The 53,043-nt window shown below is 37.9% G+C and overlaps 2 protein-coding genes across 3 annotated transcripts; one reads left to right on the top strand and one right to left on the bottom strand.

Moving 5' to 3' along the window:
• The first annotated feature begins 12,578 nt into the window (after positions 1 to 12,578).
• cbx2 (chromobox homolog 2 (Drosophila Pc class)) lies at positions 12,579 to 23,830 on the top strand. Its single transcript, XM_028818606.2, has 5 exons — positions 12,579 to 12,910; positions 13,008 to 13,051; positions 17,342 to 17,407; positions 18,432 to 18,501; positions 20,906 to 23,830. Exons 1-5 carry the CDS (start codon positions 12,839 to 12,841, stop codon positions 22,388 to 22,390), a joined length of 1,737 nt encoding a protein of 578 aa, XP_028674439.1. The 5' UTR covers positions 12,579 to 12,838; the 3' UTR covers positions 22,391 to 23,830.
• Positions 23,831 to 46,369: 22,539 nt separating this feature from the next.
• LOC114664490 (chromobox protein homolog 8-like) lies at positions 46,370 to 49,530 on the bottom strand. 2 transcript variants are annotated; one of them, XM_051936523.1, is made up of 6 exons: positions 49,105 to 49,530; positions 48,643 to 49,022; positions 48,501 to 48,544; positions 48,293 to 48,358; positions 48,126 to 48,192; positions 46,370 to 47,905 (listed from the first exon to the last, which is right to left on the bottom strand). In XM_051936523.1, exons 2-6 carry the CDS (start codon positions 48,709 to 48,711, stop codon positions 47,030 to 47,032), a joined length of 1,122 nt encoding a protein of 373 aa, XP_051792483.1. In that variant the 5' UTR covers positions 48,712 to 49,022; positions 49,105 to 49,530; the 3' UTR covers positions 46,370 to 47,029. The 2 variants fall into 2 exon arrangements, with proteins under 2 accessions (XP_051792483.1, XP_028674440.1); XM_028818607.2 differs by having other exon boundaries at positions 48,643 to 49,199.
• Positions 49,531 to 53,043: the final 3,513 nt, after the last annotated feature.

The following is a 53,043-nucleotide window of genomic DNA, read 5'->3' as shown; positions in this document are numbered from 1 at the left end:
ACTACTTGCCTTACTACACACACACACGCACACACATTTTATATATACACATATACATTTATATATAATAAATGTATATATGTATAAATACATAATTTATATGTATCTATAGATAGACAGATAGATATATATATATATAAACTGTATGTAGTATATATATATATTTTTTTTGATATACATATACACAGTTTCTATATTCTCTCCCTCTATGTATGTATATAGATATAGATATATAGATGTATATATGTATGTATAAAAAAAATATTTTTAGATTTTTACCCCTTTTTGCTAAAATGGCAGCTCCAATCCAGAACCATTTTCTCCTTCACATCAGCCCCTTAATGAACCCACTTTTTAAGCATCCATCATTCTAGTTCACAAACCTGTGGAATTTTAATGGTACTTACAGTATTGCACATTGCATTCTTCTTCTTCTTCTGAATCTTACTCCAGAAAGTAAATTTTAAAATTAGGGAAAGCTTGAATACACATTCATCATTTATGAACAATTTCTTAATCTTAATGGTAATGTTAACCCAGAAAGATCATTTTAAAATTAGGGAATGCCTGAATACATGTTCATCATATATGAACAACTTCTTCTTAATCTTAGTCTTAATCTTAATACAGAAACTAAATTGTAAAATTAGGGAATGCCTGAATACACATTCATTATATGTGAACAACAACTTCTTTATCTTAATCCAGAAACTTCTAAAATTAGGGCATGTCTGAATACACGTTCATCATATATGAACAAGTTTCTTCTTCTTCTTCTTAACCTTAATTTTCATCTTAATCCAGAAAGTAAATTTTAAAATTAGGGAATGTCTGAATACACATTCATTATAAATGACCAACTTGTTTTTCTTTTTCTTCATCTTAATTCAGAAACTTCTTAAATTAGGGAATGCCTGAATACATGTTCATCATATATGAACAAGTTTCTTCTTCTTCTTAATCTTAGTTTCTGTATTAAGATTAAGACTAAGTTTAAAAATTAGGGAATGCCTGAATAAACATTCATTATATATGAACAACAACTTCTTTTTCTTCTTCATCCTAAACCAGAAACTTCTAAAATTAGGGCATGCCTGAATACACAAACAAGTTTCTTCTTCTTCTTAATCTTAATTTTCATCTTAATCCAGAAAGCAAATTTTAAAATTAGGGAATGCCTGAATACACATTCATTATATGTGAACAACAACTTCTTCATCTTAATCCAGAAACATCTAAAATTAGGGCATGTCTGAATACACATTCATCATATATGAACAAGTTTCTTCTTCTTCTTCTTAACCTTAATTTTCATCTTAATCCAGAAAGTAAATTTTAAAATTAGGGAATGCCTGAATACACATTCATTATATATGAACAACTTCTTCTTCTTCTTCTTCTTCATCTTAATCCAGAAACTTCTAAATTTAGGGCATGCCTGAATACACACACGTTCATCATATGTGAACAAGTTTCTTCTTCTTCTTCTTAATCTTAATTTTCATCTTAATCCAGAAAGTAAATTTTAAAATTAGGGAATGCCTGAATACACATTCATTATATATGAACAACTTCTTCTTCTTCTTCTTTATCTTAATCCAGAAACTTCTAAATTTAGGGCATGCCTGAATACACACACGTTCATCATATATGAACAAGAGTCTTCTTCTTCTTAATCTTAATTTTCATCTTAATCCAGAAAGTAAATTTTAAAATTAGGGAATGCCTGAATACACATTCATTATATATGAACAACTTCTTCTTCTTCTTCATCTTAATCCAGAAACTTCTAAAATTAGGGCATACCTGAATACACACACGTTCATCATATGTGAACAAGTTTCTTCTTCTTCTTCTTAATCTTAATTTTCATCTTAATCCAGAAAGTAAATTTTAAAATTAGGGAATGCCTGAATACACATTCATTATATATGAACAACTTCTTCTTCTTCTTCATCTTAATCCAGAAACTTCTAAAATTAGGGAATGCCTGAATACACTTTCATTATATATAAACAACTTGTTTTTCTGCTTCTTCATCTTAATCTTAATCCAGAAACTTCTAAATTTAGGGAATGCTTGAATACACATTCATCCTATATGAACAACCTCTTTTTCTTCTTCTTCTATGTGGGGTTGATGTTTTATAGGTTTAGGTGTGATAACAGACCACTCCATTTCCTCCAAACAGTCTTCATATAAACTAACCACTTATTAGAAATGAGCTCTCCTCATCTTAAGTAATTGTCAACATTCATCACTACCTTGAAATAAACATATGATAAGAAAACTGTTCCTCTCACGGGCCTGCCAAGATGGTTTTGGTGTGCGTGTGTCTGCGTCTGTGTCTGTCATAATGAATACTGACAGTTTAATAACACGCTGCAGCTGCTGGCTGCTTTGCGTTGGCTTCTTGAACTTGATGGCGTTCAGCACTTCGGCTCCGTCCTGCCAGATCTTTCTCCTTATAAGCCTTTAATCCATTGTCAAAGACATTAAAAGGAAGTCTGCAGGACTCCAGAGTTCTCCTAATGCTGCCTGTTTACAGAGGATTCAGAAAGCGCTCAGACCTCACCTCCTTTTTCACCTTTTCCTATTTTGCAGCCTTACGCTAGGATCATTTACATTTGTCCCCACATCAAGAAACACTCAATACCCAAGAATGACAAAGTGCAAACAGGATTTTAGACATTTTTGCAAAGTTATTAAAAATAACAAAAAAAAAAAAAACTGAAAGCTCACCTTGACCCCTTCCAGGGCCGTTCTTAGCAGTTTGGGGGCCCTACGCGGTTCAGAAATGTGCAGGCCCTGTATGGCCCCCCCCCCCCCCCCATGATCTCAGGAAGGTGTTCTAATAAAACGTCCAGAAAAGGCCTTAGATGACCCAGTAGGCCTACATGTACGCTTGTTTGTATGCAGAGTGGTAAAATATTGATTTTGTTCTGGATCTGGTAAAGGCCGGTAATATTGGGAGATTTCATGATTTTATGGGGATCTCTCTGAATGAATCCGAAACCAATCTCTAAAATTAACGTTTGCTATAGTGCATTTGGCAAAGTTACGACGGCGCGACAATATTATTAGGGATTTAGGTGAAGATTGCAATTTGGATAATACATTACCATTGTTAATAAGACTAAGAGATGCACTGAACTGAATTTCCTGGGACTGGCACAGATGGCAGCAGTGCCAGGGGCATGACAGGGGCCCCAGGCTCACAGCCCGACAACAACAAAAAAAAAAATTGTAAGTCGGGGCCGGGCCGGGGGTCCCCCTCATGGTCGAGGCCCTACGCAGATGCGTAGTTCGCATATGCCTAAGAACGTCCCTGCCCCTTCAGTAAGTACTTAGTTGTGGCAGCCATTCCAGCCGGGATGCTTCTCGGGTATGACGACTCAAGCTTCACCCACCTGGATTTGGAGATTTTTGTGCCTTTCTACTCTGCAGATCCTTTCGGGTTGGAGATGCCCATCCATCCATGTTCTTCCATCCCATAGGTACAGTATGACCCATTCATCCTGGCCGGGACCCGTGTCGTCTGCGAGAGATTGCAGAGATTAACTGTCAATGATAACCGTAAGCAGTCTGAGGCTTTGCATTTGTAACTGACGAATTCTGCAAATGTTTGACTTCATGCCGTTCATTGTTTGATCATTTTGCTTTCACTAAATAGCGCATTGCACACTACTTGCACTTTCAATGTCGCAAAGTCTCTGTTTCATTTCAACCACCAAACCATGCTTGTTCCTGCATTTTCAAATTCAGCAAAAGGTCAAATTACTGAGGAAAGGAAACGATTTTCAGGTTTCAACGAAAATCTTACAACGAAATTTACAGGCGCCGTGATTTTACCAGAGCAGGCCAGTCAGACGACTCTATGTATCCATCCATGATCCAACCTGCTATATCCTAACTACAGGGTCAATCCCCGCCAACACAGGGCACAAGGCAGGGTTCCAGCCCACCGCAGGGCACACACCCACACACCAAGCACACACTAGGGACTATTTAGAATCGCCAATGCACCTAACCTGCATGTCTTTGGACTGTGGGAGGAAATTGGAGCACCCACAGGAAACCCACACAGACATGGGGAGAACATGCAAACTTCATGCACGGAGGACCCGGGTAGCGAACCCAGGTCTCCTAACAGCGAGGCAGCAGCGCTACCCACTGCGCCACCGCGCCGCCCCAACTCTATGTATTTTTTGAAAATGTAAAACGTTTTACAGGAATGGAAGTGAGTTGATGTTTCTCCAACTCTCGTTCCTCTCCAACCCACCAATTATTATGCACCTTTTATTGGAAACTAACTTTAAGAGGAGTAAACCTTTGCCTGCAGATGAAGGATTTCTTGTTTTTGCACCAATGGCTTGAGCTGCACCTGAACACAGAGGGTGCTTCCTGCGGGTGTGACGCCTTGTGGTTTGACAATTTTTTATTATTTCCTGCTTTGTCTTATGCTGAGCCGTCGGTGTCTGAACAATTTGGGAGTCACATGTGAGGTTTCTACATCCAGAACAAGCAAATAAATAACAGATGATCTGGCCAGGAAGTGTTCTGAAAATATTTAAACGCTGAATGCACCTTATGCTTGACGGCCCCAGTAGGAATGAATGAATGAATGAATGGACATCAACTGCTGACTGCCTAAATAGAAACTGCTCAAAAAAATGAAAGGCACACTTTGAAAACACATCAGATCTCAATGGGGAAAGAAAATCCTACTGGTTATCTCTACCGATATGGACTGATATGGTGATGTGCTAGGAACGAAAGGATGGAAATGAAAATGATCCACCTACAGGGGGGCTGAATTCAAAGACACCCGAAAATCAAAGGGAAAAAAAATGATGTGGCAGGCAGGCGAGTCAACTTTGCCGAAATTTCATTGCAGCAACTCCAAATCGTACTCAGTAGTTTGTATGGCCCCCACGTGCCTGACAACGTCCTAATAAGACGACGGACGGGGTCCTGGGGGATCTCCTCTCAGATCTGGACCGGGGCATCATGAGCTCCTGGACAGGCTGAGGCGTCGGTCGGATGGACTGAAGCATAATGTCCCACCCAGAGGTGTTCTATCGAATTGAGGTCAGATGAGTGAGTGTAGGGGGGCAGTCAATGGGATCAATTCCTTCATCCTCTCGCCACATGAGGCCAGCCATTGTCGTGCACCAGGAGGAACCCAGGAGCTACTGCACCAGCATAGGGTCTGACAATGGGTACAAGGATTTCCTGCCGATGCCTAATGTCAGTCAAGGTACCGGTGTTTAGCCTGTAGCGGTCTGTGTGTCCCTCCATGGATATGCCTCCAAGGACCACCAAACCGCTCATGCTGAACGATGTCACAGGCAGCATAACGTTCTCCAGACCCTTTCACGTCTGTCACATGTGCTCAGGGTGAACCTGCCCTCACCTGTGAAAAGCACAGGGCGCCCGCCAGTGGTGGACCTGCCCAGTTCTGGTATTCTATGGCAAATGCCAATCGAGCTCCACAGAGCCCACTAGAGGACATTGTCGGGCTCTCAGGCCACCCTCATGAAGCCTGTTTCTGATGGTTTGCCTGCTGGAGGTCATTTTGTACGCTCTGGCAGTGCTCATCCTGTTCCTCTTTGCCCAAAGGAGCAGATACTGGTGGGTCCTGCTGATGGGTTAAGGACCTTCTACGAGGGGCCCTGTCCAGCTCTCAGAGAGTAACTGCCTGTCTCCTGGAATCTCTTCCATGCCATTCAGACTGTGCTGGGAGACACAGCAAACCTTCTGGCAATGATACATATTGATGTGCCTGCCATCTTGGAGAAGTTGGACTACCTGTGCCAGCTCTGTAGGGACCAGTAGTGACACTGGCCGTAGCTAAATGCAAAATGAGTGACAATACAGATGAGGAGGGGAAAATGTCAGTGGCCTCCACCTGTTAAACCATTCATTTCTGTTTCGGGGGGTCACCTAATTGTTGCCCCTCTAGTGCACCAAAGCAGCTGGAACTGATTAACAAGCCCCTCTGCTACTTAACTGACCAGATCAATAGCCCAGAAGTGTCACTGATTTGATGAGACTCTACCTGCCAGCAGCAGCCTGCACTCCTCCACCAACATGGCATACACCGGGAGTGGAAGGTCACCGGCTGCCACCGAGCCTTCATCAGAAAACAGAAGCAGCCAGCCTGCTGCTTGCTCTGCCACTTCCCATTGCCAAACAGAACGAAACCGTCAAACTCCTGCTGTAACCGCGTGAACGATCCTGGAGGCTGACGGCTGTCGCTTCCTGCTGGGGGCCTGGAGCTTGAGAGGAAATGTGCAGGATGTGCACTCGTTTTAATTAAAACATTCCGTTTTCATTCTTTCAATACAATCGATTGTAGGAGGCAGGCTTGGATTGGTATGCGTGTTATCTGGAAAACCACTACATGGATACGCGGCGAATAAAAGAGAAATAAAAACAAAACCACCATCATTAAAACATTGTGATCATTCCTTTTCTAAATAACTGTAACTCAATGTTATATTGCTTTAGTCAAGCATGTATTTGTCAGACAAATTTCCACTTTTGCCATATGTATGCATCAGAACGTCATTTTATTTGTATTCAACATTTTATTTAATTAAAGATAGTCCTATAATAACTCGTTACTGACAAGAGTTGGAATTTCTCATTATGTAGGATCTGAGGTTTAATACAAACGTGATTTGAATTTTTTTGGGTGTACAATCAGGTCAGGTTGGGTTGGGGAGCACACACTGGTACAGCATGTTGCCACAACCACCACATGACGTAACAGCTCAGGACCCTGGTTGGCAACCCCCCAGGCAGATATGCGGTCCAGTCCCCCCCACCCAACCTCTATCTGCCACAAGTCAGGTGTTACGTGGGCGTCCCCTTGGCCTGGTCCAGCCGCTCAGGTCCTCAACAATGAAGGTCCTGCAAGCCGGATCACCCTCGGGGAATCGCGCCATATGGCCGTAGTACCGTAACTGACACTCCTTCACGGTCATGTGCCTCATTTGGGACTCCATGAGCAACACCAAGTCAAACCAGCGGCACCCGAGGTCCCACTAAAGAGACACACATGAAGGAGTCCAGTCTTCATCTCAGGTCACTGGATAGTATTCATTTCTCGCAAACAGGAAGCACCAAGACTCTAAAGACTTGGACCTTTGTCCTTTTGCAGATATCAGGCGCGCCACACACCCCTCCAGCGACCTCATGACCCCCCATGCTCTCCCAATCCGTCTACTGACTTCATAGGAAAAGTCACCAGAAACATGAATGTCACTGCTGAGGTAAGTAAACCTCTCGAGGAGGTCGACACTCTCCGCAGACAGACACACTGCTGATGTGCCCAAGAGGTCATTAAAGGCCTGGCTCTTGGTTTTTATCAGGACACTTACAACACCACACTACATATATATACATATATATATATTCATTGCATTCGTAGTCTGAGTCCCAACCTGAATTGTGTGGGTGGTTACCTACCAGGTAATGCTTGTGGTTGGTATGCCATTCGGCAAACATCTGGTACCTACGATCCCCGACCAGCCACAAGCGTTACCTGATAGGTAACCACCCACACAATTCAGGTCGGGACTCAGACTACGAATACAATGAATGTGATTACTCCGGACCTACAGGCTGTCAAATAAATGAACCACACGCCGTGGCGTAGTGTAAAGGGGCTTCGTCTCTGACGCTGACGTCCGAGGTTTGATCCCCGAGAGGGGAGCAGTAGAGTGTGTACGCCTGATGAGCCCAAATGAGGGCGAAACACATGTTGCGTATTCTTTGCATTATTTGACAGTAAACTATGCAACATATATATATATACTAGCCATGTGCGTCCAATTACGTTGCGCGTGTTAAAGTTGTCTGTGAAGGGCTCCCTGTTTAAACGCGGCTGCCAGTCGTGAACTGGGCCCTTCGTCGCACAGCATTATGATTTTTTTATAAGGGAAACAAAATTACAAAAGAAAACCCTTGGACATTGATTCGATAGGAACGGCCTACTTGGAATCACTGTCCGAATAGTAATTATGTGGTGGTGTAGGAGCATTTCTGCTTCTCTCCGTTCACAGTCCGTCTCGTTTTCACGACGCTGTCCTTTCCTCTCACAATCTCTTCTCAACCTTTCTCCAATCTCGCAGGTTGCTTTGTGGCAATCCAAAGAGTAAGGCAATATACACGGAGCAATGGTTATAAAAGGGGGACACATAGGTACCCAGGCTCTTTAAAGCATAAATAGGGATCACTTCACTGACATGTGAGCAAGCCACGGTACAACTATGAGACGCTAAGCACTCGCCGGCTACAATGTAACAATAATAATTTCCGGAACGTGCGGTTACGTTGTCATTCATTTTACCCACTGTCTTTCTTTTATTCATATGTTACGTAGGCACGCACCTTTTATCTTCGGCAATCTCATTCTCTAACCAGGCCTCAGGAGCTAACCAGCGTAACACTGTCCACCACCCCTTTCGTTATTCCGGCACATCCGTGAGTAACAACAACGTACTAAACTGGTAGGTAGTCTACGCATGCGTGGAATTCGCAGACAAACAAAGATCAAGATCCAAATGAAGATTATATATAAAGATTAGTTAATTTAAAGCACAACAATTTGTTTAGTTTGAACGTCTGTGTTTTGAGGTGTGACTGGAGTACTACAGTCTTCAGTAGTATAAGCCTGGAGGAGATTCTTAATGCAATGCCTATGTTTTAGCTGTCTCTCTACTGCCATCTAGTGCTTCTTCTTCTAATTCATTCGCGGACAAACAAAGATCAAGATCCAAATGAAGATTATATATAGAGATATATCCATCCATTTTCCAACCTGCTGAATCCGAACACAGGGTCACGGGGGTCTGCTGGAGCCAATCCCAGCCAACACAGGGCACTCCGGTGGGACTTTAAACAAGACCCTTACCCTGTGGTTGCTCCGTCCAGAGTATGACGTTAACTTGAAAGCAGGTCCTCCCACTTGCAGGGAGAACTGAGGGTTGGTGGCAGGATTGGCACTTCAGCCACCGTTACACCGTAACGTGCTGAGGGTCCCAGTTGGGTCCCAACCCAGGTGGTGTGGTGGGTGCGGCAATGCGTTGTAATCAGCACATGCTCCCGACCTCTCCCTTTATTATGCTTTAAGATCAAGTCATAAGATGTACAAAAAGCAATTCATGCAACAACCAGTCAATACAACATTCCTAAATAATTCATCAATAATTAAAACTGCAATGAATTGAAATATACTGTAATATAATCGCATGACCTTGAATTGCATTAAATGGATTTGAGAATTTATAATATAACCCGGTGCGTTGTCTGTGGAAATGTCCTGCCCTATGCCTAATGACGCTATTATGTGTAATGGCCAGCAGGACTCTGAATCAGAATCAACAAGTTTGAGAATATTAATTTATGATACAATTTAAGATTAACGCATGTGGAGGCTCCTATAATGGACTGTCCTCCCCTTCTAATTGCATTCCTGTCTTTTGCCTAATACGAATGTGCATGCGAATGTGTGTGTATTTATTTGTAATGTAAAATAACAATTCAATATAACATACATTACTAGCTGTTCCAAACGTGTAAGATGGGCAGAAATCTAAGTAATCAACGTAGACCTTAGCGTTAATGTTTGCAGTGCACCAAACAACTCATATGCCTTGTTCTATGCTTTATGGTATGGTATCCGTAAAAGCAGCGTTAATGTGATGTGCCATCTGTTAGAATGACAAATGTAATGCATTTTATAACTAAAGATGTTTGTGATGTGCTGCCCTTTGCAACGGCAGAGACATAGCAAACCAGACAGACACACAGTCAGACACTTATCCTTTTATTATACTACTATGAGACCGAGTATAGGAGTCAGGTGGAGGACTTTGTTTCTTGGCGCAAAGTGAATCGTCTCCATCTTAATTTCAGCAAAACCAAAGAACTGCTTATTGACTTTCACCACTCCTAAGAGCCTCCATGTCCCGTCACTAGTAAGAAAGTGGATGTAGCGGTGGTCCACTCATACAAATACTTGGTGGTTCAAATTATTGACAGGTTAGAATGGTCTCGTAACCTCAGGGGTTAATTTGGCTTAAACCTAATTTTGTACAATTTGAGTTGCTTGTATGGCAGAGCAGACTTTTGTTTCTTAGGAGGCTGTGTTCATTTAATCTTACAACTCTGTGATGGCCAGTGTGGTGTGCTGGGCTGGTCACATCACTTCAAGAGAGGCCCACCGAATCAACAGGCAAATTAAAAGGGCAGGCTCAGTTATGGGACACACTCTAGACACCCTGGAAGCAGAAGTGGAGGAGAGAATGAAGACAAAACTGAGTGCCATTATGAACAATGCTGCACATTCTCTCTGTGACCTAACAACACTGAGGACTTTCATACAATGAATCGTTCAGCAGAAGTGGGTCGAGAAACACAATGGGGGGATTCCTCATGCAAACAGCAATACACCTGTATAATACCTCCCTGGGACTGTGACAGCCAAGTCAGAAGTTTTCTTTCTTTGTAAAATTTTTAAGTCATTCTGGTGTGTGTACAGTCCATAGTGTGTGTATATATACATTTATGTATCTATTTACATATTTATTTAAATTTAAATGCCAAATTTCCCCTAGGTGACAAATAAAGTTCTATCTATATCATATATTATATCAGGGGACCCCAACTCTGGTCCTGGAGGTCCCCGGTGGCTGCAGGTTTTCATTCTAACCCTTTTCTTAATTAGAGACCTGTTTTTGCTGCTAATTAACTTCTTTAATTGACTTGTTTTTTTAAGATTTCTTCCCCTGAATTTCTTCATCGTTCCTCTGAGTTGCTTTATTTCTTTCCCAAACAGAAATTAAATGTGAAGTGAGTGAGCCAACAGAAGACCACCTAAGTCAGGGCCTCAAACTCCAACCAGTTGCTTAATTAGGCTCTGATTCTTGTCGTTAATTAAACCCGTTCTTTAATTCCATGGCTTGTTGCATGCCACTGGGGCCCTTCAGGACCAGAGTTGGGTACCCCTGTATTATATTATATCATATTGGTAGAAGGGTGACAGCAGTTTCACAGTTTGTTGGTTACTAATCAGCTTCAAATACCAGGCCAGGCACCTTTAGGTTCACACTGATTTTTCTATTGTGAATAAATATAAAGCTGATGTTACTTCTGGCCAGAAGTAACTTTTCGACAAAACTGAGTAAATGGGACAGGATTGGTTTGCCAGGATTAAGGGGCCAGAGAATACACAAAAAACGAGGCAGAATAAACAGAGATAATTACGTATAGTTATCAGAAATGGGGCAAAAAGCCCTTCAACTCACATAACTGAGTGAAGATATAACTAAAGCAGGAACACTAGTGTTCACTGACAGATTCATACAGACATATGTGTTATTTATGATCATGGGAAGAACTGGCTGAGGTGAATGGATTTCTTCACAGTTTCAGATGTACTTCCATTTTAATCCAAGCTCTGCCAGAGCAAATTGCCACATAAATATAAGGGTGGGTGCAACTTTGTTATTATTTCTACCTGTTTATTTATCACATATTATGAGATCTTTAACTGCTTTCATATAATGAAGGTTGTATTAGCATGTCCAAGGGTTTAAAAAAAAAAAAATTACTCCTAGTCCTTCCTAGGTGTGACACATCACTAATCTATATGACCCAACGCCTAAAATTGCTGGTTTTTTACTGGTACTTGATGGTTCTTTACTGGGTTGTGTAGTTTCTCTTAGAGCTGTTGCTCCCACCAAGCACCATTTCATTCTGGGAAGGGTTATGATGCTGGTTCTCTGTGCTTTGAAAAACATCCTAATATGTAGAGAAAAAAAAACCTTCAATGTATGGTAGACCACCTAGCAGGACACTAACGGATTAAGAAAACCCGAACTTGGACTGTGGGGAGTGAAAGTCCTTTTAAAATCAGGAGCCACTGGGATTGGACTGGTGTGCATAATACCTCACTGTGACTGTCACTGCCAAGCCAAAAGTTCTCTCTCATTTTTTTAATTTTCTCCTTTGTACAGACCAAATTGTGTATGTATTAATTAATTTATTTGTATTTAGTTACCTATTTATGTATTTAAAGAGCTTCTGCAAAAAGCCTTTGTGAAAATCAAATTCTATCTGTTACCATCTATTCCTGCTTATTTACTGTATGGAGCCCGTTACAGATCTAAATAAATAAACGGTTCTTTCTGGAACCTTCAGGGGGCCAAGTCTTTTGGGAACCAAAAGTGGTTTCCCCTACGGCGTCGCTCTGAACAATCGCTCTGGCACTTTTACTTTGAAGAGTGCTTACGCAATGAATATATTCAAAGTATCACTGAAATCGCATGTTTCTGTATTTATTTGCATGTAAGTATAAAGTAATATAAACGGTACAAATTTAAATTGAAAAAATAGTGACTATGCATTGGCAAAAGAAAATGGATAATTGAATATTTTACTGTATTTTATAATACAAAGCAAGTTTAACATCAATCAGAATAAAGAGAGAAAAAAGAAGTAGAATTTAGAACAATCAAGTAACGTGGTGGTCGAGCTTCCTCTTTTAAAATTTCACAAAAATTCGCATTACCAAATTAAACTGGAGAACTTTCTAGTAGCTGTTTACACTCAAGCGCACCTTCGCTTAGCCGCAGCAAACCCGCTACGTTGCACGATCTGCCGCTTTTTGCGTGGGGGGAGTCGCTCCAGGAGGGCGGGGTTAGTCCGATACGTGGACGGTGGCCGAGAGACGCCATGCTTTGCGCGCCTTTGCTTTCCGCCCCATTTCTCCCTCTCCTCATTTCATGAAGAGGGAATAAACGGCACACGAAGTAGCGCAGCAGCCATGGAGGAGCTGAGCGCTGTCGGGGGGCAGGTTTTCGATGCAGAATGTATCCTGAACAAGAGGTTTCGTAAGGTTAGTGCACGACCGACTGTACAGTTCGGATCCGATTCTGGGGGCACACGCGAATTCGGGCAGACTTGCATGACGTTTTCTTTTCATGTTTTCGCAGGGAAAGTCGGAGTATCTGGTGAAGTGGAGAGGCTGGTCCTCCAAGTAAGTGGCCGAACAATGAAAACAACAGCAACGTGCCGCTTGTTGCTCTTGCGTAACTTTCTTTTCTAATATTTCTTACCGCTTCTCTCGTCCGAACATACAGAAATTAAACTCGGTTTCTTGCTCCCCGAGGCATTCAGACGTATCCGTTGGTGTCTTGCACTTCCAAGGACTTTTGCATTTTATGGTCAGCGTCACAGTTGTGTGTTTTGTTGCGTGTGCACGGCTTGTTTGTTTTGTGTAATTTCCCCGTGTTTTGATATTGCTTTTTACACGTGTGCAGATTGATAAATAATCCCATTTAGAGATGCTGCTCTGATGTTTTCCTTGGTGGCAGTAGTTTGGCGATAGTTTATTATGCACGTTTGAAGGTAATTGATGTACTTTACATTGTTTGCATCGGGTTACAGCAGAGCACTAGGCTGCACTTTCTTACTTTTTAAACGCCAAGATTGCTAAGTATTTTTTATCAAATAGGGGATCGCGTAGTGACGAACATCTGCTTAGTGATATGCAAACGTCTGCAGAATTTTATCAGATGTGTGGGTACAGTGTATATTTGCAGAATTTAGTCTAGAGGAAAGTTCTGGGGGGCGGGGGGCCGGGGGGGTTTGGGACTTGGTGTTGGCGGGGCGGTTGGTGCACTTTCCAGTTTAAACGTTAAGGTAAATAGGTGCATACAAAGATGTAACGGTAAACTGGTTGTATTGAAAATAAAAACATCGTTGCAGGGCAAAATCTACAATAAATGGCAAATCGAAACAAACAAGTAAACAAGCAAACAAACAAACAACTTAAATGAGATTATCTTTCTCATTTTCTGTTAAAAAAACTGTTTTTTTTCCCCGATCGATGTTTGCTCGCTTGATTTGTCCATGCTGCTGTTTGTAGTGCTGCCACATTGTTGCACCTAATCCCCACATCAATGGGGGTCTCTGCTGCCAATCACATCTGCTATTCATTTCGATCTGAACCATTCCACCTTTTCATACGACTGGCGCCCATCCCAGCTGTTTTGGGGGTTATTTACTTTTCTATTCCGCCGGTTCAAATTAAGTATTGATCGATTATGTCAATTTGACGTGGTGGTTTTGCGATGTTTTTTTTTTTTCTCCCTCCGAAGCGCCGAGCCATTGTTTTGAATCTCACGCTTCCAGCCTCGCCCCCTAGAGCGAAGAGCATTTTTTAAGAAGCTCAGGGGATTGTAGGGAATACTAGTCTTCCACTAGACCCCCCTCCCCCGCCCACTTTTCTTATCGCTGATGGTAATTTCAGATGTTTTGTGCCGTCAATAATGGAGCTTGAGTACACCTACGATAAAGGAATACAGCACCGCGCAAAAGTGAGCCTGGCTTCTCCCGAAGACGCGTTGTAGACTGGCGAATGTTAACGTAACGTGACTCCAAGTTTGGGAGTTGAGAGGACACGTGTGTGCGGGTTTTTAATCGATTTTGTTTGCTTTAGATCTACGGATTGAATTACCATAATAAACAGAATAATCCATTTCTGCCAGTAATTACTAAATGCAAGTTTGTCTTCGTCTGCATCTTAAATTGACCAACTAACTTGAAGGACTACAATAGCCTTTTGTTTTGGCAGTTATTTACTATACTGTAGAGTAAGACGGCACTTTATTCATTGTTGGGGGAAAAAAACCTCGCATAATTATTGTATTAGGTTTAATTTTATAATAATGCGATTCAGAATACAGCAAACCATTTAATGTTTTAAAAATTCTACTGTGTGAGACGGGCATTGGAGGTGAGGTCGTTTGCATTGTCGTTTCATTTTACTGTTTTTGCAGTTCCAAGGTGTGTACCCTCCTGTGCAGACTACGTAGCTCTCGTATGTTCTACGTGTTTTTGTGCATTTTCTTTGAAAGGTGCAGATTTCTGCCCCATCTCAAAGCCATGTCTTAGTTCGTTTAGATTGCCACCCCCATATACAATACTTCATATGCAGGTCTGTTCCTTGCCAGGTACTCTAATTCCAACTCGGGGATCTTGCTGAAAGGGCTTAACTGCACCACACATTTTCAATTGACTGAAGAGTTTTTATGAAGCTGTAAGTCAGAAAACAAAATGCTACCTGTTTTTTTTTTTTAAGGATACTGCCCACGATCGATCAATTTTTATTTTTTTAACATTTTATTAAAATCAAATAATGGGTCTTGTTCAGAAAGCTGACGCCATCTCCTTCTTGTTGTTTGTTTTAGACTGGCCTACCCCTACTACAGACCCTGAACTTAAGGTTCGTGGGGGTAAGGCCAGGTACACCAGGATCCTTAATCTTAAAAATTTGGAGTAGGTGCCCAATCTTAAAATAGTGTAAGGGTACCTAATGTTAAAAACAAGTGCCATTTTTGGCTGAACAAGAGTCCAAATAACATTCCATACAAGCAAGTCAAGTTTAACAAAACTAGGTTCGAACCATGTCAACCCCACCCATGAGAGAGAGAGAGAGAGCTAGGTCAGCAGAGTAAACGTTAATAATAGTAAAAATATATGTAGATAAATAAATGAATAAAAATAAATAGAATAAAAAAAGAGGGGAGAGAATCCGCTTCCTCAATGTTTTAAATGCTTATTCTAAAATTTTACTGATCAGAACCTGCCAGGTTTTGAAAACGTTTTGTACAGATCCTCTAAGTGAGAAAGTTATTTTTTCCAATTTTAGATAATATATAACATCAGTTACCCGCTGACTAAAAAGAGGTGAGTTAGGCTTATATTGCTCAACTGGAAGAATTCTATGTGCCAATAGTGAAGTAAAGGCAATTACAGTTTGCTTGTCCTTCCTCACTTTAAGCCCATCTGGAAGTACACCAAACACAGTTGTTAATGGATTCGGAGGGATTGTGACACCAAGGCTGTCTGAAAGGCATTTAAAGATTTTTGTCCAAAATGATATTAATTTGGTGCACACCCAAAACATGTGACCCAGTGAGGCTGGAACTTGATTGCAATGTTCGCAGGTTGGATCTTTCCCCGGAAACTTTATGGACAATTTTAAATGACACAGATACACTCAATATATAATTTTAAGTTATATGGAGCTCGAGTGAATTCTGTGCATTGCTGCCTTCCACTCCTTTTCTGAGATGTTGAGTGAGAGATCCTTTTCCCACTGCACTCTGGGATCTTTGAAAAGGAGGGTCTTTAAAATATTTTTATATATTACGAAAATGCTTTCTGAGTCCTCAAGACTGATCAATATTTCTTCTGGAATAGAGGTAGCTAGGTGGTAGGTTAGGGAAATGGGATAGGTTGTGTTTGACAAAGTTTCTAATTTGAAGGTAGTCAAAGAAATGTGTTGCTGGAAAGTTAAAATGATCAATCAATTTCAATCGTACAGTTAGGGAAAAAAAAAGTTTAATGACTTTAAGTTCGTGTTTCCTGCATTCTCTCCTGCGGCCATTCACTGCCTTTGCATAACCGTCTCAGTAGACAGGTATTTCAAGACAATGCAGCCCACTTTTCCCATGTTTTAAAGGGAAATGTGTTTTCATATCAGAAGTAAATCCTATCACTTTGGTTTGAACAAAAAAAAAATTTGAAAAATGGGTGTTAAATAAATAGATAGGCAAAATTTAAAAAAAAAAAACCTGACATCTTGAAATCAACTACACTTTAAAGAATTAGTATATTGTTTGTTAATCAGTGAATGTGCTAAGATCACAAATGATGAATATATGCGTCTGTAGATGTTTAATATACCTAAAAGTGACAGAAGGCTTTTATGTCCATTCTGCTGCCCATTTATGAACCTTCATTGACGGGCACAGCATTTGGTGTAAGACAGGTATCTCTCCTAAATGGGAGGAGTGTAAAGGTGCAGTTTCAGTGTTTGCACGCACATGGTTTGAAGAAACATCTATTAACATGACATGGGAAGGACAGGGACTTTGGGAAGATAAGGGAAACCAGAGCATCTCGAGAAAGCTCATGCAGATACCTGATAAGCAGGCGGTGGGTTGAGGATCAAATCTCAGTTCCTGGTGCTCTGAGTTAGACGCACTAACCTCCGCCACAACGTGTTATTCAAGGAAGAAAATACACAGCTAAAATATTCCTTGTGTTATTTTTGTTTGTTACCATGGAGAACCATTAGATTTTTTTTGTCTTTTAAACAAAATAACCCAAGCCACAATTTTCTTCAATACAAATAGTTAACATGAAATGCAGCTGACAAATCGGAAGTCTTGCATAGCACACACACACACTACTGAAAATGGAAACTATTGCATCGAGTAATTAAATTACACACTTATTTCAAATATTTCTTCTATAGGCACAATAGCTGGGAACCTGAGGAGAATATCCTTGACCCCAGACTGTTGGTGGCGTTCCACAAAAGGTAGGACAATGTTGAAAAGATTCTTCAATCACTTTCAGTGTATGTGTTTTTTAACATTTTAGGGCTGTGGCAAACATTTATATATACATATCTAATGTTTAGGGGATTGCACAGAATAATTTAGAAATAATGTTATATTTTTGAAAAATATACTGTTAAGTTTATAGTCTACTGCAGCAACAACTTTAATGGATATCTATGCAAAGTAATTTGTCTGTACTGAGACTAATGGGTGATATGTAACCAAGACAGAGCTACTGCTGCATTTTAATTATTTAGTTTTAAAAATGAGTTTAAACTTTTTTCAACACATTTTTTTTTCTTTTATTAAAAAGGTTGCTTCCTTGTCTTTGTTTTCTTTTTTCTTGATTATGTACTTCGCTTGCTAAAAAAAACATTTAGCCCACTGTGTTTATTTTATTTTTCTATTCCATTTTGGTTTTCTTGCCTGCTGCTTTCTATTTAAAGCCTGAAATGACAAGAATGCATTGTTGTAAATAATGCATTTAACTGGCATAGTACAATAGTACAGTACATATTCAAATTATAGAAGATCTCACATCTTATGTATTGATTCTTGCTTATTATATTAAGATATTTGGAAGATTTTTCTAATTGAAACACCAACATAATTGTACATTAAATATAAGTTTCACATGAACACAGAAGTAAACAATTGTGAGGATGTTTAAAACCAAACTTCCTCCAGTTTCTAAATAAGAATTTCTTGTTGTGTCTTGTCACCTACTTTGTTGTCCTGTAGACGTATAATTATTAGTTTCATTTTTCGTGTTTTGCGTAGATTCCATTAAAAGCTTCATTTAAAGGTCAGTAATCATAAGGTATACATTTTGATTCATACTTTGGTTGGTTGAACAATCAAGTTAAATTAGATACTTTGTACCCTAGACGTCAGTGTAACCTGTAATTTAATCACTGGTAAGGCATGGGCATATTTTAAATGATATAGTCATTTGGAAAGAAGATTAAAATATTCTCTCCCTCTCTCCTTTTTATTTTTTAGGGAACAGGAAAAGGAGATTCAAATCCGAAAACAAGGAAAGAGGCCAAGGGGTCGCCCACGAAAAAAAGTAGTGAGTATTTCATTAAATATAAGTTAATTCAATGCAAGGCAACTTTATACCAAAAATGTGTTCTGTTATAACTCTCCATGTAATATGTGTTTTTTGGACTCTCGTCTCTTCGCATTCATAGAACCTCCAAAATTCTCTGCTCTGTTAACCGACCCTGAAAATAATTCTCAATCACACATACCTAGACAGCCTGAAAGCTGAGTGAGTTTGCAATGTTCATGCATGAAAAATCCCAGGTGAGAAGGTGGGGAGGGTGCAGATTACCTAAAAAGAACACAATCTTCGACATTTGTCTAAAGGAAAACAAGTCTACTGTGGACTGCAGAAATGTTTACTTATCCAGGCCCAATGTGCATTTGATGCATATGTTACCAGCAATGTATGAAAGGCAGGCATTGTATAGAATGCCGAAAATTGCACGTCAACGTATGAAACGATTAATATTTCACACATTTCCTAGGCCTTCTATGCAATGCCAAAAGACAAACCGGCAAAGTATAAAATACTCCCGCTAATGCAAAAAAGCAATGAAGTGCAATTCAAAATGCCATTCAGGCCTTCCTTGTTGCAACAAGTAGGTTAGTGGTTTTTTTTTCTCTTATTTTTTTTTCAGTAAGAAAGTTCTGTATTTTATTTGATATTTTTCATTTATGTAATTTTTAATGAAGGCCTTTTCATGACTCTCTTTTTTCAAGTTTTGACTTTTTTGTGCAAAAGACAATTAAGTGCAATTTAAAATAAATTTTTTTCCTTGTTGCAACAAATAGGTTCATATTTTATTTTCTCTTGTTTTCCTCAATAAGAATGTCCTATACTTTATTTTGTATTTCTTTCTTTTTCATATCCGTCTTTTCAATAAAAGCCTTTTCTTTAATACTTTGCCTAAATAGCATTTGTCATTCTATATAATGCCTAGGGAAAGTATATATAATTTTAAAATAATTCGGATATTTCATACTTTGCCCAAAAACGCCAGGAATTCTATATATTGCCTAGGCATTCTATACAATGCCCACGTTTCATACATTGCCGGTAACAAACATAAAAGTATGAATGGGAAGACTGAGGAAAAACACAGCTACACTGGAAGATACCAGGATCTAGAGATGTGTACTTTCATTGATTCACAAGCAGTTTCACAAAGTTTCGCTTCTGCACTGCCAGCTGAGGTGAGCAGTAACGATAAACAGAATTAAAAAATACAAACAATAATAGTGTCGTATTTATGAAAAAATTAAATTGTAAATGTTGCATGCCCTGTAGGAACAAAAATAAACCCATGCAAAGTTTTACTCCAGAATGTTGAATAGTGGTGAAAGTAGACACATGGCATTTGAATGTAGTTGAAATATAAAAATGTATTTTTTAATCAAAAATATGTGTAATGTGTAGTTGCACAAGGTACGACAATTGGACCGAAGAAATGTTGGCATGCCAAGTGGGTCCCCAAACCCGTTTTAATATTAATTACTGGAAAACAAAACCGGCACACAATGGCTGCTGGAATTGAGATAGGCGATACTGTTTGCGACCGCACCACCTGTCATCCAGGGGTGGAACTGCTTATCCAAGATGAGTCAGGAGGGTGATTCACAGACACATGTACATGACAATTTTAAAGGCTCCAGCTACCCTGCGACTCTGCACTGGAAAAGTGGGTTGGGAAGATGGACGGATGAGTCAAAGACTCTTTTTTATTTTTTTCATTTTGCATTTAACAAAAAGAGAAGCACAGTGTAACTTATGCCTACTAGTAATATGTATGACCTTTCTCCTTGTTGTTCGTAATACAAAAGTTAATAGTTACAAATAAGTAAATTGTTTAAGAGTTATTACAAAAGTATTACACACAGTAAAATGCTTAGTAAAAGAACCCACCATTTGTATTTTTTGTAAGTCTGATGAGACATTCAGTAGCAAGGAAAATTTTCAGAGTAATGCAACAGCTGTGTAACTTTTTTCACATAATGACTCAGTCATACTAACCTTAATTTTTTTTTTAATTTATATATTTTTTTTTATTCAAGGCAAATGTTAATGTGCCACATAACTTGTATATTTTGCTTGTTCTGGCCCATACTGAATCCACAAGACTGGCCACGTGAAGTGGTAATAGGAAATACATTCATGTGCCTGTGCCATCCCGTTGTACCCCTTAATCAGACTGCACCCTATGCGGACGTTGTACAGCAAGAATAATGCACACTGTGTTCAGGTTTAATTTTTATTTTGTAATACAATTATTGTCTCCATTTAATTAAAACAAACGTTTCACATATCCATTTTTGTAAAAAAAAAAAAAAAAAAAAATAAAGTTCCTATCAGTTGAGTAAGTTCATTTTATCAATTTTCACAACTAAATCAAACCCCAGTCACTTTCTAATCTTGTTTGTTTTATTTTTAGGAACCAGAGATTACAACGACATCCAAGTCAAGTAGTTCATCCTCCTCATCCTCATCATCTTCTTCCTCTTCTTCGTCGTCGTCTTCATCATCTTCTTCCTCATCATCGTCGTCCTCTTCTAATGAGGACAGTGACAGTGAAGGAAAGGCCAGGCACCGAGTTCGAGAATCCCATCCCGTGCCACAAAAAAAGGCACAGGTAGTAATTGCAAAGCCAGAAAACAAAGACGCTACCAAGAAAAAACGTGGCAGGAAAGTAATTCACCCAGAGCACAAAGTAAACCTCAAAAGCAAGTCACCCCGCAAAATACCAAAAACGGCAGGAAAAGACACTGCTACGGAGATGAAAGCTGAGGAAAAGACAAAGAAACCCCTTCAACCTGCCAGCTTCACTTACACCGGGCTTAGCAGGAGTACGAAGGATCTGTCAAACTCAAACACTATGCCAAGTTCCATATCTTTTGTCAACAGTAGTGCCTCAAAGCGTTCTTTAAATTCTACCGTGGTGGGAGCAAATCGTCTGCTTTCCCCATCTGTTCATTCTTCCAACAAGCCAACTCATGGCAAAAGTTCTGCAGAGTTTAAATCGGGAATTTCAGTATCAACTAGTAGTCCAGGTCATGCAGGATTAGACTTGAAAATTACCTCTTCGAAGTCATCTGGAGCCTCAGCACTTAATCTGCAAAATTCTAAACTTTCAAACAGTCAGGGAGTTAATAAAACTCTAAACCGCTCTCCAAATGACAAAAAGACAGCAGAATTGTCTGGACAGAATACGGTGGGGCACCATTTGAACAATGATGATAAACTGGTAGCTTCTTCACCTACAAAATGTAATGCAAACCAGGCTATTAGTCTGCAGGCTTTAAATTTGCAAAGTGTCAGTAAATCATCACCAACTCTCAGCAGTGTCCCTGGAGGATGTGCATCAGTAAAAAGCACAGGGGTGTCGAGTCTGAAAACTGCAGCAAGTCCAAACCGAAAACCAACTGGAATGAATACTCAGCAGAGTAATAATTTGGGACTAAATTTAGTTACTTCAGGCAACCCACACCAGGAACTGGGATCAGCGGAAGAAAAAAATAAAGGAGCAGCTGAACTGGATAAGCAGAATAAAAAGTCTGTTAAAGCTGAGAAAGATGCACCATCAAATAACTTGGCACTGACAATGGACAGCCAGGCCCAAAAAATTAGCAAGAGACAGCAGGAGAACAAGGCTTCCAAGGAGCAGGCAAAATTGGCAGCCAAAACCGTAAGTGAGATGAGTACTGGGGAAGAAGAGTCTACCTCCGAATCTGACCAAGATTGCTCTTTTTCCAAGAATGGACAAAATATGTCAATTTCTGTTCAAACCAGCCAGGACTGGAAGCCTCCTAAGAGCCTCTTGGAGCATGTATTTGTCACTGACGTAACTGCTAACCTTGTAACGGTGACTGTTAAAGAGTCCCCAACCAGCGTTGGATTCTTTAACATTCGGCATTACTAAATTCTAAAGACAATGGCCAGTTGAAACAAGGACAGCAAGCTTTAAGAAGCACAGATAAGCTGTGATGAAGCAGTATAGGAATGAGGATGTATATTACTGTATCGAAGCACCTTTTTTAAATACGTGTGTACTACCTAGACAATGGACATGTTAGACTCGATCAGTAGTGGCAGAAGGATAACAGTAACAGTGTTTTATGCATGTATACGGGACTGCTGCACATGTACTTTCATGACTGTGACTGAAGATTCAAGTCTTTATTTATAATTATTGCTGTTCTTACTAATACAATATTGGATTATTTTCAGTGCAAGACTTTGGGTGACTAGTATAATATTCAAAAAATCCAAGTCTTGCTGTCAAAGTAACCTCTAAGTACTAATTGTTCTATTGGTAAAATGTTGTCTATTTTCATAGGTGGGAGCATGTGTGTATTTTTGCTTAAACATGCATGTATTTACTATATATTTTAAAATAACTACCTGTAGAAGGTGTCTGGTGACAACAAACACAAAGGGAGTATCTGCCTACAGCATTCTAATGGTCATCTGTTGAACTGCAGTGACATTATGAGTAATGTGAAACCGGAGTCAATGATTGTAGAAAGCAAATCATTCTTTATTCCATCTGCTTTAGTTATTTTATTATTATCTTTTTGTTATCATGCCTATGTAAAATAATTTTATTTCATACTCTACATTTATAAGTGTTTTAATATTTGGGTTACATTCTTAAGTGATAACCTTTTGAGATGCTTTTGTATATTTAAATGTCTGTCAAATTTTGTTGCAAAATTCTACTTGTCAGGTGCTAATGGTGACTGATTACCTCATAGAAAGTAATTCCTTTGCAGTCTCAAAAAATTACAAAAGACAAAAGAATTTGACCAGTTTATATATTTTAAATTCCGTTCCCTGCATAAAATTGCTAACATCTGTAGCAATAACTGCAAGTTCTAGTATTTTACCAGTCCTAAGGGAGAATTGGTTTTTTTAATTTCCTGAATATGGAACTGAAGAGAATAGAACTATTTGCCCTGTAAACTAAAGCTAGTTATGTTTACAAATGTTAATAGAACAGTGTTTTCAAAAAATGTTTTAACTGTGTTAATGTATCACTTGACTGAGAATTTGTTTTTAATGAACCATTTTAAGTTTGTTTAGTCATAATATTCAATTACTAAAACAATCAATCACTCTTCAGCTCAGTGTGTGAATTTGTCTAGTTCGGGTTATTTCAAATACTGTATAAATTAACAAAAAAAATCTTGTTTGTTTTTAATATTTATCTCACCACCCTTCTGATTTGAAATTTAAAATAAGTACAGCACTGTCCTTTTGTTTAGTTGTATTCCATAATTTGTCCTGCAGTTTTATTGTTTTAAAGTTAATGTTTCATATTAAACATGCAAACAGTGCAGAGAGATTAATGGTCTAAAAATTTCAGAGGTATGTCCTTTGCTTTCCTGAGTGCTATTTATTTATTTGTTTTTTTACAGCCGTGAACAGCAGACAAGTTGGGTTTAATTTTAAATTCTCACAATATGCAACATACACCTAAGACTCATTTGAATCTGAGCTGGATCTCACACTTTTAAAGGTTGCAGATGTTTCATTGTAAGATCTTCTAAAACCTCCCCCCCCCCCCCCCCCAACTGCAAACATAACTTCAGCAGCTTTAGTATAGTAAAACATTATGTGTCTTGATTTAAATGGTTATAAGGCAGTAGCAATTTTATAATTATTTATAATACACTTCCAGACGAGGAAGCAATCTCAAATGCTTTTCAATATCAACAGAATAAGCATAACAACAGAAAAGATCACTGTTTACTGGGAAAATAGCTCTCTTTCAAAAAAGCAGACAAATTTAAAAACATACTGAAGTATGTCACTGGTTTAAAAAATGTGTTTTCTAGTTTTATCTAGAGAAAAGTCAAGCAAAATGACACCGACACCGAGCCTGAGTTGCCTTGAAGGCTTGCATATTGTAATCTTTTTAGTTAGCCAATAAAAGGGGTCATTTTGCTTGGCTTTTCTCTACATTCATAATGGCTAACATGGTACAACACCCTAGTACTAGTTTTATCTAGAAATGCAAACTGTGATAAACTACCACTGTAAGCTCATTATGTTCATCAGCTGACTATTAAAAAGCAATGGCTCAGTTACACCACATACCTACTCTTGTAGAGAGTATTTCTTTGGTTTCGGACTTTAATGTATGTGTATAGTCCTTCTGTTCCCAACTTTAACTTAAGATGGATATTGTGATCTCATATTGTTCTTCGTGTTTTTGTTTTGTACCTAGTTTATTGAAATATACTGTATGTTCACACTAGGTCATTGGTTCATAATTTTTAATGCCTACTAAAGGTTATTTTTATACTAAAACTCTCAACATTTTAGATATTCCTCATTATTTCATACAAAAATTAATTTAACTAAAGAAAAATGTTTCCAAAAGATAAATGTAAAATGTTTGTTAAGCCATGAGAAGTGATTACCACACATCTCTAATTATCGGGATGTAATAGTACAAAAATAAAAAAAAATCCTAGTTTTACGGGATTATTATACTTAACTACCTGTTAACAAAGTGTTCAAATTAATCCAGTGTGCATAGGAGTGGGGTACAGATAAAGAGTTACGCATGTTCTGCTAGTAGTCCTATGAGCTTTTCTTTAAATAAGCAATTGATCTTTGGAGACCTTTTAATTTAACCGAGGACGAATTTAAAACAATAACTTTATTACTGACTGAACTTTAGTGGAAAATGCTAATGTTATTACAGTTGTATTGAGAATGCAATACTCATGAAACATGGAATTGAAAGATAACTTGGGATTTTACAGAGTTTGCTGCAAACAACTGCAGAAGACCATGACAATTTGAAACAAATAAAAAGAAACCAAGGACAATAAGAATGAGCAAAATGAGTTATTCCTTGAGCAGAACAACTCCCCACCATCCCCTCATTTCAGTGTAACTGCACCATTACAGCATTTTCTATATTTGTATATTGAAATGGTGGAATATTGCTGAACATAAAAACAGTCATCATTTAAAGCCTGGAAAAAATCAATATGTATTTTTATAATGAAGGTGCTGATGTTATGTAAATATATACATCTTTCTTTCAATTATTCTGCCTTGATTTACTGTAATATGAATAAGAACTGATCACATAGGATATATACTTTTTGCATACTGATACTAAAGGTATGTAAAGAAATTAATATATGTTAATATAGTAAATACTTCAGTGTTCTCTTGCTATCGCACTCATAATGTTTCTTGTTAGCTTCCCACTAAAGAACAATAAATAAACATTCCCATGTGTTCAAGAAGGTTCTCATTAGGTCTAAATCTAACATGTCTAATAAATGGACAAAAAATAAACAGCCAATGGCGGTCTGCATAATAAGATGCTTTTTAATGCAAATGGATGCGTCTGTGACATGTATATAAATGTACTCAACAAATCAAACTATAATCGGCTTTAATAAATGCTCATGTAAACGTTTGTGTTTGGTTTAGGATTGTTTCAATGCAGAGTACAGTGTTCACAACTTTTCTTTAAGAATTACAAATGCAAATAAACAAAAAAAAAAACCATTTTACCATAACTTATTTCGTATATCCTAATAAAATAAGTCTACCAAACAAATTACTGACTACTGGTATTCTTTTTGATATGTTCTTCAGTTTTAATCACTGAATAAATTCTTTGGTTACTATGAGCCTTAATGTTTTATGAATTGAGCAATATTTCATATTCATTTTAGTAATTATCAATATTGTTCATGTTCTGTTTTTTCAAAACTGAGATTTGGAACATCTGCTTAACAAGAATCAACATAATTGTTATTCATATGATTTATTATTAATATTTGTTTTCATGATATTTTAATTAACAGAAGCAGCAGATGGTATACATTACAAAAAGTATATATTTGGTACCGCTCAAGAACTTGTTTACCTTATTTTTTTGTTTATCCATTGTCTTTGCCCTACAAGCACAATTCAGGGTTACAAGGTGCTGGAGCTTATTCTAACAGCAATGGGCTAACATAAATACTTAATACATACTAAAATATTCATTTTTCTTTCTCCATAGATGATTTACATATTCTTTCATCGCTGTCTTTTTATTCTGTATACTACAGTACATTATTCACATTAGTGTAACAGATTTATACATATAAAGACATTGTTTTCATAGACAAACGTAATGAAAATGCAGAAATCTAAAATGTAAGGCAGTGAGATTAGAAATGAGTGACAAATGCAATGTTAATACATTACATATATAAAAATGAAACATGCCCTCCACAAAATTTGCCTCTACTTATGGGTTTCTACATTGTAATCTGCATTTAATATGTACAACTTGTGTACTAAAATACTTTATGGTTTCAAACATTAATAAGATGCCATAAAACAGTTTCCTTTTTATATCTGAATGCTGCATTTAAGTAAAAAGCACTTCTAGAAAAAGAATTAGCCACGGCACTTTAGCACTTATATATAGTATATAAATTAACCCCTGTAAGATACTGCCTGTTGTTTAAAACTAACATGTCAATGTTCTCAAAAACAAATCCAACAAATATGGCACATAGCTCAATTATACTGCAAGGAAAAGTATATGTTGTTCACTTCAAAAACATATTATTGGTCTTGTTTTAATAATACATAATAAAAGGTTATGAAGTCGATGTCATTTTTGGCAATTGAATATTAGGTCACTTAGTCTTTTTTTTTTTACAATTTTGAGTTGTTTCAAATATAAAAGAAAATGTAAGACAACACTTTGAAATTGCCTGGGCTTCATTATATACATCCATCCATTATCCAACACGCTATATCCTAACTACAGGGTCACAGGGGTCTGCTGGAGCCAATCCCAGCCAACACAGGGCGCAAGGCAGGAAACAAACCCCGGGCAGGGCGCCAGCCCACTGCAGGGCACACCCACACACCAAGCACACACACTAGGGACAATTTAGAATGGCCAATACACCTAACCTGCATGTCTTTGGACTGTGGGAGGAAACCCACGCAGACACGAGGAGAACATGCAAACTCCATGCAGGGAGGACCCGGGAAGTGAACCTCAGGTCTCCTAACTGTGAGGCAGCAGTGCTACCCACTGCGCCATCGTGCCGCCCTCATTATATACATGACCTACAGTTATGAATGCAGAATGCTCTCTTCTCTGCATGGCTTAATAAAAAACATTGAGGCTTTCTCAGTATAAGAATAAATGGTGATACTCAAATCCTTTTTATTTAGCACAAGTATTGAAACAAGCTACACAATCAATTGGTTAGGCTGAAATAAAATGTTGAAATCATAATAGACAATAAAGAACAATATATTCCCACTTAGGCTAGCAAGATATCAGAATTTCTAACACAAAATGCTAACATAAATCATACTTACAGAAGCCTTTGATGATGAAAATTAAAAATAATCTGTAAAATGAATTAATGACTATGGAAAACAAAATCACTAAAAGTATGAAAAGAAATGACAGCACTAGAAAGGAATATTTGTTTGTACAATAAGCAAACTTTCATAAAAGAAAATATGACCTCCACATCTCTAAAAGCAAAAGATTTCATCATGTCCAAAGTCTTCTAGTAGTAAAAATAAATCCATTAACAATCCTAAAGTAAACAATTGAATAGATTTAAACCAAAAATACTTAAAACATTCCCTCATTTACATTATAACTTCCTAGGCTTGGTTAAAGGGACACCCCTGTTGTGAAAGGTATTCTATCAAAGTGACTTAAAATATTACTACTCCATTAGATCAGAGCTTTTAATTTTACTCTGTCTCCTATCTTTTGCCTTTGCTGAAGGACTAATACTGTATAACACTGATATTAGTGGACAGCAGAGATAAAGCCAGTATAGGAAAAAAAAATCCTTACAAAACTTTAGATAAGTAATACATTTTACTTATCTAGTACCTTTACTATGCTCACGGCGCTTATGTTAATTCCAAAACAAAAATCAAAATAAAACAAATGAACTAGAGTTGCAAATTGCTGAAAAATAAATGTGATGTTGGACCAAGAATGGAAACAAGAAGGGGGGGGGGGGGTGAGTATAACATACAGAGAGAGAATTTAAACACAAGGCCACTTGAGGTGGGAGACGAGACAAAACTTAGTGAGCATATTTGGGTTAGCAAAGACAAGAAGGTGGACACGGGGATTATTCTGTACATCCTCGTACACAAAAGCAGCAGATGTTATACAAAATATTAGCCTAGTATACTGTAAATTGAGAAAATATAACAATATTGGAAAGGATTAATTATAAGTCAAAAGATATAATCAATAATTGCTTTGACTTTGCGCATTAAGCCACCGAAGAAAAAAAGCCTATCTACATTTAATATTTTGTAATCACCAAGACAGACCACAAAATATACGTATAGTATGCAACCGTTAGGATCAGCTGTTTACAATATAAAACTTCATTGTTTTAGAAGAGAAAATCAGCAAAAGTAACACTAAATGTAACTTCAGAAAGGCAGCTTTCCAACTAATGTGAGTAAGTTCTAAGATAAAAACACAGATATATTCTTTTAGATCTCGAATTGATAAGGGAGCAATGAGGTGGTAGATTTAATACTGCATACCTTACAATGCGGGATACGTTTTGATGAAAAGCTAAAGCTGGATCCCTCAGTGAAATTAGTAATGATTCAAGAAATTACTGAAGAAAAGGCAGCTTTAATTTGTTACATTTTTTTAACTTGGCATGCTAAAACCAAGAACCAACAAAAAGGGAAGCCTACCTAGATTTGTAATTCTCTAATAATCCCAATAAAAGGGAGATAATGGTAATCAAACCATTTTGATATAATAGATTTCAAAGTGTTTGGCACAACAATGTATACAGAAACGAAAGCTGTTCATTATATAATTATTAAATTAATAATATAATAAAATATATTTATTAAATTTTAATGCAGGTAAGTAGAGAAAAGCCAAGCAAAATGACACCTTTTATTGGCTAACTAAAAAGATTACAATATGCAAGCTTTCGAGGCAACCCTTCTCTTGCCTGAAGAAGGGGCCTGAGTTGCCTCGAAAGCTTGCATATTGTAATCTTTTTAGTTAGCCAATAAAAGGTGTCATTTTGCTTGGCTTTTCTCTACATTCATAATGGCTAACACGGTACAACACCCTAGTAATGCAGGTAAGTATAAAAGATGGCAAAAGAAAAAAGTCTTAAAACATGGATGAGGTACAGTGGAGTAGGTTTAAAAGTACAGTATATTACAATACTCTGCAATGCAGGAACTTAAGAGAAAATCCTGGTAGATGAATATGGAGCTAACAAATATTTGGAAATGAAAACACACCTGCATATGATGCGCAAGACAATTAAGTCCATAACAGCAGATAAAGGTGGAATTGAACACAAAGGAAACAGCAAATGCTCTAAAAAAGGCTGAAATCAATAAATCTGTGAGACTGGATAACACATCTTAGATTGCTCAAGGATGTTGGTGATTAAATATATACTGTAAACACTTATCAGAAAAGGGTTTACAGTATATATTTACAAGAAATGATGGGGATGTTTGTAGAAATCAGAAGATACTAAACATTGCCTCATCAATGATCTGGTGAAAACTAGCAATTATAGGCCAGTAAGATTAACATGTATTATGGGTGAATTTATTTAAGCAATTGAGAAAGAAAAGATTGAGCAATGCACGTGAAGTTGAGGTGTATTAGTGAACAGTCAAAAAAGATTTAGATGATGGTTTCACTAATATGCTGGAATTCTATGGGGAAGCAAAAACAAATGATGGTGATGTTATTAATCTTGATTTTCACCTTTTCTTTCGATAAGGTATCCACATGATAGGCCAATGATCAAACTTAAAGAAATGTCTAGATGAGCTTAAAATCTGCTCAAGTACAAGAAGCAAACAGTTATGATGAAAGGATTTTTTTTTTATTTAATTAGGTAATGTTCAAGTGGTGTCCATCAAAGATCAGTGAAGACACAATTGTTTTTTTAATTTATATAAATGATCTTGATGAGGTTCTAACTAACTGGGAATTTTTGCAGATGTCACTAAACTAGGATACCTCATAGTCAGCAGAATCACTACCAATGGACATGGCGGATATTTACATTAAATTTTCTCTGCTACATAAGTGTAAAGTATGTAACACAGAAATGAAAAATGTTAGATTTGAAAAAATAAAGGGGATCCATTACTTGAAATTAAGATGAGGAGGACTCGGACTTAAGCAGACGTAAATGTTCAGAATTACGAAGGGAATTAATACAGTGCATTAAATGGGAATGTTTGGTTTGTTAGGTTAAGTTTGGGCAGTGTTCAGAAGCCTTTAAGAAGGCTAACAGAATGTCTTTTTATATACAGTAGCACTTTGATGTGTACAAGGCACAGGAGGTTCTTTATAACACACTGGTGAGGCCTCATCTTGAGTACTGTGTGCAGTTTTGGTTTCCAGACGACAAAAAGGACATAGCAGCGCTAGAAAAGGTCCAGAGAAGAACGACGAGGCTCATTCTGGGATTACAAGGGATGAGTTATGAGGAAAGATTAAAAGAGCTGAGCCCTTTCAGTTTAAGCAAAGGAGGGTTAAGAGGAGACCTGACTGAAGTGTTTAAAATTGAGAAAAGTGGATCGAGACTGTGACTTCAAAATGAGTTCAACCAGAACACAGTGACACAGTCGGAAACTTGTTAAGAGAAAATTTCACACAAACATCAGGAGGTTTTCCTTTACACAGAGAACCATAGACACATGGAATAAGTTACCAAGTAGCGTGGTAGACAATAAGACTTTAGGGACCTTCAGAACTTGCTATTACTTTCAAATGATTTCATCAATAAGTTCATGGGACATAGATGGAAGCTGATTAACAGGGTACATTTTTCTCAGATATTAGGTTTTCCTTCTTACAAAAAACAACAACAAAAAAAAACTACTGGCATGTGGAATAGCTAACCAGGCAGTGTGGTGGACAGTACTACTTAAGGAACTTTAAATCTCAACTAGATGATATTTTACAAAGGTTCAGTGAAAATGGATTGAAGACTTATGTTGAACAGAATGGCAAATGCTCCACAAAATTGTTCTTATGTTTTTATAATGCATATAACATAAACAACACTAGCACTAGCTATAGGGCTTACAGACATTTGAGAGTGACAGTTACAAGGAAGATAAGAAATATTACAAGGCTTTACCGGAGAAAAGTATTGAAACTGATAACCCAGAGTGAATAAAAAGGTCTGTGATCACATATATCAAGCCTTCACTTATGTTTTTAAGGAATCACCAAACACTGTAAATTTCTGAAAACTATAAAATATAGCAAATGGTGTATTGCTATTTAATAATAATAATAATAATAAAACAAGTCTAACTCTGGTAACATTAGGCCACTTATCATAATATGGCAAATGAATTAAAGCAAGTAAAGCATGACATGTACCACGGTGAACGAGTCACTTGCAGTGCAACAGCACAGTGAAATTCTTGTGTCACAGTTGTGGTGATGTATAAATAAATAGAGTAAATAAATAAGTGTGGCAGGATATAAATAAACAAAAAAACAAATAAATACAGTAAATAAGAGGTTAAAAAAAGGTAGAGTACAATTGCACATAATTACACCCAATCTAATCTTTACTTTCTTGGACATGCAAAAACAAATGAACTGTATTTTACTAAGTTCACTACATTTTACTTTTTAACTAGTCATCTTTAACATTTTATTATATATGTTTAATGACACCGCTTTTAGAAGATTTGATTATGTCTGGTACTTCTTGTAAGGGTTCTGACATTCAAGAAGTACCAAAACGTAATATTAACAAAGGATGCTTTGTTCCACTTTTTTTCTGAGAAGCTTGTTTACAGGCAAATATCATCGTCATTAATTTCAAACACAATTATTAAGAAAACTATGTAGAAAAACCACAGACATAATATGGATGAAAATACTAGCGCTTTAAATCTTTAAGAAGGGGACTTATGCACTGCAATACTCCAACAATGTTCCACCTCAAAGGTTGTTCAATAAATTAATAAAAATCAACACCTATAACTTCATATTATCGCGTAGAAAACCACATACGTTGCACTGAATGCCCTGTTCTTGACAAAATTATTATAATCGTAAAACGCTGTGTGATATCAGTTAGACCTTCAATGTTTACAATATAAATAACACGTTACTGTAAAGTGTTATGTTGCAAGTTATTAACAAAACATAAAATTAATGTGCAGTGACAAGGAAGCAAGGGGAACAATTTACTCACATTAAATGGTTCATTACTAGGCTAACGGGAAAAAAATGATTAACATTCCATAACAACGCTTCTTTCCACTGCCGAAAGCCAAAGGACGACTGCTGTAACAAACCGAGACGGAGGCGGGCGCGCCAGTCACATGACTCTGCAGTGTGCGCACGCGCAGAGCTGCCCTCTTTATTTGGCGGGGAGGGAGTTTTCCGTTTAGACTTTAATGGCGCCCTTACAGGCCAACCCCTCCCCTCCCCCTCCCCCTCCTCCCCTCTCCACTCAGCCCGCCCCAAACCCCCTCAAGTTCGCGCCAACCCCGGCCCTCGGTGGGCGGAGACTAATTGGAACTCGGGAGCGCGCAGGCAGTGGCCACACTTCACGTGAACTAATCTGATATCAGGGTGTTACAGTAGAGCTGTGGTTTGGTTTGAATACATAATATGGAACCATCAGGGACTTTTCAGGGTGAAGTGTAACAAAGAGAAAGCAGGCAGCGTAAATGTTTAAAATTCATCACGGAATTGTTAAAGCGGAGTGTAACGTGAAAGGGTAGCCTTCGGGCCTGCCGTTCAGTCCGCTCTGTTCTCGTCATTTCTTTGGCCGGCGGTTAGTTGGTCTGCTGCGACTGCTAATCACAAAGTTGCAGATTGCAGTTGGGCTTATCTCTGGCATTAAACAGGTTACGTAACGTGGCTGGGCACCACTTGGATAAAAGAAATGCAAAACAAATTCTTTACCGTTTCTTTTTAAAAAAAGAAAAAAATGCGTTTATACCCGATATATATATATATATATATATATATATATATATATATATATTTTTTTTTTGTCGAAGCGAGGTACAGTGGAAAATACTTAATAAATTAGAATAGAATTGACATCAGCATAGCAAAACAGACAACCATACTGTATATTTTTATTGAGCAGTTCAAATGCCTGTGTTTCAGTAAGAGTCGAAGGTCAAATTTTATAGCTTTTTTTTTTAATAAAAAAACCAAGTCATAAACATCAACGCAAGTTTTCCTTGGGTTCTCTATCAATAGTATTATTTTTTCCATATTTGGAATTAAGTAGGTCGAGGAAAAGGAATAGATCTTCATCCTTGACCTTTATAGTGCAACTCCTCAAAGGAGAACCAAGAGCAACATCTTCAGACAAAAAGGTCAGGGGAATCTTTTTTTTTTTTTTTTTTTAACATTACAATGGCATGTTGCTCAATCAAACACATAGTAATAACATCACAAATACAACCATTTACCTCAAAATCAATTCAGAAGAAACAAAAGGTAAAGTAGGAATACAAAAAAAAGAAAGAAATTCAACCGCCACCCAAGAGAAGGAGAAAACATAGATATACATGAGCAAAAAATATAAGTTTTCATATATAATGGAACAATTAATAACAAAATTAAGCATAACTTTGGTGTGTTCATAAGAAATGTAATAGTTTACTCCATGAGGTAGAAGTACATAATATACAAGAATAGTTTTGTCAAATATTGAAATGTGTGTTTCAATTTAAATTTATTTCTGGTTGTAATAGAACTTTGTCATTTTTAACCTTCTTGGTGTGGTTTTTAGAAGGCTTAGGACCACCAGCAAAGAAACAGATATCAAAAATATGATAAATATTCATGACGAGCAACCTCGGAAATAGCAGAAAGCGACCCTCCACTTACTATATTACTGCCCCCTGTTTTTTAAAGATTTTTTTAAAAAGGACTATTGTTGACCCCTCGTATCTCAATTAAGGGGTGAACCCCTGGGATGGGATGATGTGACATTCACAACTTCAAGCCCTTCTGATCATTTTTGCTGAAGACACCTGTTGGTTTACTCTTTATAATAAGGTGGTCATTTCCTACACAAAATATGATTCAAATTTTTTTGCCACCCCCCCCCCCAGTCTTCTGGGGTGGAGTGGTGGCTGTGAGGTAGGGATCTGCACTGGTAATTCAAAGGTTGCCGGTTCAAATCCCGTAAACGCCACTCTGTTGGACCCCTTAACCTTCAATTGCTTCACCCTAGGGATGTTGTTTATCTGCACTCAGCCCTGCTTGTAAACCCTCCAACCTGCAGGGAAAAATCTGGGGTTTGGTGGGCACTACTGGCACTCCAGCCACCATAAAAAAACCTCACACTGGTTCCATTCCACCTAAACTAGTGTGGTGCTGAGGTGTCACCCGTTGCATGGCTGCACTTGGGTCATAATCTGGGATCCTGAGTTGATTTGCCATGTGGTGGGTGCAGCAATGCGCGATCAGCGCCTGCTCCTAACCTACTGATCTTGAGAGCCAAAATTAGTGGGGAACTCCATAAACTCGACATCTTGAATAGCATCAAGACATGTTAAACAGTATGTCGTATGTTGAGGTGAGTCAAGAGGCACAAAAACAATAAAACTGATTTGATTTCAGAACATTCAGAAGTAATTCTTATGAAATCAATAAGAGAATCAGTCATAGGCCTGGCATGCTTATTCTAAAGTAATATTAATGAATTGTTGCCATATTTTAAAAGAGTTTTGGATATATTGCCCCAAAAAAGAATCTGATTTTGTTCTAATTTGAGATAATACAGAATGTTTCTTACCCACTTTGGTTGGGATTGTTCCATCTGAGCAAGATGTGTGCTGGTAATGTGGTATAGGCTTTTACAATCCGTTTGTCTCTATGCACTTTAATGCCACCCAGGAGTATACCAAGCATTGCCGGTAATGTATTCAGAGTGATTGTGACACTAAGGCTGTCTGAGAATTATATCAAGATTTTTGTCCAAAATTAGATTATTATAGTGCATTCCCAAAACATATGGCCTAGTGATTTCGGAGCTAGATGGCAGTGCTCTGAGTCTGGGTCTTGCCCTGAGCACATTCTGAACAATTTTAAACAAGATAAATGTGATCGATGTGACTTTTAGTTACATTATTGAATGACTTGCATAGCAAAATGCCATTTTTTTTAAAAATAGACATACAATGCTAAGTCCGTCTGTTTCAATCACGGCGCGTCTTGTTGCCTGTGTTAATCGGACATTCTAGCCCAGGGATCTCAAACTTCAGTCCCAGAGGGCCGCAGTGGTTGCAAGTTTTCATTCTAACCTTTTTCTTAATTAGTGACCTGTTTTTGCTGCTAATTAACTCCTTTTCCTTTCATTTTAATTGACTTGTTTTTTAAGATTTGTTCCACAAAATGTCTTCTTCGTTCCTCTGAATTGCTTCATCCATCCATTATCCAACCAACTATATCCTAACTACAGGGTCACGGGGGTCTGCTGGAGCCAATCCCAGTGCGCAAGGCAGGAAACAAACCCCGGGCAGGGCGCCAGCCCACCGCAGGGCACACACCAGGGACAATTTAGAATCGTCAAGGCACCTAACCTGCATGTCTTTGGACTGTGGGAGGAACCCAGCGAACCCAGGTCTCCAGTCAGCTAGGAACTAACCCTGGAAAGATGCCTGTCACCTTGCCTAATACATTTATATTTTCCCCTGAAGAAACGTATAATTCATAAACTGGCTTTGTGATAGTACGCATTTAGATATGTCTGTGAGTGAGTGGGCCCTATGATGGTCTTCCAACTTGAATGCTTAAAAATAAAGGTGCCAAAGCGGTTCTTCAGAGTGATGCCAAGGAGAACCATTTTTGGTTCTCTAAAGAACGGCCCAGATGAAGATTCCAGAAAGTACCTTTATTTATTTAGATCCATAACAGGCTCCATACCTAGCCATGAATAGGTGATAACATGCAGAATTGTGCAATACCAATAGATTCCTGAAAAGATTCTTGCTATACAACAACTTTAGGCACCTTCATATCGCAACTATTTGCGTGGTGATGTGAGATGAATCAGATTTATGGAAGAGCTTGTTGGGGATTGGAATGGCCTGTTCTCATCACAATTTTTATAATGTTGCAATATTCTACAATAACACAGGCTAAGGTCAGGTTTTTTTGATCTCTGTGTGTTCTGCTAGGTAGCCTACTAGACAATAATGCTTTCTGTTTTGTCCACATTTTAGGAATGTTTTCAAAGAACATTTTCCACCAGAATTAAATGGCTCTTTGTCAAGCAATGGTTATTCTACACTCTTAAAAATAAAGATGCCGGGGTGGTTCATCAGAGCAATGAAATAGGTGAAACTATTTTGGGTTCCCCAGAGACCCATCCACATGAAGGTTCCAGAAAGACCTTTTATTTATTTATTTGAAATGTAACTGGCTCCATACAGTAAATAACCAGGACTTTTTGGTAACAGATTTATGAAATAACAATAGGTCATGAGTTTAAAAGGACTCTTGCTGCATACGTCCAGTAACACTGGCTAACTGTAGGTTTCCTTGATCTGTTACTGTCCTGTAGCCAACCATACATTAAAGATTTTTTTCTACATAGTAGGAAATTTTGCAAAGTACAACGAATCAACTTCATATGTAAAGAACCCAACCCAGAATGTAATAGTGCTTGGATAAGTAATAGAGCTACGAGGAAAAACAGAACCTAGTAAAGAACCATATAGTGCCATTAAAGAACCAGCATTTTTAAGAGTGTATTTAAGGTAAGGCAAGGTAAGGTTGGAATCATGCGCTGATAGCGTATTGCTGTGCCCAGCACACGACAAACCACCTGAATATGGACCCACGTGCAACAGGTGACACCTCAGCTAGGAGGATCCATAAAATCATTATTTTTGAGAGTGTGACTTGTGCCCAGAATTTCTCGGACAGCAATCCACCCTTCAACCCCCCAAAAATCCTGACTTGGATTTGGTGAGTGCCCCTAATGTTTGTGTCTTTAAGTGAATATAGTTAACTACAAAATGTATATAAGTAAATATGCCAAGCAAAAGGAATAAAGTCGAAAGAACTTGTGTCTCACAGCAAGGAAGAGTCAGTTTGAAACCCAGCCCGGTTATTGTCTGTGTGGAATTGGCAGGATCTTTTTGTGTTTGTGCCAGTTTCTCCCGTGGCGCTACGTTTTTCCCCCAGCAACCGAAGACGTTTTTGTTAGTTTATACGTTTTTGTTTTTTTAACTATTGCTAATTTGAACTCGCATGAGTGAGTGAGGGTGTGTGAGTGTCGGTGCCTTACGAAAGAATTGCACCTCGACCAAGGTGGGCTCCTGCTTTGCCACCCACCGATGCCGCTCCCAATACCGAGTTGGATTAACGGATGTGAAGAACTTTCGTCTAGCGACCGGCTGCCAGCCCGGGTGTAACCAGCTGAATGTGATTACTGAAATTGTACTGTTGCAAATCAACAGTGTGGACTAAGCAACATTAATTTACAATCACTGCTTTAAAACTCATAATAAGTGTTGTTTCACGGGGCTCCCTAATCCAACTTTTTATTTAAATGTATACTTCGACACATTTGCAGTTATTTCAAATATCAAATACCCCGTGTTTAAAAATCGACCTTATTGTATATCAGTGTGTTTTCAGAATAACTCTGCACACAATTACTGCAAACTCTTTTAAAGAGTCCTTCCCAATATCCACGGTACCTGTCCAGGAGAACGTGCTACCCCGTATTTGAAGACCAATTGCAGCCTGTCGATTGCAAATCTTAGATAATCAAAAGGGTTTTGCAAGAGTGTACATTTCCCTGTCCCGAAAACGTCTAAATAGGCTTAAGGATAAAGAATCAATATTTGTCTATTTAGATAGGAGGGTACGAGCTCGGAGAATGGAAGGAGTGTTGATGTGTTAGGAACGGTTTCGCTTTCGTTCGTGTTGTGTCTTGACTTTTAAGAGATGTTTTAATTGACGTGGCCTCCAAAAGCTAGGGGCACGTATACCCGTGAAAATTAAAAGAAGAGGAAGCAGCCTACCTTGACGGGCCGCCAGTCGTTTACAATATTATACATTCTTAAAAATAAAGATATCAGAAGGGCTCTGCAGAGCAATGCCATAGGGGAAACCAAGAACCTTTATTTATCTAGTTCCGTAAGAGGCTCCATAAAGTAAATAGCCATGAACAGATAGTAAAGTATTTGTGAAATACGAATACGTCCTAATTTTAAAGAGACCTGTGGCTTATACAATAACACAAGTTAAGTCCAGCCAGTCAGTTTATCATTATCCACCCCGCTATATCCTAACACAGGGTCACACGTTTTCAAAATCTGTTAGTGCCCTGCTAGGTAGCCCACTATACATTAAAGAATTTATGTTTTTCTGCGTATTGGGATATTTTTCAGAGCACAAAAAAACAACTTCATATGCAAAGAATTCTTTCCAGAATTAAATGGCACTTTGTCAAGCAACAGTTCAACGAGGAACCACATAACCCAGTAAAGAACCAGAGTGTAGGTAACATTAAGTGACCGGGAAGGGAATTAAAGCACCGCACCCGCGCACAGGAAGAACAAATTCATCTTGGACAGAGATTACACTGCAAGGCGAAAGGACGGTTTTCTGGTATTATATATATATCGATATTTTATGTATATATTATATATATTTGATATATATAAGTCCAGGTTTGGTTTCCTTAATCTGTTAGTGTCCTGTAGCCCACCATACATTAAAGATTGTATGCATACAACATACATACAGACTGTGTATATATATACTGTTAAAACTTGTTGTTTCGGGCTTTCAAAAAGTTCCTCTATGTGGGAAAAAACTAAATCTTTAATTTATGGTGTGCTACCTACTAGCAGATACTAGCAGATCAGAAAAACCTGAACTTGTGTGATTGTATGCAGCGAGAGCCCTTTTAAAATCAGCAACCATTAAAGTTTCACTAATTTATCATATGTCCATAGCTATTTCTTTGAAGATAGATAGATAGATAGATAGATAGATAGATAGATAGATAGATAGATAGATAGATAGATAGATTTTAATTTTAGCATAGTCGTCAGGATTAGATAGATAGATAGATAGATAGATAGATAGATAGATAGATAGATAGATAGATAGATAGATATGAAAGGTACTATATAATAGATAGATAGATAGATAGATAGATAGAATTTGGTATAGTAGGCAGGATTAGATAGATAGATAGATAGATAGATAGATAGATAGATAGATAGATAGATAGATAGATAGATAGATACTTTATTAATCCCAAGGGGGAAATTCACATACTCCAGCAGCAGCATACTGATAAAGAACAATATTAAATTAAAGAGTGATAACAATGCAGGTATAACAGACAGACAATAATTGTGTATGATGTTAACGTTTACCCCTGGGGACAAATAAAGATCTATCTATCTATCTGAATGTTCTTTTGGAATTCTTCTTGTGGATGGTTTTTGTGGGATCCCAAAATGGTTTCCAATTGCATCGCTCCGAAGAACAATCGTCACCTTTATAGTTAAGAGTGTAACTCGGGAAAACACTAATCGCCATACAAGGTACCTCTAATTGTTCAGTATAATAGTGTGGAAACTGACCTTTGTTCACAATTTATTCATTCTTTTTCAAATTATTCCGATAAAGGGTAACGGGAGGCGAGCAGAAACAGAAAGCGAAACAGAAGCGGGGACCAAACGTGGAGAGGGAGCCAGCAGCCCATCACAAGACACACTCACTCACACTCTTAAAGATATTGGTTCCTTAATGGCACTTTATGGTTCTTTACTGGGTTCAGGGCCGACGTCACCGTTAAGGTGAATTAGGGCGCAGATCATTGGGGTTAATTGGGGGGGGTATAACCGCACGGGTTAGCTCCCGAACATTATAACGTAGTACCGGTGCTGACTGGGTTGTGCGGTTCCTATTAGAATTGTTACTTGATAAAGATCGATTTCATTCTAAGGGTTGTTTGTATATGAAATTGTTCTTTGTGATTTGAAAAACTTTTTAATATGTGGGGGGAAAAAAATGAAATCGTTAATGTATATGATAGGCTACCAAGCACTAACATGAAAATCTGGACTTGTCCTGATGAGTCATTGGTATTTCCCACATTACAGTTATTTACTGAGGAGCCTGTTACGATAAATCAAAGGTTCTTTTCTGGAACTTTTATGTGGATTGGTCTTTAGGGAACCCAAAATGATTCCCATATGGGATTACTCTGAAGAACCTCTCTGGCACCCTTATTTTTAAAACTGATGCACATAGGCCAAACAGACCAACACTTAAAATGCGAAAAGAAAGTGCTCGGCAAAACCCACAGGACACATGGAGAGCACGCCAACTCCACGGCGACAGTGCCAACCAGGACTGGGAATTTGGCCCAGTATATGGCGATGATAACCAGCGTGCTGCCCTCTGATATGGCAAACTCGTCAGATTCTCCGTTACGTTTTCAGTAAAAATCTGGACCCTTCAAGTTTACGTTTCTCTGACTGTACATTATTATTAAGGTTCTGGCGTCGTCAGAGGTTATGCATTGCGTTTATACATTTCCACATGAGATCTTTAAACCCGATCATTTTAAACATCCACCCATCCATCCATTTTCCAACCCGCTGAATCCTAACACAAGGTCACGGGGGTCTGCTGGAGCCAATCCCAGCCAACACAGGGCGCAAGGCAGGAACCAATCCCGGGCAGGGCGCCAACTCACCACAGTCATTTTAAACAGGAACTTTAAAACAGTCAAATATGATCAATTTAAGAGCTCTGGATCCTTTTGATTTGGCATTTGGCGATTTCATTCTTTAACGCGTTTAAGTTGACCCAAGGTCGTTTACTTTAAATCCATGCTAATATTCTGAAAGTGAGTATACGTCCGACTTGAGACCTAATCACACAAATAAGAGATGCAAATCACCACCGTAAAATCTTTCATTTGCATAGAAGTAATCTAAAGGCTTCTCAACGATCTCACAGGGGTTATGGGTATTGAAAATGAATCGATGAATAAAATATGCATTAGTTAACCTGTTACGCTTGAGCTACTTCAATTATATTTCTCCAGTAATTTATGAATTAAAAACGAATAGGTGCAAATATCTACGTTGTCAGCAAACATCCAATGCACTTTTTAAATTCAGGATTGCGCAAAGTCTTGATAGAAGCGCGCAACAAACAAGTCAAGACTGAGAGCTGAATAAACAGATTTATCAGTGTCAACTTCTATTGTCTCTGGGTCACCAGGGAGTGGTGCGGGTCGTGTGTATACATCTGTTCCTGAAAATATAGATCAATCATGAGGTACAAATCTAATCAACGTGTTAGTATTGGTCGTATTTCTAAATGTCCATTCATCTTTATACCAAGTCGATTTTCTTTTGTTATACGTTTGCCGTATACCCATCAGCGTGTCTACCACATTTTTTATTTATCTACAAGTAACGATAGATTAATCCACGCATATTCGCGGTTAAAAAGCAAATCCTTTATTATGCACATATGTACTACAATTATGTATACGTTGAATGTCAGCCTGCAGATTCAATGTCTATTACAAGGAGATAGAATTAAAGTTTCAATTTAGTGAGGCCTACTGACACGGCACAGCATTTGCTTCCTGACAGTGGCGTTTGTGGCTGGACGCCTCAAAACTTTTTCAGATTTGTGGATCTGTTTGTCATCATAAAACCCCAAAAGTAATCCAGTGTATTCGCTAGCACACATCCATCCATTCGCCTCTGCACCTTTACTACATGACATTATTCATATGAGACCTTTCATTTTGTATACTGCGAAATCGCCAGTATTACACGAACTTTTACAGTGTTACCGTAACGCTTAAAAAAGTGGGAATGTGAAAACAACAAGTAGTTTAAGTGTTGATTTATTCTGGGCGATTTTGCAGAAAATAGGTGCAAGCAAGCAGATCCATCCATCTATCCATCCAGGTTCACGGGGGTGTGCTGGAGCCAATCCCAGCCAACACAGGGCGCAAGGCAGGAAACGGACTCCAGGCAGGGCGTCAGCCCACCGCAGGGCACACACACACACACAACAAGCACACACTAGGGACAATTTAGGATCGCCAATGCACCTAAATGGGGAGAACATGCAAATTCCACGCAGGGAGGACCCGGGAAGCGAACCCTGGTCTCCTAACTGCGAGGCAGCAGCGCTACCCTGCGCCACCGTGCCGCCAGCGCGCAGATCCATAAAATTGTATTCCTAAAGTCAAAGTGTCGCAGTAAATGTAATTTAATGGGTGGTGCGTCCATTGGCTTAAAAATGTTTACTATGAGAAGCTGGCAGGTATAAAATAAATGTTCTATACTGGCAAAAGGTTAAGTGATCGCCGTCATTTAAGATACACGAGACTATCAGACGTGTGCGGTGTATGGTGTAACTCGTTTGGAAGGATGACACGTTTGCATTAGGAATATAACAAAATAATATACATCGCAATCAGACCTTTCATTCATTCACAGTATGACATGCCATGCTATGCTCCTTGAACTGGTTGCATTATTGGTTGAGATTTGGCGTCTGCGCATGTCCGGGCTAAGCTTACACAGCTATGTCCGCGTTTCTGCAACATCGAAACTCCTGAAATTCACAAACGTATTATTAGAGGAAGTGATGGGGCTGCCAAAGCGTTAATCTGCCAAACAGAAGAAAAAAAGGGCGATTTCCACACAGAAAAAAGAAAAGAAAGTACGTTTAATGGCACAATTCATCAGTTGTGTGACTTATTAGAAGCATTTTTACTAGCTGAACATGTGTATGTATTATATAGAAGGTTTATATAGAAGGTTTTCTGCATTGGAGAGCTAATTTTAACGATTGGTTCACAAGTTGCCGGGAACGTAAATATGTCCAGATTTCTGAACGCGTAGTTGTATTTGTATTTCTTATGACTTTATAAGCGATTGTGCCGTCAACACAGGCATTGGAGGAATTTTTGTATCACGAAATAACATATCCAATACTTACATAGTCACTATTAGACGAGGACTACTGGAATGTATAGATAGTTCCACCAACAGTGCAATGTGAAATCAGTCCGTTCAATGCAGTTCAGGATATCCGAGTAAGATAAGCAGGAGTCATGTGATCTTCTCTTAAATAACCCAAATGTGTGACATTAATAACACTTAACTACGTTAACACTTAACTAAAGTTCATTCATTCATTCATTGTGTTCACTCTCTATTTCGAATAAGATTAGCAGAAATCATACAATGTTCAATTAAACATAACACAAGAAATAACTTTCATGTAAACTCATTCATTCATTCGTTCATTCATTCACTCACTCACTCACTATTTCAAATAGGACAGGCAGTAATCAAAGTTTTCTCTTAAATTACCTAAAAGCATAACAGAAAAAAACATTTGGGTTAATTACTTAATTCACTCATTCACTGTACTTACTCACTAATTCCAATTGGATAAGCAAGAATTATACATCATTGTCTTACCAAAACATATAACAGAAATAGTATTTACATTCATTCATTCATTTGTTAATTTATTCATTCACTCACTCCTAATGTTCACTGGCCAATTCGAATATGATGATAGGAATCATATAGTATTCTCTTAAATTACCTACGTATGACAGAAAAAAAAATTGAGCAAACTCACACATTCATTCATTCATTGTGCTCACTCACTAATTTGAACAGAATAAGCAGGGAGCATACAATGTTCTCTTAAATTACCTAGACATATAACAGAAGTAACATTTAAGGTAAATTCATTCATTCATTCACTGTGTTCACTCGCCAATTCAAATATGATACGCAGGAATCATATAGTATTCCCTTAAGTACAACAGAAAAAATAACTGACCCAACTTGTTCATTCATTCAGAATGCTCACTCACTAATTCGAATAGGATAAACAGGAATCATACATACATCTCTTACATTACCTAAAAGTATAACAGGAATAACATTTAAGTTCGTTCATTCATTCATTCACCAATCTTCTATTTTAACCCGCTAATTCAAATACAGGATTGATTGTATATTAAATGATCAAATTAATAATTAATGTGAACAATATGACAGACGAGTCTCGATTGTGAATATTATATTTACGCGTTATTATTAAGAAATACAGTAAGGCGATGATTTTAAATTAGAAACAAAGTATCGATTACGACGATTTCCTCTTTTTGTGGCGTATTCAAAGCGCGGTGGCTGTGAAATTACCAACATAAATAAAACTGTAAACATTCTATAGGCAGGCATTGATTTTAAGCCCGCAATATTTGCTAACATTTACAGAACACGCTGTGATGTTTAAATGTTTTGACAGACGTAAAGAAGAACACAAGGTGGCATTTCTCCTGCAGAGATTTAGTAAACATTTGGACTGGAAACAGCTCAACTCAGGGTGTGCAGAGGTTAAAACTAAAACGTCGCCTGCCTGCCTGCGTGATTGCGGCTCGGTTGCTTATCCATCCATCCATTATCCAACCCGCTATATCCTAACTACATGGTCACGGGAGTCTGCTGGAGCCAATCCCAGCCAACATAGGACGCTAGGCAGGAAACAAACCCCGGGCAGGGCGCCAACCCACCGCAGTCGGTTGCTTATATTTAGGAAAAGGCGCTTCTTGTCACCAGTTAAAATGACAATAGAGCACTTGCATACTTATATTGCAGATTTAAAACAATAAAAGCAGCCACCCCTCTAAAGATAGTGGCTACGAAACACCGAATATAACGGCCTGAAATACCTAAAAGCACGTCGGCAGGACGACATTCCGCTGTTTTGGGCCGTTCGACTGCCGGCCAACCAACACATTTGAAAGTGCAGCCGGGATCCACAGAAGACGTCTTTGTGCTTACGAGAGCATAACATAACATAACATAACATAACATAACATAACATAACATAACATAACATAACATAACATAACGCTCGCAGAAACGTATAAGCCGTAAACGAAAGACGTTTGAATTCGGAAAAACGCAAAACGCGACACCCATGCCTTCTTGTTTTCAGTTCGCACTTTTTCTTTCCATCTAAAACTTAAAGTATAAACCACAGCGGCCATTTCTTCATTAAACTACTGGTGGACCCTTTACTACAACACGTGAAAGAAGGCAGAGGCCTGTAATCATGCCCAATTCACATCAGAACACGTCAGTTTTTCTTTTGTACAATTTGCAAGTTCAGGTGTACTAAAATAATCACACTCATTTTTCTTTTACTTTCCTATCATTGAATGATAAAGGCGACATTTTTCTTCTGAAGATTGAAACGAAGTACATTATTCAAACATCAGCATGCCACCCTTCTTAAGTACAATTCCCTTTACAAAGAATATTGCATTTTGTATATTATATATTGACTTTGGCACCTGCTCTTTCATTCTCATAAATTAATTAAAAATAATAAAACACATTTCCAGCAGTGACCAATACTCAACATTAGAAACATTCGATTTGGGGGGATTGTTTTATATTCCCATCTCTGTTAAGTACTACAGGTGCATTTAAAAAACTCCTTTCTTTTGTACAGATGTTGCTTTTCATTTAATGCATGTGGCTCCTATATACACAGGCAGATTAAGATTAAACCCATTCCTGCTAAGTTTCCTATTGAGCTCATTTATTTTATTACCAATAACTGCTTTCCCGAAATGTTCAAAATTAAATTTGTCCTCTCTGGAGAGCCACGCTGTTAAGATTTTGCCTTCTTAAATGCCAACACAATAACCAAAAAGAAGCCGAGTGACCCTTTTCATTAACAGACTACAAACAATTTAAACCATAGCTTGACACCTTGTAGTGTTTTTAGAAGTTTCTCCAAGGAACACCAAACACCAACCATCTAGGAGGCTTTTAATTCTTTTCGTTGGTTTTTGAGTTATTTACAGAAGCTTACACATAACTAAAGTGCAAATGTCACATTTTTACAACCTAGTGAGGAGGTTTGAATTAAATACTCTTAAAAGAAAAGCAAATCCTTCTTTGGCGAATGACTAAAATACATTGTACTCTAATTCTCTTTCAAATGTACACCTTTCGAAATATAAACACCTATACTTGGTGGATTTTGTTACTTTTACTGAAATGTAGCCTTTGTAATCAAATTAGAACAATGTTACAGACAAACAAAAAAAAATCTACATATATTAAACAAAAATTCATAAATGATAGAATGGTACAATGCCAAGGAAGCCCCTGTCCTCTCCTCTCTGCACGCACACAATTATAGCTTCACATGTTTCCGGCACACAGTTTATGGGACACTTACAATGTCTGTATATGTCAAAGTCCCACCAAGTACATATATGAAGACCTTTGGTCTACATACAGTGTAAAATAAATAAATTTGCAAATACAGAAAAGGATCAAATTAGTCACAGAATGGTCTTCTTGATGGCCTCGCCATTGTCCTGGCATCAAATGACAAAGTAGTCTTTGATTTCAAATTACAAAAGAAAACACAACGTTCACTCTTCTGCACTTGGTGCACAACACCTTAGCTGTTTTCCCTAAAGAAGCCTTGATCTGTGCTGCTCTCTTTAATAGTCACTGTGATAAAGTTTGTGGTGACGTCCGTGACAATCACTTTCTCCAGGTTATTCAGAGACGGGCTCCAAGATTCTTCCTCGGCCTCCCCCAGTAACCTTGACACGGGTATTTTGGCGATAAGTGATTGTTTCGAACGTGACAAAGTACTTGTGGACCCACACACATTGTTCTTCCCCGTGGGCTTTACCTTATGATGTGTTTGCCCAAAACTGTCAGCACGGTTGTTAGTCCTTATCAGGGCTGGGCTATCTAAAGTGGGTTTAGCAAAAGACAGGCCGTGTTCTGAACCGTACGTGTGTGAACTCCCACTTGGTGCCACTTGCCCTTCTCTGTGGCCAGAACTTCCTTCCGACTGCGGTTTTCTCACCAACTGGATGACACTCAGACCCGCAGCAGTCTTATCAGCGATATCATGCTTGACCTGTTTTGTTGAAGAGTAGTGTTCAGCGTTGCCATCCTGACCATCAATCTTGATTCTTTTATGCGGTGGTGGCACTGAACTGTGCAGATTGCTTTTAAAGCGGGATTTTCCTGGTTTAGGGCCTCTCTTTTTTGGCATCAAAACCCCTTCTGTTAGCAGTTTTTCTGTTGTAAGCACTTTCTGGTCATGGGCAGCCTCCACTGGTCTGATGTTTTGGACATTTTCTCCTCTTTTGATGCTGCTAGGTGGCATAAGAGTGGGCACAATATTCCTTAGTCCTTCTCTGGACCTGGAAGGGACACCACCAGATTCAGGATTAGGTCTTCCAGGATAAGGGATCCGGATGCCCCTGGCCGAATCACTTCTGAACTCGTAAGTTTTGGCTTTGGCTTTAGCTTGTGCCTGCAAAGAACACAAAATTTCTCATTAAATGCAATGAAAGAAAACGAGACGAGGAACTGCATAAGCATCTCTTAACTTTTATGGCAAAGAAGTTTTTTTCATGTTCTTTCTTTAGCCCACTTCACCCCATACCCCTTGGTATAAACAACAAGCTATTCATTAATTTTCTGTTATTAAACATCAAAATTGCTCCCTTTGTGACACTGGCTTGTCAATTTACCTTTAACAGAAACGTTTTGGGTTTCGGTCCCCGTTTTTTAGGCCCAAACAGCTCTCTTTCTCGTTCTCTACACAACAAAGCAATGAAAAAGTCGATTATAAACAACAGCCTCTAGTTTGAACTTAAGTTTTCGATTCTTTGGATGGAGTAAGGCCTTGCTATAATACCTTTCCTCAAAGGCTGCGAACAGACGGGCATCTAGGATGTTTTCTTCAGGTTCCCAGGTGCTATACCTGAAAGAAAGGGGGCGAAAAAAAAATTCGAGAATAGGAATCGCCTGTCATCCGCATCTGATGACGGGGACACACGCGCTTCCCAAGGAATGTGGACGTTTCCCAAAAAAAAAAATGACACGATCGGGTCGGATGTACTTACTTCTGAGACCAGCCCTTCCATTTGATCAGGTATTCCACTCGCCCCTGTGGCACAAGGAAAACACATAGGTCGTGATTAGAAGCAAGCGGTAACATAACACAAAACTCGACAATTTGGAGATGGAAAAGTGACGACCACCTACTCTTCGGATCCTGCGTTTAATGATAGACTCGGCTGCAAACACCCGCTCGCCAACAGCCGAAAGCTCCATGTTTACTCAAAGCTCTCGATTTTTTTTTCCTGCTGCTTCTGCTGCTTAACGCCACACAGACCATAATACTCGCGCGGGTACGTCATCGCTTCTTTTACACGTTGCCAGGGCAGTGCTGTCGGTGGAACGTTTTCCTCTGATATGATTGGCTGAGAGGACAAAACGTAAGCGAGGTGGTGGGCGGGACTTGGACTTTAGGCTTCAAGGCGAGGAAATGACGTTTTCCAATGGACCTCGTTCTGTTCTCTCGCGTTCTGCTCGTCGAGCTTCTGCGCAGTCCAGTCTCAGCGCGAGCTGTGGAAATTATACGTCTGGAAAAAAAGAAAAAAAACATTGTGTGTAAACAAAGAACGCGAACAATCGATTCGGTACGGAAGTCTCGGGCAAGCTCACATGATGTAGCTGGCAGTCTCTTCGTGTTCAAACGTCTCACCAGTGCGGTTCTCCGATCTTCTGCGGAGACGCGCGGACGTTTTCAGTAAGGGATAACACGGGGATTTCAGCGACTTAAAAGATTACAGAATTCGTTCCATCGACGTCTTTACACAGTTTCGAAATGTTCCCTCAACACTGTCAGATGGCACTGCAGCTGGAATACCAAGCCTCTTACAACAGACAACCCGTCGATTTATTTCTGAACCGCTTACCGTTCTCAGTATCTAACAAGGCTGGCACAAGTCCCGGACGGGATGACATTTAGTTAGAACGAGCAAATAAATAATCTCCAGTCAGAAACCGGAATGTCCCAAAATAATTAAAAAAGTGACAATACACCAGCTGGAGACGATCCCACATGAGAAGGCCAGCGTGTTTCCGTATATTCTCTTTAAGCCCAATAATCCCATAAAGTGTTGCTACAGGAGAGTTAATTTAGATTGGACGCAAGTTACTATAACGCACATTTTGCTTTTTCCAATGTGGTCACAAATCTATATGCACTGTGCAATTTTACTGGTAACTTTATTAATAATTTTATAGCATACGTTTTTGAATCAACATAGTGCATTTGTTACGTCTACATTTAGAACATATGTGCAAGCAAATATTTTTAATTTAGAATCTGAGGAATGAGGTCCCTAGAATACATTATATAAAAAGTGAACGATATACCTTTTAGATTAAAGAGACGTTGCAATCAAATGGACTCACTAAATTGTTGACGTCAGAAATTCTGAAAACGAGTTAAGTTAGATATCGTATATAGCGCCTCATTTTAAACACGCGCAAATTATTATTATTATTATTATTATTATTATTATTATTATTATTATTATTTGAGTGATGCCTCTATGTTAGGCTTCTTACAAGATCTGAGGGGGTACAGCTGGTTCCATTTTTTGGTCTTTCCACACAGACAGGTGAAGTGCCCGGTTCAGTGTCACACAGCAGTGTCCGTAGAGGGATTTGGATCCACAACCTCGGGCTTTGAAGTCGCTTTTCAATAAGGAAGTCAGATTCTTGATTCTTGTGAATTTCCCCTTGGGATTAATAAAGTATCTATCTATCTATCTATCTATCTATCTATCTATCTATCTATCTATCTATCTATCTATCTATCTATCTATCTATCTATCTATCTATCTATCTTGCTAGAAAGCAAAGAATTTCATTATCGTCGGAAGTAACAGCTTCCACATCAACAACCTTACTTATATAAATGTTTTGACTAATGCTGAGATACACAGGATTTGGCGTTTCACGGCTGTAAAAATAATTCACAAGTTAGGCTTTTCTCTTTGTAGAAATTGTAGATGTTAAAAAAGTAAGGAAAGTTTGAATTCAGTAGGAAACATCAGTGGCAAAATAAATAGTAATTAACAAAAAGAGAAACTTTAATACAAATTGATTATAATATCCGATAATTCGAGAGTAAAACAATGAACCATTAAAACAGACCTCACAATATTCAGTATAAAATACTAATGAGGACTCACTTTTAGTCTTATTACGATTTAACATTTTAGTGAATTCATATCAATTTATCTATCATATAGTGCTTTTCATGTCTATCTACCTAATGTTGTGTGTATAAACGTATGAAGCGTAACATTTTAAAATAACCCTTTCACAACCCTTTATGTCAAAACAGTTGTTTATATTATAATAATTTCAAACTTCACCTTATTAGTTTTACTCCTTTAAACTTTTAAAGATAAGCGTCTTGAAGATGTTGCAGAGTATATTGTTAAGAAGGAAAATAATAATGTGCTGTGTAATTTTTTTATGCTGTGTTATGGTCTCATGTGAATTATTTTAATAAAAGAATATCGCTCGGAGTGAATATCGCGAAAAACTCTTATTGTTACTGCAAAGCTTTCTTGAGCCCTGTTCTTCATCACAATCATTGTTGCAAAACATTTTAAGGTCATTGTAAAACGGACCGGGTTAGGCAAACTGTTATTTTTTAAGAATATGGAAAAATAAAATCATCTAATTATTAATAATAATCAACCCTAACGTTGATTACATCTTGCCTGAAGAAGGGGCCTGAGTTGCCTCGAAAGCTTGCATATTGTAATCTTTCTAGTTAGCCAATAAAAGGTGTCATTTTGCTTGGCTTTTCTCTACATTAATAAGGGGGAAAAACTAAATGACTCAGCACCTATTTATAGTCCAGGAACCATTTATCATTGTCACTGAGGGTTGCGATTAGTTTTCCAAGTAGCATAATACACATTTAGTACAACATCACTAATTAAAGTTAATACGGTATACGAGCGCAGTTAAAATTGTTTTCAACTAAAATTAGAGAAATAATTCGAAGTGTCCGCATTAAGCATTTCAGACGTTAAGTAGCATCACATAACAACTTAACACGTAACTTAGTTTTTAATAGAAACGGCAAAGCCACTTGCACTGTACGAATTAAAAAACAAATACATACGAGAACGTTATATGATACGTGGAAAGGTTTTATTTTTATTGTTTTTTTAAAAATTCTCTGTCCTTATTCAAACATGTATTTTTACTCTTATCCTTTAAAGAAATATACATATTTGGAGCATATCGCTTGGAACGTGCATTGTAATAGTAAAAGAATCCAGCGGATTTTTTTTTCTTCTGTAAATTTAATTTCCAATGGTTAGTTTTCATATTTTAAAATTAAACCGCGGATTTTCTTCTATAAACAAAATAATCGACAGAATTAAATTAATATGAACATATAAACAACGCTTCCATATAAACATTTAAGTGTTACTTTGGTTCTGTATGTTCATTTAACACAGGTGATTTTGCGTTGTGAAATTAGCACAAAAATGGAAATAAAGTGTAAAAAATACATAAACAAGAAGAAGAAGAAGAAGAAGAAGAAGAAGAAGAATTTCAAGAGAGGCAAAAAAAATCAGCAAAATCCCTACTGGTGTTGGATTATTAGATTTATACTTGCAGAGATTCAATGACAATATTTGTGCGGTTGTTTTGAACTACGTTTGTTGTTTGTCTAATGAATTTATATTTTTCTACTCGACAGTAATTGGACACACACAAAAATGCTATAACAATATTTCTGTAATATTTTATAATATTTCGGTTGATTTAATCTACTTATTTTAATTGTTCAATTTGTGTTTGAAATGTTTCCATGATCCAACACATTTACCTGGCTACGTTTATCTGTTATTATCTGCGAGGCACGTTGTAATAAAGCCCGGGTTTCTTCTTTTCTTTATTTCCTCTATGCTAGAATTTTTACCAAAGTTTCAATTGATGTGGTAATCAGAATCACCCCATCATATCAGAATGAACTCTGGAAAGATTTGCGTTTTTGTAATTTGTTTCGGTACCTGAAATTTTAGCTGCATATAGTGCAGTAAAAAGTAAATAAATAAAAACATAAAAGCGACTCCCATTATTGGTTATCTGTGTTGAAAAATAAATAGATAGATAGCTAGATAAAAAAGACTCACATTATTTATCTATGTCGATAAATAAATAAATAGCGACATTACATTATTGATTATATATACGCCGAAATCTAAATGAATAAATAAACAAATGCAACTGTCGATGTTATTTATTTATACCAAAAAATAAATACATAAATAAATAGCAATTCACATTATTGATTACAATGCCAAGAAATGTTCTATCATTATAACAAAAGTACAGGTTGTACTAAATTAGGGATATTAGCGCTGGTAGTTCCGAAGACGCTAAATTTGAATTTTTGTATAGCTAATATAATAATAAAACGATAATCAATGCAATTCCTGTGCTGATAACAATGGTCAAACGTTTTTCATAATGAACAAAAAATAAATAAATAAAAATAAGCGCAGTTGTCATCGTTTCCTCTTTAGTCCCAATAGCTAACAGCTGTTTTGTTTTGGG

This window comes from Erpetoichthys calabaricus, chromosome 14 (genome assembly GCF_900747795.2).
Source record: "Erpetoichthys calabaricus chromosome 14, fErpCal1.3, whole genome shotgun sequence".
Lineage (NCBI taxonomy): Eukaryota > Metazoa > Chordata > Cladistia > Polypteriformes > Polypteridae > Erpetoichthys > Erpetoichthys calabaricus.
This window is presented reverse-complemented; position numbering and strand designations above follow the sequence as displayed.

Bases quoted from the DNA above. Each gene is read 5' to 3' on its own strand.
- cbx2 (XM_028818606.2), top strand. From the start codon at position 12,839: ATGGAGGAGCTGAGCGCTGTCGGGGGGCAGGTTTTCGATGCAGAATGT. The intron at 17,408-18,431 runs GTAGGACAATGT...TTTATTTTTTAG, and splicing joins TTGGTGGCGTTCCACAAAAG to GGAACAGGAAAAGGAGATTC. The intron at 18,502-20,905 runs GTGAGTATTTCA...TTTTATTTTTAG, and splicing joins GTCGCCCACGAAAAAAAGTA to GAACCAGAGATTACAACGAC.
- LOC114664490 (XM_051936523.1), bottom strand. From the start codon at position 48,711: ATGGAGCTTTCGGCTGTTGGCGAGCGGGTGTTTGCAGCCGAGTCTATC. The intron at 48,359-48,500 runs GTAAGTACATCC...CCTTTCTTTCAG, and splicing joins TGGAAGGGCTGGTCTCAGAA to GTATAGCACCTGGGAACCTG. The intron at 47,906-48,125 runs GTAAATTGACAA...TGTTCTTTGCAG, and splicing joins CCAAAACGTTTCTGTTAAAG to GCACAAGCTAAAGCCAAAGC.